The sequence below is a fragment of the Brassica napus genome, chromosome A2 (assembly GCF_020379485.1).
Source record: "Brassica napus cultivar Da-Ae chromosome A2, Da-Ae, whole genome shotgun sequence".
NCBI lineage: Eukaryota > Viridiplantae > Streptophyta > Magnoliopsida > Brassicales > Brassicaceae > Brassica > Brassica napus.
In genome coordinates, this window is record NC_063435.1 from 26,033,251 (window position 1) to 26,088,577 (window position 55,327).

At 33.6% G+C, this 55,327-nt stretch overlaps 9 protein-coding genes, 1 long non-coding RNA gene and 2 other non-coding genes across 17 annotated transcripts in view; 6 read left to right on the forward strand and 6 right to left on the reverse strand.

The window, feature by feature from the left end:
* Positions 1 to 2,121, reverse strand: part of LOC125580571 — a 3,944-nt gene extending 1,823 nt beyond the window's left edge. The window contains exons 1-4 of one of the 5 annotated variants that reach the window (XR_007318317.1): positions 1,707 to 2,121; positions 1,529 to 1,568; positions 1,282 to 1,442; positions 1,091 to 1,189 (exon numbers count right to left, since the gene is read on the reverse strand). This is a non-coding gene — a long non-coding RNA (uncharacterized LOC125580571). Of the gene's footprint in view, positions 42 to 133; positions 295 to 380; positions 421 to 558; positions 940 to 1,090; positions 1,190 to 1,281; positions 1,443 to 1,528; positions 1,569 to 1,706 lie in introns of those variants that run through there. The other 4 variants (XR_007318315.1, XR_007318316.1, XR_007318314.1 and 1 more) reach the window with 4 other exon arrangements.
* Positions 2,122 to 7,987: 5,866 nt separating this feature from the next.
* On the forward strand, positions 7,988 to 12,462 carry LOC106398453 (truncated transcription factor CAULIFLOWER A-like). The gene is made up of 8 exons (XM_048745234.1): positions 7,988 to 8,560; positions 10,650 to 10,728; positions 10,826 to 10,890; positions 11,002 to 11,101; positions 11,277 to 11,318; positions 11,578 to 11,619; positions 11,807 to 11,928; positions 12,114 to 12,462. The coding sequence occupies exons 1-8, from the start codon at positions 8,376 to 8,378 to the stop codon at positions 12,226 to 12,228; spliced, it is 750 nt and encodes a 249-aa protein (XP_048601191.1). The 5' UTR covers positions 7,988 to 8,375; the 3' UTR covers positions 12,229 to 12,462.
* A 2,322-nt stretch (positions 12,463 to 14,784) lies between these two features.
* Positions 14,785 to 15,249, reverse strand: LOC106398995. Its single transcript, XM_013839480.1, has one exon. It carries the CDS (start codon positions 15,247 to 15,249, stop codon positions 14,785 to 14,787), a length of 465 nt encoding a protein of 154 aa, XP_013694934.1.
* Positions 15,250 to 15,713: 464 nt separating this feature from the next.
* LOC106400140 lies at positions 15,714 to 20,556 on the forward strand. Its single transcript, XM_013840544.3, has 5 exons — positions 15,714 to 15,787; positions 15,921 to 16,361; positions 16,449 to 16,697; positions 16,938 to 17,360; positions 17,446 to 20,556. The coding sequence occupies exons 2-5, from the start codon at positions 15,923 to 15,925 to the stop codon at positions 17,667 to 17,669; spliced, it is 1,335 nt and encodes a 444-aa protein (XP_013695998.2). The 5' UTR covers positions 15,714 to 15,787; positions 15,921 to 15,922; the 3' UTR covers positions 17,670 to 20,556.
* On the forward strand, positions 18,537 to 19,681 carry LOC106398994. The gene is made up of 2 exons (XM_013839479.1): positions 18,537 to 19,088; positions 19,229 to 19,681. Exons 1-2 carry the CDS (start codon positions 18,537 to 18,539, stop codon positions 19,679 to 19,681), a joined length of 1,005 nt encoding a protein of 334 aa, XP_013694933.1.
* Positions 20,557 to 22,195: 1,639 nt separating the features above from the next.
* LOC106398993 lies at positions 22,196 to 24,291 on the reverse strand. The gene is made up of 4 exons (XM_013839478.2): positions 23,377 to 24,291; positions 22,591 to 23,217; positions 22,355 to 22,489; positions 22,196 to 22,276 (listed from the first exon to the last, which is right to left on the reverse strand). The coding sequence occupies exons 1-4, from the start codon at positions 24,289 to 24,291 to the stop codon at positions 22,196 to 22,198; spliced, it is 1,758 nt and encodes a 585-aa protein (XP_013694932.1).
* Positions 24,292 to 27,191: 2,900 nt separating this feature from the next.
* On the reverse strand, positions 27,192 to 27,294 carry LOC125589672. The gene has a single exon (XR_007325844.1). It is a non-coding gene; the product is annotated as a U6 spliceosomal RNA (small nuclear RNA).
* Positions 27,295 to 39,455: 12,161 nt separating this feature from the next.
* Positions 39,456 to 42,227, forward strand: LOC106400419 (WAT1-related protein At3g30340-like). Its single transcript, XM_013840782.3, has 6 exons — positions 39,456 to 39,685; positions 40,102 to 40,164; positions 40,246 to 40,362; positions 40,466 to 40,865; positions 41,252 to 41,403; positions 41,888 to 42,227. The coding sequence occupies exons 1-6, from the start codon at positions 39,498 to 39,500 to the stop codon at positions 42,057 to 42,059; spliced, it is 1,092 nt and encodes a 363-aa protein (XP_013696236.2). The 5' UTR covers positions 39,456 to 39,497; the 3' UTR covers positions 42,060 to 42,227.
* A 51-nt stretch (positions 42,228 to 42,278) lies between these two features.
* Positions 42,279 to 42,351, forward strand: TRNAK-CUU. The gene has a single exon. It is a non-coding gene; the product is annotated as a tRNA-Lys (tRNA).
* Positions 42,352 to 42,734: 383 nt separating this feature from the next.
* Positions 42,735 to 45,293, reverse strand: LOC106400452 (protein GOLVEN 3). Of its 2 annotated transcripts, none has more exons than XM_048745254.1 (5): positions 44,099 to 45,293; positions 43,901 to 43,944; positions 43,621 to 43,810; positions 43,205 to 43,284; positions 42,735 to 43,149 (listed from the first exon to the last, which is right to left on the reverse strand). In XM_048745254.1, the coding sequence occupies exons 1-5, from the start codon at positions 44,184 to 44,186 to the stop codon at positions 42,985 to 42,987; spliced, it is 567 nt and encodes a 188-aa protein (XP_048601211.1). In that variant the 5' UTR covers positions 44,187 to 45,293; the 3' UTR covers positions 42,735 to 42,984. The 2 variants fall into 2 exon arrangements, with proteins under 2 accessions (XP_048601211.1, XP_013696265.1); XM_013840811.3 differs by having other exon boundaries at positions 42,744 to 43,149; positions 43,238 to 43,284.
* A 4,402-nt stretch (positions 45,294 to 49,695) lies between these two features.
* On the forward strand, positions 49,696 to 52,296 carry LOC106401649 (alpha/beta hydrolase domain-containing protein 17B). The gene is made up of 6 exons (XM_013842195.3): positions 49,696 to 50,412; positions 50,929 to 50,965; positions 51,042 to 51,278; positions 51,356 to 51,403; positions 51,477 to 51,910; positions 51,980 to 52,296. The coding sequence occupies exons 1-6, from the start codon at positions 50,108 to 50,110 to the stop codon at positions 52,050 to 52,052; spliced, it is 1,134 nt and encodes a 377-aa protein (XP_013697649.1). The 5' UTR covers positions 49,696 to 50,107; the 3' UTR covers positions 52,053 to 52,296.
* On the reverse strand, positions 52,234 to 55,003 carry LOC106401648 (amino acid transporter AVT6A-like). The gene is made up of 6 exons (XM_013842193.3): positions 54,698 to 55,003; positions 54,182 to 54,614; positions 53,801 to 53,953; positions 53,531 to 53,734; positions 53,000 to 53,465; positions 52,234 to 52,533 (listed from the first exon to the last, which is right to left on the reverse strand). The coding sequence occupies exons 2-6, from the start codon at positions 54,603 to 54,605 to the stop codon at positions 52,398 to 52,400; spliced, it is 1,383 nt and encodes a 460-aa protein (XP_013697647.2). The 5' UTR covers positions 54,606 to 54,614; positions 54,698 to 55,003; the 3' UTR covers positions 52,234 to 52,397.
* Between the last annotated feature and the right edge of the window lie 324 nt (positions 55,004 to 55,327).

Consider the following 55,327-nt stretch of genomic DNA (forward strand, 5'->3'; position numbering starts at 1 on the left):
AGATGGCTTGACTCTATCCTTTGAGATTGTCATGATGGTACCTAAAAGATAGCAACAATCAATACCATAAGATATAAGATAATGCAGATAAAGTATTAGAAGTCTATATAGTAAAGTAAAGCCATTTGCTCACCGTCATTAAGGATGGCAATAATCAGAACCATGAACGCTGAGAAGTCAAATTCCCATATAAGAGCAATAAGCATGAAAGCAAACCATGCATGCACCATTACTGCTACTGGTGGAGTTGCCACTTGCCAGGCTCATGCGTGTGCTTCTCCTATAGTAGAGAGACTGATAACAAAAAGAGAAAAAAAAACTTAGATTAAATTAATCAAGTCTTAAAATTGTAAGTATCTACACAAAATTAAAAGTCTTACATGGTGGTATGTCATATATGCTTTCTTCTCGCCCCTTTACCTTAACAGAAAAGCAAATAAAGAGAAATCAAGCAAAGGTCATGGGGATGAAAATATCAGAGAGAATTGTGTTTGAAACTGTGAATGTGGTAAACTTTTATTAGCTTTCCAAATGCGTCCGATCGAAACTGGAACCAACCATGGATAGCTTCGCCGGCGACGTTGGTCAGCACGTAAGCAAGACGGCAACGACCTGCTGAGGCAAAAGCTTGGCTAGTGACAACTTTGAGGCGTGCGAAATCAACATCTCCTGCTGTGTAGCATCAGAAACTTGGATGGCTGCGTGTTTGGGAGGGGCTTTCCGGGAAGAAGGCTTTGACCTGGAGATACCTTTCTTTGTTGTCTGCGTGTAGAAACCTTTTCTGCTCGGGAATAGATAGGAGATCGACGATCTATTGAAGAAGAGGAAACGGCAGATCTAGGAGATAGAGGATCCGTTCAAAAGTGGAGATGTGGAAGAAAATCATCGACCCAGCCTCATTTTAGGGTTTCTCTTGGACAGAGTTTTTGGGCCAAATAATTATTTCACGGATCAAAAACAAAATCAGTCCAATACTGCCCAAAACGGTGTGACGTGGCAAAAACCAAGGTTTTCATTGGGTGAATTTTTAATCTGACGTGGATAGGCTCAATGGAGCTCTTATTCAACTTTTATTAATTGGCTTGGTAACCTCCAAGCACAATTCCGGTGGCGAAAATTTCTTTGAGCTTCCAGCTATCAGGTGTGGGAGATGGCTTGACTCTATCCTTTGAGATTGTCATGATGGTACCTAAAAGATAGCAACAATCAATACCATAAGATATAAGATAATGCAGATAAAGTATTAGAAGTCTATATAGTAAAGTAAAGCCATTTGCTCACCGTCATTAAGGATGGCAATAATCAGAACCATGAACGCTGAGAAGTCAAATTCCCATATAAGAGCAATAAGCATGAAAGCAAACCATGCATGCACCATTACTGCTACTGGTGGAGTTGCCACTTGCCAGGCTCATGCGTGTGCTTCTCCTATAGTAGAGAGACTGATAACAAAAAGAGAAAAAAAAACTTAGATTAAATTAATCAAGTCTTAAAATTGTAAGTATCTACACAAAATTAAAAGTCTTACATGGTGGTATGTCATATATGCTTTCTTCTCGCCCCTTTACCTTAACAGAAAAGCAAATAAAGAGAAATCAAGCAAAGGTCATGGGGATGAAAATATCAGAGAGAATTGTGTTTGAAACTGTGAATGTGGTAAACTTTTATTAGCTTTCCAAATGCGTCCGATCGAAACTGGAACCAACCATGGATAGCTTCGCCGGCGACGTTGGTCAGCACGTAAGCAAGACGGCAACGACCTGCTGAGGCAAAAGCTTGGCTAGTGACAACTTTGAGGCGTGCGAAATCAACATCTCCTGCTGTGTAGCATCAGAAACTTGGATGGCTGCGTGTTTGGGAGGGGCTTTCCGGGAAGAAGGCTTTGACCTGGAGATACCTTTCTTTGTTGTCTGCGTGTAGAAACCTTTTCTGCTCGGGAATAGATAGGAGATCGACGATCTATTGAAGAAGAGGAAACGGCAGATCTAGGAGATAGAGGATCCGTTCAAAAGTGGAGATGTGGAAGAAAATCATCGACCCAGCCTCATTTTAGGGTTTCTCTTGGACAGAGTTTTTGGGCCAAATAATTATTTCACGGATCAAAAACAAAATCAGTCCAATACTGCCCAAAACGGTGTGACGTGGCAAAAACCAAGGTTTTCATTGGGTGAATTTTTAATCTGACGTGGATAGGCTCAATGGAGCTCTTATTCAACTTTTAGTATTGTATTAATTGGCTAAATATGTGCAATTAATAAGAATATAAATGTATTTTAACCATTTTCTTAATATGTTTCAAAAATATCAAAATGAAACTCTTTGCAAAGCGAATGGAGTATGGGATAAAATTAATCAAATGGGAAAACTAGAATATTCTCTTTTGATAGATGATATATAAGCTTTTTTCTCATATCAAGAAAGAGTTTAATTCATTTGTTTCATTTGAAGAATGTTTAATTTTTTTGCAAACAAATTTAAAATTATATTTATTTTTGGCTAAAACATTAGTTCTTCCGTTTCACAAAGAATGTCACTTAGACACTTTTCACACATATTAAAAATGATTGGAATGTATTTTTGTTTTTATTAATTTCACATATTAAACAAATAGTATTTGAGATAAATAAAATTATTTATAAAATTAATTCTGTTTGCAACTAATAGCAGCGGAAAGTAAATATAATTTGCGTTGAAAGAAAAAATGTCAAAATAACACTCTTAAAACATAAATAAGTATTTGTTATTTAAATATTAATTTTGGACAGAAATAGAAAAAGTGAAACTTAATTGAAAGGAAAAATCTTCTCTTAAACATCATTTGAATGATACTGAGAAGTTATATACATCTTAGGGCATTCATTTTGTTTCTTTTTTTTGGGGGGTAAAAAAAAATAAGGCATTTCAGTTCTTATTTGTAGAACATCATCTAGCTAGTTTTATACTCTTTGAGAAGAAACGACTTTTAGTATGTATTTATCGTTTCCATGTCCCTTAACACTACTACTAACAACTAATTTAGTTACATTTATAAATATTTTTTTCCAACTATAAATAATTGCACAAAGTTCTCATCAGACATGTAGATATATCACTAGAAGAATCAAAGAGACATCTTCACCTTTAATTTCGACATCAATATTGTAAAGTTTTTCCGATATCATGTTCAGCATTTCTAATCGAGAATCTTTTTATTAATCATAAGATGCGATCGAAATCCCAGATCTAAACATCTTATGAGTTTTCCATCTTGGCTAAAGACGTAGAGCCGCTTCTTTAGTGCACCATATACCTGGGCGATGTCTTTCTTGCGTTGGTGGAAAATTACGTCAACAAGAGTGGTGGAAGAGGTCATTATTTTTTTCTCGCTTTTTGATATAAACATATTAGTTAGATATGTACTCACTCCGTTCCCAAAAATAATTTTTTTTAGATTTTTCTTGTTCCACAAAGATAGATTTTCTATATTGTTAAGGTATTTTTTTTATACTTTTGAAGAATATTAATTGAAAATATTTGAATTGATTAAATTTCATTGGTGGAAAATTATAAATTTAATAGAAAGTGTATAACAAATTAAAAAAAAAAAATTAAATTGTAAATATTTATTGAATTCTTAATAAGTGTGCATACTCTAAAAAATCTTACTTTCGGAAACAGAGAAAATAATAAACATTAATTTAAATTAATTTTATATTTCAAGAATGCTAAAAGTTAAGTTTAATCTTATACTATCTTTATAAAAATCTAAAGATAAATGGGCTCGTTAAGAAGAAAGATGGAGTGTGGCCTGTAGAGCACATGTAACACACCGTCGGGTTGTTTAGGATAGGTCCTGAAAGGATAAGGAAGGCTAGAATGCCACTAGGCGTCTATGACCGGGTTTAACCCATTTCTCGAAAAAAGTTTTTATGGGATCCCTATCTACCAAAATTTTGACTTATGGTTCCGGCGAACGAATAGTCATTGATTCTTCCTCTTTCTGAACGTCTTTAGGATCTGATGCTACACCTCTGCTCAATACTTTAGGGGATCCACTGATCTATTACAAATAACTCGACTGTAAGGAGAGGTTTTAAATAACTCGTGGAACCATCTACTCTCCTTTATCAGTACATTTAGTTGGACCTCTTCTTTTTAAGAGATAGAAGGAGATCTTGCTCCTTAATATGTTTATTATGGTGTTCCATCACAGAAATGTTTATAGCTTCAGTTTAGTGCATTGGGTCGAACTCTTTTTTGGTGTCAAGGTAATAGTTATTTGCTTTTCGTGAAAAAAATACCAATTGAAGTTAAGAGTTTTTTCAAACAACAAGGAGCTGGACTATTCAATTTGAAATCATTTTTAATGTACATTTTTAAAAAAATATAGTATGTCCCTATATTTAGAATAAAAATAGAAAATTATTTTTCTAAAAATAAAAAATCTTTATTTTCAGAAAAATGAATGGATTAAATTACTAAATGTTGTTATAAAAATATAAAAATGCATTATAAGTGCTCTTAGAGTATTATCAGTTGGAGTCTCTACCAAAATCTTTATTAATTAAAATATTAAAAATAAATGTAAGGAAAGAGAGGGGATGTAAAGTTGGAAGAGATTATTCTTTAGAGATTCACTTGTAATAAGTCTCATTGCTATTGGCTGAATAGAAAAAAACCCTTAAAGCTGTAGATTTATTTATTGTAATTTTTTCGTTGTACCTAATTATTGGATACTTTTTATATTTTCTTATTACACTATTATTAAAATAATAATCAAATAGTATATATATATATATATATATATATATATATATCCATTTTTAATGCTACCATGTTCTATCTTATTTTAAGTGATGACATGTTGTCTAAAACCTATATATCAAATCCAATTATCTGTAGTACTTGAACTCACGATAAATAATTAAAATTCTACGTTTTAATAATAACAGTTTTCTTAGTCCTTGATTTTGTTTTGGATTTGGGATAATTCGTTTGCAATTTTACTATAAAGGGAGGTTATTCTCTTTTTAAGAAGCGTAACCTGCCAAAAATGTTTAGTCTTTCACAAACTTTTATGTTTATACATAAAATCTAAATCGCAATATGATTAAGAACATCTCCAAAAATAAACTCTATATTTGAAGTTTCCAAAACTCTATATTTGAAGTTTAACAGTGTTTTTCTCCAAAAACAAAACTCCAAACTCAACTTTAAAACTATTTGTATTTTATAATATGGTTCTTATATTTGTAATAACTAATTTGAATTCATAAAAAAAAAGTAAATAACTAGCACATATATAAATATATTATAACAATATTAATTAATAAAATATTATATTAAAATATAATATTTAAATAAACTATCTTAATTAATATTAAACTTCAAACAAAATACATATTATTCCATAAAATGATTTTCGTAATGTATATATGATCTACTAGTGCATTTCGCAGTAAAAAGGATTCTCTTCATTTTTACTTTGTAGATTATAAGGTAAAAATTGTTGATATCGGGTAATATTAATAATTGTAAATACATTAAATCAGAACAAGAAAGTAAAAAACAAAACATAAAATATTGCTGAAAGACTAAATTTATCGATGATACTAATACTCGTGAATATATTCGATATGAACAAGAAAGAAGTGTACGAAAAAGACATCAAAAACAACAACAACCATCTTCAGTTAAACAAACAAAAAATTGTACAATATTTGAAAATTTTGAAGGATCTGGATCAAAGTTACCTAATTATTAGTGTTGTTGTAATATTTAAATTTGTGTAATAGTTATGTCTTCATGTAATTTTTTAAAGTTTGTTTGTTAAGTTTTTTTTTGTATATTATTATTGTCTAAATCTAGTTTAAAATGTTTTAAATCTTATTTTAAAGTTTTATTTAATTTTATGTGTAAAATTTAAATTATGTAAACAAAATTTAAAATATTTATGAGATATGGATTAAAACAATAAACGAAAAAAATATTTCTGAGTCATAAATGTGTGTGTAATTGTAAAGACCAAAATGCAAATAAAAATATGAAACTTCTAATTTGAAGTTTTGAGTAGTGAAACTTCAAATATAGAGTTTCACTCTTTTGAATTCATTTTTGGATAGCAAAAGATTTTATATTTAAAGTTATAAAGTGTCTTTGGGAGATGTTCTAACGTGAACTATCGTGAACACAATATGTGTAAATTATTAGTTGGTCTTTCATCTATATCCTTCATTGTCTCTCATTTATTTTTATTTTATTTTTTTAACGCTGATTTATTATGATCTTATAATTATGATATGAGAAAGATTAAATTGATGATTTGACAACCGACAATACTATCTGCCTTACGAAGATCTACGCATAACTGCATCACATGACCCTATATATTCTCCAAGTTCTTTTTTTTTTAATTCCATTTTCCATTAATTTGTTTTAACATTACGATAGGTCAAGTTCTGTATTAATATTTTAAATATCTATCTACTTATCTATTCATATATTTAGACCAATCGGTCAAAAGATCCAATGGATTCACAGCATTTGTTAGTAGATCTTTGATCTTGATAATAACAGGTTCTATATTGAATTAGAACCGGCCAAACTCCGTACAATAAAAACTATCAATATTAGTTAATTAATTACTTCATTAACTGATAATGATTATAATCCCTTATATATTAAAAGAGAAGCATTGTAATAAATGCATTCACACTATAATAGACACGTGGCAGCCTCACAATGATTTGATAATAAATATGTTAACGCGTTCACACTATATTCATAAATGTGTTCACACTATGTACTTTGTATTTTTTTTTAATATAAAACTCACATACATAGTTCCAATAAAACTCTGAATTTTTTGGTTCAAATAAAAATAAATAACGAATCAAAAGCCAAACTATATATATATTATTTTATTGTTTATGGATAAAGTTGAGCAAAATATTCATAAATTTTGATTCGATTCGTATCCGTTTTGATTTAAACCAAAAAATCTGGATATCCGTAACTCTACGAAACAAATCAAATACTAAAATACAATATACAAAAAAGAAACAAATCACAAATACCATTTAGGAACATATATCTAATTCGATCTGTTATATGGATTTATATACATATATGTAAAGAATTATATATATATATATATATGTTATATATATTATACTTTATATCAGTTTTACAATATTTTTATGAATTAAATTTATTATATTAGGTACTATAATTTAAAAAAGTTAAATAAAGTTTTATTTATGTAATAAAATGTTATTATTAAAATTATCAATTATTTTTAAAATTTTATTTTATTTTATTTACGGATCAAATCAGATATTCTTTAAAATTCCAAAACATTTCGGATATCCGAGTCACCGAATATCTAGATGGCTAAAGATCGAATCGACACGAATGCTTCCAAATACCCAGATATTTGATCTGTGCTCACCCATATTTACAGATACAATTTTATTTTCTTTATATGAAAAAATGACTAATGGCAAAGCCTTTTTTATTTTAAATTAATTTAGTTCTACTTTTCATTTATTATTTTGAAAAAAAAAGTCATTTAATATTAATTAACAATATCTGTATATATTTGTCAACTATTTGTATATATTTTTTACATACACATACATGTGCACCTTGATTTTTAGCACATTGTAACTAAGTACTCACCATAACTAAAGTATCTAATTTTTTTGAAAGTTGAAATATTTTTTTTTTAATGTTTGTTTCACTACCGCAAAATTGTAGTAAAATGATTTGTCTTAATAGTTTTTTTTTCTTAAAGTATTATCTGTTTAAAAACTATAATATGAAATTATTGGTTCGACATGACGACTATCTAAAATTCATAACATGAAAACAAACAAATAATATTATTTTATTGTTTTTACCGGAAAAAACCAAAAAAATCAAACATTTTAACCGAATAAACGAAAATGAATATTAATTTAAAATAATAGTTATATTTTAAAAGATTAAAAACCAAAAAAAAAAACTTAAAACCGAACCAATATCTAGATTAAACAGATTTAATGTCTTTTTATTAAAAATAACAAAACTAATAATCACATCCCGCGCAAGGCGCGGGTTATTACCTAGTTGAAGACTATTTCCGTCACATTGACATAAATACTAGTTTTCTTCTTTCACTTTCCCTAATTGTATCATTTGATACTTTCTCTTTTTTTCCTCCATATGCCATTGTGTGTCTAACATATTTATATAAACCAAGTTCACACATTAAAATCTTGCATAGTTTCTCATCTTACTCTACTTTTTTTTCTTTTTAGAGAGAGAATCTAGGGTTCTTCTTCGTTTTCTCCTAGTGAAGGTTCTAAGGTCTTCTTGTAGCTTTCTTCTTTGGTTCTTGAGGAAATTTTGACGAAATGGGAAGGGGAAGGGTTCAGCTACGGCGGATCGAGAATAAGATACGGAGACAAGTGACGTTTTCAAAGCGAAGAACAGGTTTGGTGAAGAAAGCTCAAGAGATCTCAGTGTTATGTGATGCTGATGTTGCTTTGATTGTCTTTTCTCCAAAAGGCAAGCTCTTTGAGTACTCTGCTGGCTCCAGGTTTGAGTTTCTTCCAGAACTATTACTTAATTTACTTTTAAGAAAAAGATCTCATATCTATTCTTGTCGACCTACATATATATGAGCTTATATTTCATGTTTTGACCGATTGGGGGGGGAGTGGTGGGTTTAATTAGGTAGTGGATATTGATGAGAAATAGACTGAGATATTTTGATCAAATTAAATAGATGATTCACAAACATGTATGTGTGCGAGAGAGATTAATACACATGCTTAGTTCATACATATCTGCTTAATTAGTTCTTGCATCTCTAAGTAATCAGGGAAGAACATAAAAATGAAATATTATATATACTACATAAATCAAATTAATTAACATAAGTGAGTATAGATAATTATGTGATTAAACCAAAACTGCGAGATATAACAACGATTGTTGAGAATGTGCTAACTGTAAACCAAATAAGTTGAATACATATGCCATAATATAATTAGATATCTTTCTTTTAATTTACGTGTGTATTTTTTCTTCAAGCTTACAAAAATGGTGGGATTATAGGAAAATGGCTGAAGAAAAAATTAAATTTGTTACAAAATCTACAAATATTTTTTTTTTAATTCCGACCTGTAGGGTTTGCACCAGTGAGTAGATCTTATAATGTTCAAAGGTAGATTACTTTGGCTATTACTCATGTTAGTTTCAAGTGTTTTTTGGTAACCTGTGTTAGATTAAAGTTTGTTTTATATGTTTTAGTAACTCGAATTCAAAGATCTTTCATACAAAATAAGTCTGATGAGTTTTTAACTAACAAATTTTGGTACAAACAACTTAGCAGAATTAAAATTTGTAGTCATTATTTTATCTGAGAATTCAATTATAAATGAACAAATTTGACTAAAAAGGCAATTGCTTTTTAATGAATCGTTAAGGAGAACATACATAGAAAGATCAAATTAGAAAGGTAATTGTTTGTTTTAGCTTTTATTATTTGTAAGTTATACTGTAATAGTGTAATAGGAATATAGGATGGATTATCCTTTATTTCTATTGTAATTACGAATATGAGATAAAAGTTTGCCGAAACAGTAAAACTAATACTAGGAGACATATTATGATGAAACCGTTCAAATTATCCCGATGTCCTAGGTTCATGTAAATTACAATAGCTCTCATCTTTTGATAAACACTATCACTAATTAGTGCTAATGAAACGGAAAAATAAGTAACCCTACTATATATAGGAAGAACATGTGCAAATTATCATCTTTATAGGGATGGATTCGTATTGATAATAACTATATGTACACAAAATTACTAAAGAGAGAAACCAAATCTACTATATATAGGAGTGAGCTTTCAGTCATGATTGTAATAATAGTAAACAGGAAGTAAGATATACCGTAAAATGTTGTTGGAAGCATGGCAAGCCTTTGTCATGGAGCTTTGTGCCTTGCTTTATTCTTTTTTTGGTCAAACCTAGGACTAACCTCGATCTTCACATGAAAATATATACGCACCCATATACTTTCTAGCTTGTGAGATTTAAGTAGTATATGTCTAAATATTTTAAAAAAGTGAAAACATGATGAAGAAATTTAAACTTTGATCTAATAATCATTTTAGTCTAAGGATTACTGTAAATAGTGTCTGTAATCCCGCCTGTGGTGGCTCAGTTGTACTGGGTGTAAAGAAGGGCGTAATTAAACTCGTTTCTATCTTAAGTTTGATTTCACAGTGTAAACTCTCTGTGTGAGCTACTTGGTCACTTATCCTCGGTTTAACTGATTTACCGACAGTAGGTTTATGAGAATCCTTTTACTCAAGGGCATGTTCTCTCTTGAAATTTTCAGGGGCTTAAAATAATAATCCAAATATCATATGTCCTAACTCCTAAGTCTATAAATATAATGTTCAAAATGTATGGAAAGGTAGATCAATGTCTCAATTGTAAATAAACATTACATGCATATAAATCTTGAAATGTTTTTGTTTATCTTTCCAAAATAACATAAGAAAGAAAAAGAGTATACCAACTTTAAAATATAAATTATTCATTATGTTAAACATGCGGTATGATAATAGTTTTACATTGAGTGGTCATTCAAGTTTTATTTATTGATGTTTAGCATGGAGAGAATTCTGGATCGATATGAGAGGTGTTCATACGCCGGTCAAGACATTCCTACACCCAGTTTGGATTCGCAGGTTCTTGAGCACATAAATAAATAAATATCTATTAGATATAAATCATTGTCTATCCTAAATTTGGCTAACTTTTGCTTTCTACTTCTTATGTTTGTAGGGTGAGTGTTCAACCGAATGTTCGAAGCTCTTGAGGATGATTGATGCTATGCAAATAAGCTTAAGGTGAAAAAAATATTACCAAAGGATCATCCATACATTAATACACACATTCTAAATTTAAACAATATAATAAATTGCATCTTCATTTTTAACTTGTTTGTTTCATATAACAAGGCACTTAAAAGGAGAAGAGGTAGATGCTCTAAGTATCAGAGAGCTTCAGAGTCTGGAGATGCAACTTGATACTTCCCTCAGGAGAACTCGCTCTAGAAAGGTTCTTTATCTTTCTACAAAGAGAATTATCTTACATTTTGTATACATCTACGATCTATATGCATAGATCATTTGTACAAAAGGGTTTGTGTCTAATCTTGTATGCATATATTTACATAGATACATAGATATACTACATATAATAATGTAGCTATTGTTTTGGTTTGGGAACACAGAACCAGCTCATGGTAGAGTCCTTAGCACAGCTCCAGAAAAAGGTAATATACTGGTTTAGAGATAATTACTCTTTGTTGTTGTCATATAATGGTCTTGTACTTTGCAAATGTCTTTGAGGTACCCGCAGGTCTTTTTCGCGATTGGGTTGTACAAATCGTAATACTTGGACTATATATGCAATCTTCAAGATTGCTGTTCTTCATTTTTTTTCCAAATAAGAAACACAAATTCATATTTTCGGTCTAGAATACTTAAGTTTCTGAATTAAATTAATAAATATGGGATCTTTTGTTGGCATAGGAGAAGGAACTCAAAGAACTGAAGAAACAGCTAACAAAGAAGGTGAAACGGATGACAAAACCTTTGACTATGCCTACATACTAGATTTGGATCCTATTTAATGTGGAGTTTAAAGTTTCAGAGATTAGTCTAAAATTTCCCGATTGCATATATTTAATTTATGTTTGAATGTTAAAAGAATTCCCAAACGAAATATATTAGGTAGTTATACGAATATTGAATTTGGCAGGTTGATCAAGGTGAAGACATTGAGCCGCAAAACATCAGCCAAGGGTTAGACTCAACACCACCATGTGAGACACCGCACCTGTTGCCAGGACCTATTTCTCCCCACCCTCCCTTGTCTATCGGGTATAAATTCTCAACATTCTATATATAGATTTCACTAGGCAACGCATATATGAAACTACTAGTTATAATGTGTTAGTATTGATTAATAATAATATCAAGTTAATGTAGATCAACATTGCAAAATTATAATTTGTATATCCTTGATATTTGTGTAGCCACGTGCATAATGTGTATCGTTTATGTAGTACTTATAGGGACACATCGCAAATGAATGAAATTGGAGAAAAAGATACCGGAATCCTAGTTCGCTCGGGGAATACAACGTTGCCGCACTGGATGCCTCGGCTCACTGGAGAGTAGAGGTTCAAGGTCATCTTGGTTTGTTATTTTCAGTACTTAAATTTATAGAAACTAAATAACTTCTCGGTTTAAGTAGAGAACCAAACCGAATATCATGAAATATATTCGGTTTTGGTATTCTTAGAACCGGTGTAAGATGTTCCAAGTTTCAAACTTCGAACTAATTTCAGAAAATTGTATCCCGAATGTGATTTTGTATATTTTATTAATGACTGTACTTTGCATTTTGTGTTCTTTGTCAGCAACATCAATATTGCAGGTTTGGAGTCGGATAAGTTTCCTTTTCTACATTTATATTTTCATTCTGCATAAAAAAATCGGATAAGACTAATCTTAGACTTTCTAGTTGGTGAACCTTTCTAAAACTCTTGTTGCCAATAGCCTTGACTATCATCTATTCATTAATTAGGTTTACTCTTCCATTTTTGTTCCTCCTCTAAGGCTTAATCACTGCTTATTTGCCTAGATGACTTGAACCCTTGTCATGTCTTGGCTAATCGAAAGCATCTGATATAGGGAAATTACAACTGGAGAAGAATGGTAAATACTTGAGAGAGAGAGTCACCATGCAAAACAAAGAACGAAATATGTGTTCGTTAACTAATGAGGGTCTTTAAAAATGAACGGCTTAACATTGGCTAACCTATAAATAATACTAGAGATTGATGTGCGGATATTGGATCTTACATTTTTATACATTGATATTTATTTTTCATAATTAGTGTTATATTTTAGATGAGTCGTAATATAACTAATTGTATTCAATAGACTTAGACCGAATTGGATAATATGATTATTTTTATACAAATTTCCGAATCCGTTTCAGATATATTTGTTATTAGATATTTATAGGTTTCTATACATCAAAACCGAACACATCCAGACCCAGAAGGATCCAGTTAAAAACCTACACATAAATTTATAATATTTAAACGGAGCTTAATTTCAAAAAAAAAAACGATACCCGAAAAAAACAACTCGCACCTAAATGGAATGTTCATGTCTAACTGATTTTATAAACTAATAAAAAAATGATTTCTATGTGTTTGGCTATATGAAGTGAAATAGTAAGAGTTTTTATTTAGTAAAATAATAAAATGGAGTGAGAAATTAAGTGACAATATATATAATACATTTTTATTATTTTGATTCAAGTTATTATTTTATTCAGAAAACATGTTTCTGAATTATTTTTTGGCTACGTAATTTTCATCGATTGAAACTAAAATTAAAACAAAAAATAGTAAAACAAACTAAACCAAACGTTTAACCATATGCAAAACCCAGTTATTTTACATTTTTTATTTTATAATTGGCACAAAATTAATGTTGATTAACTAATAAATAAAAAATATGCACTATTATTATTATTATGGTAATATAATTAATAATGTGATATATTGTTAATGTAATATAATTAATGAAATTGTTAAACTGAGTGAAATATGGAAAAAAAATTATTGTAATTACTAAAAAAATATTATACTGCTTTCTTATACTGCTATCAATATTTACAAATAATTATCATTTATATTATTATCTATGTTTCTAGACAGTACCAAATGGTACTTCAATTTTAATAATATATATATATATATATATATATATATATCAATCTATTCCATAGAAATGATACACACCATGATCGTGGCAACGAAAATATCAAGGATGCGTTCAAATTATAAATATTTTGAGATGTTAATCGACATTAACTTAAACATAATATAGGGGACAAATTTCAGTAGATCTTAAATATGATTTAAATAATTAAACACAGTTAAGTAAATTAGGCATGAGCACATTTTTATGGAACAAAAGAACCAAACCAAACCGAGCCAAAAAATGAGACTTTGGTTCGGGTTTTGATTCTAATAATTATTTGAACAGATCTTATATCTATATAATCGAAAAATCAAATCTAAATCAAGAATCGAATAAATACCTGAATTACTATAATATTTTTTATGTACTTATAAATATTGGATTAACTATAGGCCAAATTGGCTGAAAAACCACGAAACATAAGTTAATTAGGGAATCATGCAATCGAAAAGTTAATTAGGTTCGTTGATGTACAGTAGGTCGCGAAATTACCCACATATCCCCTTACGATATCCAACTTGAGTAGGTAGGGTGCAGAGCTAAAGTAGGCATATCAAATATAGGTACAACTGTCAGATGGTGTCAGAAGAAAAGACATTTTGTCTCGCATATATTCCCGCGAGAAAAAATTTTAAATGAGTAAGACAAATATATTCAGTTAACCTATTATTGTTATACAATTCATCGTTTAGTCCCTACAAAATTGGTTCAATTAAGGAACAAACCCTATGTTTTATGATATGCGAACTAAGACAAAACATGAACTTCGCTTTGCAGCTAACCTTCGTATATAAATATATAACAAGATAAGGAACAGTAATTAGACAGTGGATATTTTACATTGATTGGATGGAAATTTCACAGGAAACATACATAAGAAACGATATTATACAATGGTAATGAAAATTAAAAGTGAAAATAATTAATATTGAAAACCGATAAACAAGCTGCAGTTCATATCTTAAGCAGTAAGAGCACGACGGTTGCAACGAAAAAGCCGGCACAAGAAAAGAAAACACAGTTACGAATATTCTTATCGGACTGAATGATTTGAGCTTTGACGATTTCTTCAATATGAATCAATAGATCATCGTTCGGACCGGTGGAACGATTAACCTCAACCGCCGCTAACTGAGCATTGGCCGTCGAGAAGGCTTCACGGAGAGCTTTGATTTCTGCAGCTTGTCGACGGATCTTGTCCCTAGCTTCCAAGAGGCTTCTCTTCTGCCATTGACAGGGCAAGTCCTTGTCTGACCACTCTAAGAACCCATGTACGTCGCATTTAAAAAAGCGACGGCCGGGATTTGCGTCTGTCCAGGAGATCGACAGTGTAGTTGGCTGCAAACAATGACAAAGGGGAAAAATGATGGAGGCCGTAGATGAAATGGAAGCTGAAGAAGAAGTCTGACCAGAAGCCATCGAAAAGAAGTGTTAAGTTGATTTCCGATGAAGAAGAAACGTGTATAGCAATGTTAACAATAAAAGTGAAGCTTATTTGTAATAACACGCGTCGGGAAAAGGGGCCACACATATAATTGTTTTTAAAAATGAAATATGTGGTTCCCATTTCATGAACGTGACAAATACTTGTAATAACTAACAAAACCGGTTAACAAAACCAATTAAACTATTAAATGCGAACCGAAAACCAAACCGGTCCGACATTTTTAACAAAACCATCGGATGATAACGTCTAGAAAGATTGAAACTAATAAAATATTGGAATATGTCAGAGATATTTTCTGAAGCCTACACCTAATGATGAGGTCTAGTACTAGGTAGCCGGTGCAGAATAAGCTTACGTATATCTGGATTTTGTGTAAGTAACTCCACCTTCTTATCTCCTTCTGGCTATAAATACAGGGCCCCATCATCCCAAATCAGATAAACCAAGCAACAAACAAAATCCAGTTTGGTTTGTTTAATTCCGGAAATCTTTGGTGATAGAGCTTTTAAGGTTTTTTTCTTATCTTTTTCTAGGGTTTCACATTTTATGCTACTGTTACCACAAAAATCTGTATTCCTTTTCACGGCTTCATGTTTATCACTCAGCATAATTTATTTTTACTAATATTTTGCGTATCTTGTAGAGATGGGGTGGTTTGTGAAGCTCCTTCTAGGGCTTTGGAGTAAGTCCGCCAATGGCGACTGGACTTTTGAAGAAACCTCTTCCTATCACGGAGAAACGGTGATAATAAACAAGACTGACACTTTTGATGGGTTGGTGGAATTGATACGTATAAGACTGAATCTGGGGATTCTAACGCCGGTTGCGTTAACTTATCAACTTCCGAACTGGATGCTAGTCCCAGATTGTTCAAAAGTCCCTCCGATCACTTTGTGTAACGACAAAGATGTTGAGACAATGATAAGCGCCAGAGACTACATGTCTGAGCCGGTGCTTTATGTGACTAGTGGACCTGAGCTAGTTGCAAAATACCAGTTCTACTGTCGATCACCTTTCACAATAGATGATAAGGCTTATCTCGAAGAAGGAGTTACCGAAGAGCAACATCGACAAGCTATACGAGGTTCGGTTCTGATAATCCACAAACTTTATATACTGGTAGCAAATGTTATAGGAGCCCTAACTGTATTTAATTTCAAATTTTTGCAAGACTTGGTTGGTGGTCATCCAATCGTTTGTAGCAAGCATATGTTGGAGATAATGTTCAATGAACCACAACTCCTAATCGTCTTCCGCGTTGCTCTAGAGATAGAAATGGTTTATTCTTTCCCCGACGAGCAAGGGGTAACTGAAGATCCAGCTGACTTTCCTAGCCTAACCATCGATGACATTATCGATATGGAGCAAGGTTACACCTTATCACCGGTTGAGCCGAGCAACTATGAACCTGGCGATGAAGGTATTGGTAGTCTATAATAATTTTCACGCATTATAAATCAATTTAAGTAGTTAACATTTAAATAATCGATTTTACTAATTGGATGAACCGGTTATAGCGTACTACAAGTTAACCTGTCAGATGACAATATTTGGAATGTTATAGACTGTATATGGATGCTTAATATTCAGCCCACCATATCAACATTCATTTCATAGATGTATTTACATTATAAACTAATGAACTTTATAACGTTGCAAGTGCTGTACGGAGAACCGGTGAGTCTAGAGGAGATGGAAAATGCAGAACGCAATTTCGCCGGAACAATCATTCTTCACCAACCAACCCCTTTGGAAGTCGAACCAGTTAACATATGGAGGGGAAATACGCAAGAAGAGCCATACTGGGATGGTATGATGGAGGAAGAAGACAACTATGAGGTCTACGTAACACAGTCACCACACCCAAGTCAGGGAGTTGAACCTCTGCCACTTGCTCCAAATCGAAGGGTGAATGCTCCACAACCAGCTACAATAATCATGATCGATGATGAAGATGATGGATCATACACCGGCTCTTCTGAGGGGGTTAACGAGAACGATAATATCAGTAACCCCCCTCCACCAGAAGAAATTGGAGTCATTGCCAACGAGCAAACGAAAAGTGCACCAGCTAGTAGGAAAGGTATTTTGTTATGGAACTATTATGATGTTGTAAAGCATATTGTTTTTTCTAACCAGAACTAATGGATAATTCTTGATTCACTAAGGTGAATCGTCTGGCGAAGTAGACCAAAACAAAACAGCACCATCGAATGAAGTTGTCGTTGCCTTACCAGCAGCTCCAATTCCCAGTAATGAAGAACTCAGCCTTGATCTCACACTTGGCGTGGGAAAAAACATGAGCACCTCTAGAGGTGTTACCTTGGTTGACGTCGACGACTCTGTCTCTGAAGGTGAAGAGGGCAGTGGTGGGTTTGATCCCCTCTTTTAAAATGAACTGGCTCTTAAAATTATAGATAAGATAAATAAGTTGCCTATGTTTTGTTGTGAAATATGTGGGTTCCGGCATATCCTTTTTGGCGTTTCTTTTACTCTAATGATGCATAAGACACTATGTTTGCGGCAGTATGTAATGTAAAATATCAATGTTAAATATGTTGATGCATTTCTATCTCATTATATAACTAATCCATCAATCGAAAAACAAATTGTAGGAAACCAAACAAACAATTCAGATGACTTATATGAGGGAAAGGTTTTTACAAGTAGAGCCCATTTCAAACAACATATGGCCTTATATGCATTACGCCGTAAATTTCGGTTTAAACACTCGCGTTCCTCAGCAGAAGGAATGGTGCTTCGTTGCGTCAGTGCTGCATGCAACTGGAGGGTTTATGCTATAAAATTTAAAAATGTGGACAAGTATGAGATTCGCAAATTGTCTTCGTACCATTCATGTTCAGTTGACGATCGAGCAGGTATAACCATTACATTTCACATGTTGCTGAAACAATACACAGTCTTAATGTATAAAACGAAACCGTATATATATTAAAAAAAAAAAATTGAACATCATAATAAACAAATGATCAGTTATACATGAGAACAAACAAATGATCACTTATTAAAAAATATGTTTACTTTTTTTCTCCCGATATGAACAATGTAATGAACTTAATAACTCAAAGATTATCGAAAGCAGTGTTTGTTCATATAGTGTGCTTATCACCTACCTAATACTTGATAATTTCCAACAATTACTTTCATATTATATAATGGGTGATAACAAATAACCGAAAACTAATGAAGCGCATGAACAGGATATGAGGAACAGGCGACACATTCAGTCATTGGCGAAATGATCAAGTCCAGATTTGCTGGCCAAGGTTGTGGGCCTCGGCCGAATGAGATTATTCAACTAATGCTTGGGGAACATGATATTAGGATTTCTTATTGGAAAGCGTGGCGTTCACGAGAAGTTGCCCTCGAATATGCGAAAGGATCATCTGGTACGTCATTCACAATGCTCCCAGATTACCTCCACAGACTGGTTGTCGCAAATCCCGGCACTATAGCACAAATCCACACAGTTTATGATGTTGTTGTTGGCCATAGGTTCAAATATATGTTTCTTGCAATGGGTGCTTGTATTAGTGGTTTTAATCATATGCGTCATGTTATTATCATCGATGGGGCACATTTGAGAGGAAAGTACGCGGGTTGCTTATTGACAGCATCAGCACAGGATGGGAATTACCAAGTCTTCCCTATAGCTGTTGCTATAGTTGATGGTGAAAATGACAGTGCATGGGAATGGTTTATGAAAATGCTTTTGCAATTCATCCCCAACAAAGAAGAAGTTGTTTTTGTTTCAGACAGACACTCTTCAATATACAATGCAATATCCAAGGTTTGATCCTCTAATACAACATAGTCATTCTACATTACTTAGTAGTGACGTAGGTTAGAAGATTAGTTAAACTATTTATTATTTTCCTGTCTTTATAAAAGAACACTTGTAAATGTCATGGCATGTCTATTTACATGTAGGTCTACACTGCAGCTAAACACTGTGCATGCGTTTTACACCTGATACGCAACATCAAGACACATTACAAAAACAAGCACCTTGGTTACTTGATTGGGAAGGCTGCTAGGGCATTCCAGCTCTCGGAATTTTATACCGCTTTCAATGAAATAAAAAACATTAATCCTTCTTGTGCGGAATACCTTATAGATATTGGATTGGAGCACTGGTCTCGAGCTCATTTTTCAGGAAACCGCTACAACATAATGACCAGCAATATTGCGGAAACATGGAATTCCGTACTGCACGAGGCAAGGGAGTATCCGATATTGCCTTTGGTTGAGTATATCCGAACAAAACTTATGAACTGGTATGCAGAACGTCGTGATGTTACACAGTTGGGGAGTAGCCGGTTGACTCCACGTGTTACTGAAATTTTGGAAGCCAATTTCGAACGGAGTGGGGGTTGCTTGTAAACCGGATTAACAAGGGCGAGTTCGAGGTGAAAGAGAAGAATGGTTCCTCATTCCACGTTAACCTAACAACAAAGGCCTGCAGCTGTTGCGCATTTCAATTTCTCCTCATTCCTTGTCCCCATGCAATTGCTTCAGCAATCAAGGAGAGAATTAGTATCGAATCTCTTGTATCTGACTATTACACACTAGGAGCTCTTGCCTCTGCATATGCCAAAGATATACTCCCCATCACCAACAATACAAATGGAGTTACTATCGAAGGAGAAGAAGCCTCACTCCATATTTTCCCTCCAGTAACAAGACGACCCCCTGGCAGACCTCGCAAAAGTCGAATATTATCAACTGGTGAAATTAGGGTAAGCAAGTCTATATCTTATGTTTTAAATAATACAACAAGCTGGTTACATCAAATACTTTTTGGCAGATGAAAACTCCAAGAAAAAGACATGTTTGTAGCCGTTGCAAAGGGAATGGACACAATAAAGCAACTTGCAAAGTTGCAATATAAGAACATCAAGTCGTATAAAGTCGAAGAGGCAATTCTCGGATGATGAAGGTGTTTGATAAGCATGGTGGGGTGTCAATAGACATCATAATTTAAACATGTTAATGTAAAATATTTTATACATGTTTGGTACGAGGCAGGTTTGTACTTGTTCCCGAGATTGTTAAATAAATAAGATGCCCACGAAGATAATATATTATAGACCCACAGTAAGTCATATGTAAGCCTCGTGGTTGCCATAAATATTAACGCTTTAAACATGTTAACTGGTAAATGCATGAAAAATTCCAAGGCTCGGATATAGAACCATAATTTGGTTGTCATATTCGACCTTATATAAACATACATGAATATATGTAATGTCTGTTGAGCAGAAAAAAGAAAATCCAGATTTTGATGGAACTACAACTTATTGTACTTTAAAACAAGAAATACATTAAAGTGAACATATTAGTGCTTTCAACAAACACTCACCCTTACACTAGGTAAGGCTCCGACATTATATAGAAGGTAGACATATTAATAGAAAGGATTAAAGTATCATGCATACAATTTTGAAAACACAAATCCATTGAATAACGTAAGTAAGATAAGAAGTATGAATATAAAAAAATCATTGCAAAATTAACCAGATTTTGAAAATTAATCAACGGCGTTTACTAACAAAAATAATGTTAGTATTGGCCGAATATAGATAATATAAGTTACACATACTTAACGAAACACCAAAGCGTCTGACACAAGGATCATATAACAAGTCCGGGAGAAAATGTGAACTACAACATGCGAAGCAAACGACATACACTCAGAGATGCATTGATTGAACCATATCTTAAAAGATACGACAACAGAAACCATAACCTACAACTTCTCATAGACCTCATACGCCAATATTGCTGCACACATCCCTTCTTCTTCGAGAATATCATTATTGATATTCTTACACACCTCGATACCATATAGAGCATGGGTGGCCATTAACAAAACAGCCATCAATCCACAATCTGAAGGGTTCTTATGCTGATGGAGTGATTTCGGCCTAGCAACATCATAACACTGGATTATAGGATCAGCTCCTATAGGTAGACATGCAAATCTAGCCACATATGGTAACATCTGGACTATAGGCGTTAGATATTTATCCAGCGACGCATCTTTGAACTTGGCCGTATTACAATCTAGAACTGTGACAATCCCACGAGCAGCATCGAAGCATATACCAACCCAATGTTTATTTGCGACATTAAATGGAAAGTAATACCTTGTCGGGTGGATATTTTGAGAATCTTTAGTGGGGAAAACGTCGCTCAAAACCTTAGGGAAAACGAAACTCTCTTTTTTCTTACACTTGAGAAACCTGGGAAACGTCTTGATTATACCGGAGACAAATTTGGTATCAAAAAATTCAGAACTCTGGGCCCCTTCAGTTGGCAACTGATGAACGATAGTTAAACGCAAAACGCGAATAAGAATATCAACTACCTGTTATGGAGGGAAATAACTGGGTATTACATCAACATATTACGTAATATTCAAATAAACTGGATTACGAGTTCATACCTTTGCAGAAAACATGCGTGGTCTCTCAACAATGGAGACAATGTCTTTCGGATAGACTGCTATCCCACCAAGATTAAATACACTGGTAGAACAAAATTGTTCTGAGTGAATACACTTTATCTTACATAATGGCAATTGTACTGACAGACAAAAAGAATAAAAAATTTAACAACTTACAATTTCGCCTTAAGTTTGGTTGCGAGTATGGCATACTTCCTGGTCGTTTCACTTATATCAGCTAAACCAAAAATAAACTTCTGTGAATCTCTCAACCGGGAACGTAAATGGGGCCCGCATTGGTAATCGTCCAGCAGACCCGATGGCACCATCTTCTGCCTCTTACTTTTCCGTGATCCTTGTCCTTCTTCTATATTGTCACGACCATTGTTGTCAGAGATTGGATCCCCTCGACCAACCTCCGTAGCCATAACATGAGCATCAGGCTGAAGCTACTCTTCTTGAGTAAGACCAAGCGAGAAGGTCGGCTCATCCGTTTCCCTAAGAAGTTGCCTATGATTTGCCCCGTTTTCCTAGAAGAACAAATAGTAATCAAACAATTAACGATTTTCCCATATTGTAATCGATTACCATATACATAACCAACATACCAAACTTTGCTGAAACGCATTTTGCCTAGTACAATTCTCGCTATGAGCTGATGGTGCACATGTATCAGAAACTGGATCAACAGGAACATATCCATAACCCACATCGACTTCCTTTGTTGGGGTACGATTCTCATCCTGAGTAAGCATAATTATTTGGACTATAAGAAAACATAGGTGAATAGACAACAAAGACGTAGAAACAGAGGATCAACGTAATAGCATACAAAAATTAAAACCTGGCTCCTTTTGGTGGCTCTTGGCGGCGTGGAATATGCACTTATGTGAGACAACACGTTTCGGATAGTATTGGCATTGACATCAGGATCTTGATCGGTATGGTTTGCCCGAACAGAGACTTCACCCACACCAAGCGGAGGAATATGGTGTGTCCCATTATGATGAACAACTTGCTCTTTACACAACGCAGACACCATATCCTTAACACATGCAAGCATTTCATCTTTAAACTTAGATAAAACAGACTCCACTTGTCCAACAACATTCCCTTCCAAAGCATCAACCCGGGAACATGCGACCTTAATGGTCGTCTCCATCACATCAAACTGAGATTTGATTTTGTCTATCACAAGAGAAGCAATGGAACATGGATCAAGGTCATGAGCAGTAATACGCACATTATTTGCTCTCTTTGCCTTTGAGGTTGATTTACATGATTCGCGCATACGATCAACATCATGCTTCCTAACCCCACCACGAAACATTGAAGTACTGAAGTTACTGTTTGAGTTCAGGCGGTGTAACATGTTCTCCACTTGCTCATCATGCTCTTCGTCGGAATAAACCACGTATTCCCCCTCAATAGGTCGGAATGGGTCTTCAGGTAAGACACTACGAACGATAACCTGAACATACACATTATACTACTGGTTACAAACAATAATTGACACCGACTTGTAGTTAATATATAGCTTCCTATACTAAATCAATCGTGTCCAGGAACGGATTTTATAAAAAAAAAAATTATAATAACGTTAACATAAAAATATGAAGCTTCAACTTACATCACTTCTCTTATCAACACTTCTGCCGTGTGCTGGATTCAAAGTTTGTTTCTTAGTAAACATATCACGCCCATGACCGTCAATATCTTCGCTGTCTGATTCGGACGAAGAACACGTATCTTGCACAACCTCTGTCAACGCCGGAATAGCTTCAACCATAACAAGTTGTAGAGCAAGAACAAATCCTTTCACAGCAATCGTGTTTTGAGACAGCGCAATCTCATCTCTCTCTCTAATACTAGCCATTAGCATGTCAAACGCAAGTCTTCCCCAAGGGAACGAAAAAAATGCTTCAAGATCTTTAATTGCTTCTGCATGCTCTCTAGCAATCTTCATCTTCAGGCTTGTTGGGAGAAGAACGGATTCAAGAATTGCCAAGCATGCGTATTTAATACGGATTTCCCTGTCCTTAACAGTTTTCCGGTATAGCATCTTGATGACCGCAGAGACGGTGACAACCTCAACTTTACCGAATAAAGAAGGCCAATACGGTGTCTCAGATATTGTTTCCTTTAGCTTCATCTTCGACTTGGGGGGAAATTTCCCACATGGTAGTCCCGTCACAATCGCAAATTCTCTGAGTGAAAACCTAACCGGTTTTCCCGCAAATCGGAACCACGTTTCATGCTTCTTCTTCGTTTTAAGCTGCCTTGATAACATATATCGAGCGAATCTACCGGAAAAGACAGGTTTGTCGGCGATTTCGATCAATTTCCCAAATGAAGATCGCCTTATAATTTCAACCTCCTCGTCATCTAAAGCATTAAAAATCCGTTTTAAAGAGCTAGATGATTGATACGTTAGAACACGAACCCCTACCGGTTCCTCGCCAGCTGCAAACATCATGTCTGGAATTGGACGCATGTCTTCTTCTTCCGGTGAATCGGGACAATCAACAAGACGTGCAGACACCATTGCCTCCAGCTGCACCTTCGAATTGTGAATCCAGATTTTCAACTTAGTAAACTCCGCCAAGAAAACGGTGAAAAAATAGAAAGGAATTGATAAACATGTGAGAACAGTTCATTGATACTAATGGAAGGGAAGGAATATTTGCAGTCTTTACAATCTTTTTTTGTTATCTACAGTCATTTAGATCATTATTGCTCTACATTAGGTATTCAGTATAGGTTTACTGTACTGTAGGCGTGTCAGGGAACAGTTATAACGTATGGAGGTTACTTTAGGCATATCGACATTGTCGAACAGTACCAATCTGATCACCTAAATAATCTTTATAACGTGTATATCCACCGCAATTGTCCTTAACTATATCGAATTTTAAAATAACTAAATAATTTTAAAATATATTTTTGTAAACTAAAATATCAAGAATCATGAAGCACAATAATATTTTTTGGAATATTTTAAATTATTTGAACTATCCAAATTTTTATTCGAAAACCCAAATTTTATTGACATTTAATAACTTTAACCTAAATTAACCAAAAACTAGAACCAAACCAGAACCGAATGTCCATGGCCAAAGTAAATTCATCAAAAAAAAATATGTTAATTTATAATTTCAACTAGTTTTGGGATATTAAATTTTTTTGGAGATTGTGACAATAATTGTCTCACAAGAGAACCACACCCGAACAGATAACCAACTATCATCCATACCTATTCGTACCAATGGTTCATCTACTAAACGGTTCAACCCGGACCCGGAAACCCCGAGTGAAACCCATGTGCCTTCCGTTGATGCAATTCGAAAGCTTTGTAGAGGGAACATCCGAACATGATACCCATTCGGAGTTTTTTGATAAAGGGAGCGAAATCAGAGAAGACCGTTGAGAGCATTAGGCGTAACATAACTGTCCAGGGTGGTAATAGTATTACTAGTGCCAGTGATGCTAGTAATGAGAGTTTGTGTAAAGGGAAGCGTAAAGAAAAAGGTCTTTTCTGGGGAGAGTTTGAGTTCTTCACAAACAAGAGAAGCTGCAGAGGTTGAGGAGCCTTGTGAGGGGACAAAGGAAGGATTTGAAAGCTAGAATGCTTGAAGTCTTGAGAGAGGAAGTTGAACGTAAGAGGATGCTTGATGAGAGGGGTAGTTGAAAGGAATGTACTTGACTTCCAAAGTTTATTTTTATTTTTTTGTTTTTTCAGGCATAAGAAAGCAATGCTGGAAGCTTATGATCAGCAAGAAGCAAGAATATTTGCTGAGTATCACAAAAGGCTACAAGTATATGTTACTCAAGCGAGAGGTTGAGTTTAGATGCTTAACACGAACGTTGAGAGGGAAGCTGTTTATTCCTCTGTCAGCTGATGATGTCATTCTAACCCCAGAACGGAGTATGATGAACTGCCTGAGTAGTCCTCCTCTACTCCTTCAGGCTATTGCTGCACACACCCAACGCCTTAAGACACTAATATTCAGAGAGATAGAGAAGGTAGATGTCAGAGCTGATGCTTAGAGGCATTGATATTTATATGCGTTTCTCTTCCTCTTCTACTGAATGGTATATATGTACGCTCTGAAATTCATGTTCCAGTGTACTGATAAGCCAATGAAAGCTATTTGATGTCAATCTATTCTACAGGTATAAGTACGAAAACAACCGGGTAATGGAGATTTCTTCTTCTGTTGTGAGCTAGCCATTAAGTTATCAGTTTAATGGTAATATGGGAAGATAGCCAGATACTCATTCCAAAGGATCAAACAACGAGTTCCTTGAACGAAAGGTTGCTCTCGTTATCTGCCTTTTTTCTTTCTGGTTATTTTAGCATATAATGTTCAGAAAGGACATAATTTGAGGCTTACCGTTTAGCAACGGACTTAAGATTTTGTAGGCCAGCTGCTGCATTTAAACTTTTTCAACTTTCTGATCATTTATCTCATGCTTATTTCCAGAAAGCACATGTGCAACAATTTTGGAAACTGAAGATGCACTGAGACCGTTTGCATGGAATGCTGACACCAGAGTTAATTATATTCTGACTCCAATCAGCATTATATAGCTAACTCAGTTAGAGAGAATGTCCAGTTTAAGTTAGTATATACTTGCTTGACCAAGATGTTTAATTTTCCTTTGCAGTTGGACGTATGGAGCAAGAAACGAGAAGCTGCTGCTTTGAAGGCTAGCTTAAATATATTGACATAAACTATGCGCTTAGAGGAAAGACGCTGAACATTCCTTAAAACAGAAGTGGTATTATCCCAGTTGATTTTTTTTTATTAAACTAAAAACAACTCGTAATGCAACGGCTTGTCTAATCCAGACATGTCATTAGTCCGATTTTCATATATTTATAAATAATAATCAAATTACAATATCAATCCTCTCATATTGTTTGTAATAAACAGAATTCATATCATTATATCATATGATTCGAAGGAGCTAAGCCATTAACCTTTATTTTTTTCTGAACATAATGAACCAAAACCAAACCTGTATATTAACAACAAATTCTCTCAATCATATTTTCTTGCAGCAAACAAAAAGAAAGAAATTAGTGACAATTAAAAGAAAAACATTTTATGTTCTTTGAAAAATAAAATATCTGATGGAAATATGGTTTGGCTAGAAAAGCATCACTACGATCAAATAAGAAATCATTAAAACATAAAACGTTCAAAATTAACACGAAAAAAACAAACTGTCAGACCGGTAGAAGTCTCTAGTTAATTTTTGTTTGATGTTGTCAAAAAAAAAACAACAAACCAAACCAGAAAACATTAAAACAAGTAAACAAATACACAAGTGGAAATTTTTTATAATTACTAGACTGATATGCAAAAACATAGCGTTTATAAGTGTAAAAAAAAATAGAACATATCATCAACGATCTTTTTTTTTTGAAAAAAAAGCTTAAGAAATTTGAACTATTTCTCGATTTGTGCGTGTCATCTTTGCGCAGGGACCATGCTAATCTTCTATGTATCGTTCCAATTTTATTGGATGTCCCCAAAGGAACAACATCAACGATCTTATTGACAGAATACTTATGTTCTATTTGTTGTCACAAATTTACACTAAGTTTTCACATCAATCAAGTTAATATAAAAACTCCCATTAAAACCTTGAAAACACTAAAATTTTAAACAAGTAAACAAATCAAAACATTATGTTTTAAGAAATGCAAGTGGAAATATTTTGGAGAATTTTATTATTACTAAATTGATTTAAAACATAGTGATCATAAGTGTAAGAAAAATAGAACATACCATCTCTAACGATCTCAATGACAGGATACTATATTCTATCTTTGACACAAATTTACACTACATTTCCATGGTCAATCAAGTTAATATAAAAATTATCTTTAAAAACATTGAAAAAGTTGTAATAAAAAGAAAAAAAAAACCGTTTTCGCTAGAAAAGAATCACACCAATTCAGTCACAAAACACATAAATAATAGTTTTGAGAGAAACTAAAAAAAAATCAGAATCACCAAAAAAACAAAACAAAAACTCCAAAAAGAAAGCAGAATCGGGTTAAAAAAACGTTACCACAAGATACGGAGGTTGATCAAGCTTTAAGCGTCTCTCCACCGTCGTACGATCAGAAACAGTTTGTAACATGCACCGAATTTACCTCAATGGAAGTAGTGTTGGTCAATAACAATTCCATCTTGATTCCGTCTCCAAAAAGCCAAGCCAATCCCGTCTTCGCTTGGAGCAGCCGCGTGTGTCACCATCAACCTGCAATGCATAAATCAAGTCCAATATGAATAGAGGGGTACTCATCAGCCTTGATACGGGTACAAAGTTCTTCATTATAACCAGGTTCTTGATTTTACCAAATTGGTTACAGGGATCTCAAAAACTAAACACATTATGACAAATAAATAAAAAAAAACTACAATTGTCATCTATGTATATGGTTTACTTAACAAACAAACAAGCAAGTGGTGAACTCATCATGATCTTTGTACTTGTGATACAGTTCCAATTTTGTCATGCCACTGTAGGATCGATTCAAGTATAGGAAAGAAAATAACGAAGGAACTTATTAGATTACGAAACTGAAAATATGAAACTTTACCACCACGGAGAGAAGCAACCGCGATTCAATTTACAACCTTTGAATTGAATCAACCAAAAAGAAAAATCAAACGTAATCATAGACGGATTTGGGCACGGAGACGGAGGTATCAGCCATCGAAGAGAACGAATCTGATTATTAGAACTGAATACGCGTTTCGCCGAATCGAGAGAGAGAGAGAGCGATGATGATGAAACTCGAACGATATGATTAGTTGTTATATAGAAGATACGGACCGAAACGAGGATCTCAATATTACCGTTAGTCATGCAATTTTTTTTTCAATATATTCTTTTGAACGAAAATATTATCCAACAAAAAAAAAGCGTGGAATTTGAATTTTCAGATGTTATATCCTTTTTTTTACTTTTTAGTGAACATAAAAATGAACTTTTCCTTTTTCTGAATAAGTTGGATATCGGCTAATACCATATTTAACGGTGTTAAAAATTTTAATCAAATTTAACTGTTGACTAATAATTAGATTTTTTTAAAATAGATATGTCAACATAAATTGAGAGTTAAAACAATCAATATTAAAAAAAGTAGAATTTTAATGGCTCAAATTTTAATTGAAAGTTTTTTCTTGCTTAAATTTAAAAGTTCAGGGTTTTTATAACTGTTTTTTTCTTTTCTAAATAATGGGAAAAATCTATATGAATGAAATATAATGTTTTCTCTATTCTTAAATATGAAAACATTTCATATTTTTAATTAAACTTTAACTTTATAAAAACTTGTATAAACAATCATATTTTATCAAGGCGACGACATTTGGGTTCTAGAACTTCAAGATTGCCTCTGACAATCAAACACTCATTAGCAGGGGCATTAGTCAGTGCATGACCAATGGTGGTACATGCACCCCTAATTTTATTGATATTTTGAATTTAGTATGTAAATTTACAAAAAGATCAGCTAGGAAAGATGGTTAGAGTGTTCTTGAGCACCCATTGATGTTTCGAATTCGATGTCCCTTTTAGCATTTATTTTAACTATACCAGATGTGCACCCGTTGAAATATCTGTCTGGCTTCGCCCCTGCTCACTAGAGCTATTAATAGCAACACGCAGACCAGAAAAATCTTTGGTATCCTTCAAGACATTCAACAAATCTTGTCTGATTTCTCCGATTATCGTTCTCTTTCATCCCACGTAACGAAAACCGAGTAGCGGATACTTTAGCTAAGTGGCCTTAGCCCAATCTGTTTCTGGATCTTCTGTAATGAACCCTTAGTATTTGTTTGACGAAAAAAAAAGTGTCGCTAAAACAGTTTTCTTTTATTCTTGTGTAAAACATTTTGATAGATGCATACTGGTCAGAATACGATTTATGAAATGATGGTTAGAGTATATATACTATAGGGAAATTCTCATAAATAGACATAAGTTTTGGTCACAAAAATAGAATACAAGGAAAAAATGATAAAAATATTTCATTTAAATAAAAAAAATGATACTAATACCCTAGATATAAATAAAAAATAAAAAAATAAAAAAATAAATTTTTTTATAGGTTTAGATTATATGTTTTCAAATTTGAACTTTTTTTATAAAGTTTTTTTTTATTTGTTTTTTCGAAAAACTTTTTTTTTAATTTTTTTTCAAATTTTCTTTTTGTAATTCGAAAATACTTTTTGAAACTATTTTTAAAATTTTTATTTTTAATTTTTTAATATTTATTTTCTATTTTATAAAATTTTAAACTTCCAGCCCAAATCCCCACCCCTTAACTTAACTCTAAACCCTATGGACATCTCCATCCCAACTCCATAATTTACTCCAAATATGGAGTGAAAAATGGAGTATTAACAAACAACTAGATTTTAACCCGCGTTTAGAAAGCGCGGGTTTGTTTTCGAAATTAAATATTTTTTAAAACTAAATTTCAATAAAAAATAGTGTATAGGTCTAGGTACATTTACATAGAACCATGCACCGAACCATATCAAACAGAAAAACCCAAAACCAAAATTGAAATTAATTTCATAAATAACCCAACAGATATGATATCTCTGAAGCCAAAAATTAAAACCGAACATAGAACCAAATGGGTACCTGAGTTTTAAAATACAAATTATATACCAATAAATAATAATTATATTTGATTTCTAAATAACCAAATATCTAAAAACTACTATTTATAAACCAAATTACCCAAAATTGAAATACCCTAATATTTTTTATTCAAAATATCAGATATTTTTATTCGATATTACCCAAAATTGAAATACCCAAAATATCAGATATTTTTTATTTAAAATTATACAAATCATTTAATGTTTTTATTCGAACAAATTGAATTTCCTGATATTCCACAAAATTGAATTTCCTTGATTTTACACTCTTGGTTGACATTTTTATATGAACCCAATTATGCAGAGATTGGTAATGTTGCCAAATGATGAAACATGTTTTATTGGTTTAATTGGTTTGAGAGGTACAAATACAATTATCAATAAACTTTAATGGGCTTTTTATTCCCTTTGGCTATACGACGGAAGAGCATTAAAATCTTAAACATCTAACTTCTCCTGTATTTGGTAAAATAATAGTCATTAGCATATTCTCCATATATTCTTTATCGAGATGTGTTTGTTTTTCATTTTAAAATTTTGATGATGGTCACATATTGTTATAATATATAGGGAAATACCAAAATATAATAAAAGGAAAGGGTCCAAACAACTTTCATAGGTAGATTTTTAGGCATTCCTTCTCTTTTAATAGTATTGATAAAAAATCACTCTATTTATGGAGTAATCATTTTTTTGTTTCTTCGTTTCTCTATTTTTTACTCCATTTTGCAGTAAATTATGGAGTGGGGATGGAAATGGTCTAAGGTTTGGATTAGTTAACCCTAGGAATATAAGTATATATTTACCTCTTTAATAAAATATTTTGGTCATTTTGATTTTTAGAGTTTATATTTGTGATAGAAACTTTTTTAGTGCTATCCTAGAGTATTTCCCTATATTATATCACGTTTAAAATTAAGAAATTTTATTTGAAGAGAATCTGCAAACATTTGAAGGGTGGGAAATGGATATTATCGCGCTGCCACGAGTGCCAAAAGGTGCATATACTTTGTGTCTAGTTAGGTCTTAATTATAAAATCCGAACAACTTACATATGTTTGAAAATGTGATAAAAGCATCAGGATTCAGAAGTGACTTTTAAGTTTTGATATGTAGATTTAGAAAGGTTGAAGGATCGAATAGAGGGATGAAATGGATGGTTGAAATTAATAATGTATATAGGCAACTGAAACAAATAATTAAATAAGATAGTTATGCATATCGGATATGTTATGATGCGACGGTATCCTCCATAGAGCAAAAGCAGAAACAGTATATGAGCCAATTAATGAAATAACAAAACTTGAAAGGTGTTAATTAAATGACAAAGTCAAAAGTTATTAGAAAATAATAATAATACCGGCGACATTAATGGTCAGACTGGTCATCATTCTTGAAATAAGAAAAACGAATAGAAAAAAAACATAAAGAAATAAAATTATATGAATGAAAAGAAATGGTTGTTACATCTCAAATTTAACAAAAAGTAATTTTATTTTTTATTTTTCTACAAAAATAAATAGTAGCGAATGAGAAGAAAAAACTATTCATTGTGAATGGTTGTTACATTATTCTTCGTGGGTTTTTGGTCACCATTCACACCCTATAATAAAATTTATGTTTTGTTTCAATATAATTTTGTAAAAGTTATTTTTTCGTGAGCATCAATACTATTAAACACAAGTTCACTCCTAATTTATATCATTAATGAGAATTGCAAATTTGCCAAAAATACTTATATTTCAAAGGGATTACAAAAATTTATTATTGGTGTCTTTAGTTTTGGGTTTACAGATACACTGAAATAGATTAATAACTATTGAGCCTACATATATATATAAGATATGATAATCTTACATTTAATATAAATATTCTAAATCTAAATATTGGACCTACAAATATTATGAACCCTATATAAATGAACATACATAATGACATCAAAATATCATTTTCTTAAATCTATGTATCATTATTCAAAATAGATCATCCGAATATTATGCATATTTTCAATACAAACCAAAACCTTTTATCCTACACCATTTATCATATACATATTTGAATATTATTTTTCATGTATAATATTATTTAACGATCGAAAATGAGTATATACACAAAAATTTAAAAAATATTATTTACTATGTCATGTTGTACATAATATTGATATGCAATTGTGAGTATTTAGAAATAATAAAATATTAAAGATATTTTGTGTTTTATCTGATGGTTAATAGCAAGTGTTTCGTTGTTACTGTGTTCTATCGGATTTTTAATTAACAAACTTTTCACTAAATCAGAACCAAATTATATACAAGGTACTGGGTCTACAGGTTCAACAACGAATTTGAGTCGGATATAAAATCACTTCTTAAAATTCAAACATTATTATAAAACAACTTTTAAATTATTTGTTTTCTAATAAAAATTTATAAATTTATGCAAATTTTATCAAAATGGTTCGACAAAAAAATATATGCGCTTTCAAATATAGTCGTAGCCTCTTAATCGAATAGGGATAAAAAAGTATAGACTGATGATGAGAACTATGATATAAATATATGACAAGAAAATTTCATTTTCAGTTTAAAATAGATAATTCATATCATTACTACATTTGGTAATGAGAACACACTATTTTTCAATATAATATATATACTATTAAATCATGTATATCATTTTTTAAATCTATTTCGAATAAATACTATATTTTGAAGAAGAAAATAATAATAATAAAAACGTAAAAACTCAATTGTTTTGATTCAAAAAAATAAAGGTAGTTTTTAAATCAGTTTTGGATAAGAAATGAAAAACAAATCTGTGTTTTCTAATCGCAGATCAAAATCTATTGTGAATGTTTTAAACGCTAAGTAAATTCGGATATTACCAATCTTGGATGTCAAGAAACGTAAAGGAAACGAATTGAAATAAACAAATGGAAGATACTTAGAGCTAAGCAAAAGAATCACACATTGAGACAGGATTGGACGCATTGTTCTTATCTCCATTAACATTTTGAAAATCTTGTCAAATATTATTTTTATAATATATGGTACTATTAAATAAATAATATATATATTTTCATTAATTTACGAAGTATTTATGCTTCTTATTGTCTGATCAAATCGCTACCTTTTATCGAAATCAATGGTTGTCTTTCCTTTTATGCCAAACAAGCCAACTTTAGTAGTCTAAAATGGCCCCCAAAAAGTCCAAACTTTGGACTCCAAAGATATATTTCGCTAAGAAATTATTTTGACTAGAGTCAAAATTTCAACTAATTTTAAAAATAAATTTTGATAGTACTAAAACAATACTATCAACGAATTACTAATATTTATAGTTTTATCATTGTTTCTTACAAATGTGTGCAGATTTAAATGAAATATCTTCAAACCCTTTATCTTAAATATTTTTTTTTACAAATGTGTGCAGAATAATAAAGAGTTTCAATAATAAACTAGTTTTCTTACTATGGTTTTTTTTTGTATTAGTGTTGTCACTATTTTAATTGAATTTTAAGTTCGTATAATGCATATTATTAACAAATATACAATCAGAATAATGGAAAGTAACACAATTATTCAATAAGCCAAACGACATTCCTATATTCCAAACTACGGCATTCAGCTATGGGCTCTACATAAAGCTAAACTAAATTCAATCAAATTAAAACGTGCGTGTTGGTCGCTGGTCGCTGGTCGCTGGTCGCATACTCGCATAGATGCTTTTTAGTGCCTGATTAGATATCTGTTTTCTTTAAGATCATTGTAACAACTATATATTGTTAGGTTTCTTTTATTTTACAAATTCACAATTTCATGTAGTTTTTTAATATTGCTAATGAGTATAAGCATATGTAAACTTTTTTGACAACACATACGTAATATTAAATTAATGGTGCGAGCTTCTGTAATTTAACATTTTGTTTATAAATATATAACTCGTAACTAAAATCATGTTGTTAGTTGTACACAACACAACATATTATCAATAAGAATTGGATACTCTATACGATAGACGGCAAGTTGTTACCTATTAAAAACATTACCAAAATATTTATGTTCATAACCAAGTTGTTTCGATTGAATCATAAGAACCAATATCCAAGAATGTATAACCCAAGCAAATATAAAGTACTCACTTTATTAATAGCTTTCTCAAACTCAAACTCACAAGTTATGCCACACAATTAGCATCTCCTTATATAACACTTATATATTCCTATTCTCAATAGGAAACACATCTTATAGATAACTTTCAATCTATTCTAATCCTAATCTCATTAGGATAGCTTATATTTCAAATTATCTCAAGCTTAGGTCAACATTCTTCCCCTTAAGCTTGAGAACCTCATTTGATACATCTTGAATCCCAACAAGACTTCGCATCTCTTTAAACTTATTTATTCCGAGAGGCTTTGTGAGCATGTCGGCCTTTTGCTTTACTCCTGCTACATGTTCCACAGCTACTAACCCATCTTCAACGCACTCCCTTATAAAATGGAATCTCGAGTGTATATGTTTACTACGGCCATAGAAGACTGGATTTTTAGTCAATGCAATGGCTGATTTGTTGTCAATGCGTATTACTGCCTTTGCTATTGCTCCTTCAGTGATTTTCCTAAGTAGATCTTGTAACCAGATGGCTTGCTTTGCTGTCTCTGTAGCCGCCATAAATTCTGCTTCACAAGAGGACAGAGCGACAATCTCTTGTTTCTGTAAACACCAGGTGATTGGACTTCCATTTAGATAGAATATGTGTCCCGTTGTGCTCTTGCCATCGTCCGGATCAGAGTTGTAACTGCTATCACTGTAGCCCATAAGTTCAACGTCTTTCTTGCCATCGTTTTTGTAGTAGAGACCGAGTGACACTGTCCCTTTCAAGTAACGCATCACTTGTTTCAACGCAGCTCCATGTGAGATCTTTGGATCGTGCATGTAACGACTTAACACTCCAACACAATGCGAGAGATCGGGTCGAGTATGGATCAAGTACCTTAGACAACCGATGCTTCTCCTGAACTCTTTCTCATTGATCGATTCCTCATGTGGTGCTTTCGATAACTTCAAGCCAGCATCCATCGGTATATGCACATTATTGCACTCACTCATTCCTGCTTCCTCTAATATTCTGGTCGCGTATCTTTCTTGTCTCAAGATTATTCCATCCTTTCCTTGAATTACTTCAATTCCAAGGTAGTAATGTAGAGGTCCGAAATCACTCATCTCGAATTTAGTTTCCATCTCCAGCTTGAACGCTTGTATATCCTCAACTCTTGACCCTGTGACAAGTAAGTCATCAACATACACTGCTACCAGCAAGAGAGATCCGTTCGTTATCCTCCTAAACAGTGATGGCTCTTTAGAACATTTAACGAATCCAAGTTCCTTTAAGATAGAGTTAAGCTTGATGCTCCAAGCCCTTGGGGCTTGCTTGAATCCATAGAGAGCTTTGTGTAGTTTATACACCTTATCCTCTTTTCCTTTGACCTTGAATCCTTCTGGTTGTGACACAAAGACTTCTTCTTCTAGCTCGCCGTGAAGGAACGCCGTTTTTACATCGAGGTGATGTATCTTCCAACTATTTGATGCCGCTAATGCAATTATGGCTCTCACAGTTTCTAGCCTTGCAACGGGAGCAAACACTTCCTCAAAATCAATACCTTCTCGCTGCACATAACCTTTTGCTACAAGCCTAGCCTTGTGCTTGTTGATACTTCCATCAGCATTGCGCTTCAACTTGAAGACCCATTTTAAACCAATAGCCTTGCATCCATACGGCAAATCAACTAGGGACCATGTTCTGTTTTTCTTTATAGATGTTATCTCATCTTCGCACGCAAGCCTCCACACTTTCTCTCTTTTTGCCTCATTCCAATCCCATGGTTCTTCGTTGATCATAAGAAGAATTCACTCTGTCTCAAGTTCTTCCATCAGAAGAACGTAATCATCTAAGTACTTTGGTTTTGTACTAACTCTCTCTGATCTTCTCACGATCATCTCCTCTTCCTCATGTTCTTCTTCATCACTCGGAACCTCATCTTCCTCACTTGGCTCCTCATTCCCTTCTTCGTTCTTATGTTCTTCTTCTCCACCATGTTGAACGTCAAACGTGATTGAGCAAGGCTCAGAAGTCTCCTCTCTAATTGTTTTCCACTTCCATCGTTTGTACTCATCAAAGATCACGTCCCGGCTAACGATAATTTGTCGATTTGTGGAATTGTAAAGACGGTAGGCTTTTGATCCCAGCTCAATCCCTAGATGCACCAGTGCTTTTGTTCTATCATCTAGCTTCCTTAGGTGCGGTGTCTCGTTCCTTGCATAGAAGACGCAGCCAAACACGCGAAGATGTTGAACATTCGGTTTCTTGTTTTTAAAACTTTCGTATGGAGTCACTCCTGGCAAGGTTCTAGTTGCGACTCTATTGATCAAATAGGTCGAGTGTCTTACTGCTTCTCCCCACAGGTAGTTAGGTACATCCATGTGCTTCATAATGCTTCTTGTCATCTCCATGAGAGTTCGATTTCTTCTTTCGACGACTCCGTTTTGCTGAGGAGAGTATGGAGCAGTAAGGTGACGCTTTATACCGTGATTGTCGCAGAATACTTGAAACTCGTTTGAGCAAAACTCTCCACCCCTATCTGTACGAAGTGTTTTGATTGTGTTGCCTGTTTCTTGCTCAACACTCTTCTTGAACCTTTTAAAGCTTTCAAGTGCCTCACTCTTTTCTCTTAACAGAATTGTCCACATGTATCACGTGTGATCATCAATCAGTACGAACACATACCTTTTCTTTGCTGCTGTTGGTGGAGATATCAGTCCGCAGAGGTCTCCGTGAATGAGCTCAAGTGCTTGCTTAGCTCGATAGAGTGTTGCCTTTGGAAAAGACTGTCTCGTTTGTTTACCCATCAGGCATGATTCACATGTCTCCCTATCGACGGTTATGTGAGGTATGCCTATGACAATATCTCTGTTGATCATTGTTTTCATCGTTTCTAAGCCAACATGTCCTAGTCTTGCATGCCAAGTAGCAGAGACGCCATCACAGGAGACTTTGAGACATTTTATTTTACACTTATCAACTTCCATGGCTACCTTATATAGTCGGTTCTTCGACCTAACTGCTCTTACTAATAGGTTTCCATCTCGGTCAAGTAAGGTAAGATAGTTTCCTTTCATTCTTACGTCGCATCCGGACTCAGTGGCTTGTCCCAAACTGATGATATTACTTCGTAGCTCTGGTATATAGTAAACACTCGCTAGTACCTTCCTCTTACCCTCTTTATCAATAAAAAGTATTGAACCCTTTCCTCTAATATCAATGCGAGAGTCATCACCAAACCTCACTTTACCTGTGATCCTTTCATCAAGACTTGAGAAGTATTCTCTGTTTCCAGACATGTGGTTACTTGCCCTATTGTCTAGATACCACATGTTGTCTCCATCATCTCTTGTCGTTATGTCTTTTGGTATCACTTTCTCCTCATTGAGATACACAATCTCGTGCATCATCAGCTCCTCTGCTTCACGCGTACTCTCATTCTTGGTCTCATGAACTTCTTGTAGCTTGAGAAGTCTATCAGGACAATTATAAGCATAGTGACCCGTTTTATCACATCGGAAGCACACAACCCTCGTTGTATCTCTTCCTTCCTTCCAGTCCCGTTGGTTGTTCCATCTGCCACGTCCTCTCCCTCTATTAAAACGTCCTCCACGTCCTTTTCCTCTACCAGGACCATCTTGAGCGTCTTGAGAGTCAAGGGTAGCATACATAAGTTTACCTTGATCGTTTTGAGTGTCTTCTTTTTTGACTCGCTCTTCATAAGCCTTTAGACGCCCAACAATGTCCTCATAGCTCGTGGTATTGAGGTTGAGAACCTGTTCAAGAGCCGCTATGACGTGTATGAACTTCCTTCTTGGGAGACTACTCAAGAATTTCTTTACCATCCTTGGTTCTTCGATGATCTCTCCTAAGGATGATGATTTTGCAGATATATCTGAAAGTTTACCAGAGAACTCATCAATGGTATCTGTCTCTTTCATCTTGACCCGGTTGAACTCATCCATCAGTGTCTGTAGTCTAGCCTCTCGGACTCTTTCAACTCTCACGTTCCTTGATTTTATTGCTTCCCATACTTCCTTCGAGGTATCAAGATTACCTATCTGCAAGACCAAGCTTTCTGGTATGGACTGAAATAGTAGAGCTCTGGCTAAATCGTTCTTCTCTTCTTCTTCTGCGCCTGGCTCAATCACTTCCCATACTTTGTGCACTTTGAGAGCCACCTTCATCCTCATGCTCCAAACTGTATAGTTTGTGGTAGTAAGCATTGGGCATTGGATGGTTGAATGGCTACTCTCTCTTGGCTTGCTTGTAGATACGACAATATCTTTATCCCCCATGTTTCTTTCTTCTCACAAACTTTCTCGGATGTTTGACGATTTCAATAGTAGTGCTATGATACCAATTATTGAATCGTAAGAACCAATATCCAAGAATGTATAACACAAGCAAATATAAAGTACTCACTTTATTAATAGCTTTCTCAAACTCAAACTCACAAGTTATGCCACACAATTAACATCTCCTTATATAACACTTATATATTCTTATTCTCAATAGGAAACACATCTTATAGATAACTCTCAATCTATTCTAATCCTAATCTCATTAGGATAGCTTATATCCCAAGTTATCTCAAGTTTAGGTCAACAGTTTCTATATGTATAGTGAATTGGAATATGATGTCACGTTGTGATAATGGAGATTGGAGACTACGAGAGTTTCAATTAATTAATCAACTTTTTCTTCTCCTCTCTCTCTCTTTCCTTCTGGTCATGACTAGTTGAACGTAACAATGACCAAAAAGCCAAGTTCAAAAGCATAATTAGTTAAAGAAAAATGCGATTATTATACGATTCTTAGCATTAAGTCACGATATATAGTCACACCCTCATCAAACTTTTTATTTCATACCAACTTCTGAAAACTACATAAAGACAACTGTCTACATATATCTATATACATACACGCACACATACTGTGATACACATAATTAATTATGGTGAAGTTTGATGCGAAACTATGGAAAGCTGTGTTTATGATGTCGATAATCAACATTGCGCTAAGCGTTGTAAATGTTGTGTTCAAGAAGATGCTTGATCAAGGAATTAACCGTATGGTTGCGACCACTTACCGACTTGCCGCGGGAACTCTGTTCTTGATACCATTTGCAATTTTCTTGGAAAGGTATGTGTTTTTATCTGTAATTATGATATATCTACTTGCATATTTCGATAAATGACCATTTACAGCTTCATGAGTCTAGTCACATGTCTTCTGCGTTTTGAAAATTCAAATAATTCATCCAATCTTTTCTTGGGTTGTTGATTAGCTAGTTCAGATCTTTGAAGTTGTCTTTTTCGTAGTATAAAGTTAACAAGTGTTAATCTGTAATCTTTTTGTAAGAATATATATATATATATGTGTGTTCGTATTCAATTAGAAAGAAAACTGTTATAAAGGATGCAAGAAAATAACACGGAAATAGATGATACCTAGAAGAAAAAAAGTGGTTCGTCAACTGACAACGTCTATAGAAATTTTTTTATCACACCATATTTAAGGCATATCAACAAAAACAAAATTTTGTTTTATTTTTGCAGACATAACAGGCCAAAACTCACGGGTAGGATCTTGTGTTCACTTTTCTTTAGCGCTCTTCTCGGGTAAGATTCTCTTGATATACTTTCAGCAATAACGGCTTATAAAAGATTGTCTAAATTTTTTTATCATTTACAAATTGGCAGGACAAGTTTGGTGCAATACTTCTTTCTTGTTGGACTACATAATACATCTTCTACTTTCGCCTTAGCGTTTAGCAACATGGTTCCTTCAGTCACTTTTGCTTTGGCTCTCGTTTTTAGGTAACGAAAATCGATCAAAACACAGTTCTACACTATTTGGCTTCTTCTATTCTCTAACTATTTATTAATTATTATACAATATAACCAAATGATGAATGATTAGGCAAGAGACGTTGAACATCAAGAGCAACATAGGAAGAGCCAAAGTGTTGGGCACAATGATTTGCGTTTGTGGAGCTTTGGTGCTTACACTGTATAAAGGACCCGCATTAACTCGACAAAACGCTCAAATGCATACACAAACGTCAAATGGTTCAACTACTTCAGTAACTCAAAAGTGGGCAGTGGGCTCGGTCATGCTGATCATATCAATCTTAATATGGTCATTATGGTTCATCGTTCAAGGAAAAATATGCCAAACTTATCCGTGCAAATACACGAGCACCACGATACTCTCTTTTTTTGGTGTGATCCAATCCGCTTTGCTGAGTTTGATCTCGGAGAGAAGCATATCCATGTGGGTCCTTAAAGAGAGGTTCCAAGTTTTGTCTCTACTTTATTCGGTAAGCAAAATCACATTTACTATATACTTTGCCTACCAAATCTATTCTGTCTGATTCATTATGTGCCTTAAGCTTAATGCTTTTACATGTAATCAAGATTACCAGTGACGATTTGGTATATTGGTTAAAACTCATCAAATTCCGTTGTGAATGATCTTTTAATCTACAAAGGAAATGTGCGGACTATATGCACCTAGAAATTCTATCTATTAAAAATATTATACAAGTTGCAAAGGAGGCGAAATCAAAATGAATTTTTGTTTGCATTTGACATTTGGTATCAAATTTTACTTGTAAAAAATTACTAGAAATTGTGATTTTATGAAATCTTTCTAAAGTAAAATATATGCTTATATATTTCCCAACTATGATCGGTACATGTATAGGGTATAGTGGGATCAGGATTGTGCTACGTTGGAGTGTCGTGGTGTCTCCAGCAAAGAGGTCCAGTTTTCACGTCGAGTTTCATCCCTTTGATTCAAGTCTTTGCTGCCTTTTTCAGCTTCTCTTTTCTTCATGAGCAAATTTACTGCGGAAGGTAACCTACGATTTTCTTTCTACTTTATTTATATATATATTTAATGATGTTATTTTATGATTTATGGATTTAATAATTTAATTTCAACGTACGTACAAACAAACGATTTTAAAATTGCATTGGTTCAAACGCATCATATATAAATACAGTGTTGCGTAATACATATTTAAATGGATTCATTGACTTGCATAGAATATGCCTACACTAAAAAGTAAAGAGACCCTTTCATCTGCCTGAAGTATCCTTTGAATGCAGTGTACTGGAGTTAAACTAAATTGATGCATAAATCGTACTGCATAACATAAGTTGAAACATTATTAACTTTGGAGAATATTATTGGAAACTTATCAAGACCTTTAATATGGAGACTGAGAAATGTTTTATATGATTTTCTCTCGCCTAACAGATATTCATGAATCAGTTATTTTATTTTGGTTACAAATTATTTCTGACAAATGAAACGGATATGTGGCATGACAAAAAGTGTGATAGGATCAACGGTCATCATCGTGGGACTTTATATACTTTTATGGGGGAAAAGCAAGGACAAGCCGGCACCAGTAACCCAACAAGAACATTTAAATCTCGATCTTGAAGGTTGCGGGACAGCTCCAAAGGAACTTAATGGTGCTGCCCATCCAGTTTCTGAAAAATAATTGCTTCGAAGTATATATTATTTCTTTTGCTTGTGGTCAAAGAACTCTAAGGCGACTAAGTTAACGTTAGTAGAAAAGTCACATTAACGAAAATGTAACCGTAAAACTGTTACAAAGACATGAAATATGTTCAGATTTCGTTCTTATCTGCCAATGAAAAGTTAAATTAGTTTTTAATATGTTAACATTATATATACTAATTTTGAAATACTATCAAATGCCCGTCTAGCTCAGTTGGTAGAGCGCAAGGCTCTTAACCTTGTGGTCGTGGGTTCGAGCCCCACGGTGGGCGTTTCCTTTTTACTTTTAATTGATATTGTTTATTTAACAGTTTTTACTTTTTGAATTGACTAAATTAAATAATAATCCCAACTATCTTCGTGTGTAAATACTCTCTATGACTCTTATCTTTTTTGAATCATGTACTTTCTCCCTGTAAGAACTTTGATATTAAAAAGCCTAAAGTACACAAATTTATTTCAAAAACAAGAAACAAAAGATAGCGCTCCTCAATCCTAGCTTGCTATATTGTTACTGTATTACATAAGTCCCTATACACAGTTTCCTTTTTACTTTTAATTGATATTGTTTATTTAACAGTTTTTACTTTTTGAATTGACTAAATTATCCCAACTACCTTCGTGTGTAAATACTCTCTATGACTCTTATCTTTTTTGAATCATGTACTTTCTCCCTGTAAGAACTTTGATATTAAAAAGCCTAAAGTACACAAATTTATTTCAAAACAAGAAACAAAAGATAGCGCTCCTCAATCCTAGCTTGCTATATTGTTACTGTATTACATAAGTCCCTATACACAGAAACAAAACTGGGACCAACATAGTTAACTACGTACCTTTCTAACAAAATTGATCATCATACTTCTAATTATAACTCAAATTCTTCTCGACCGATCAACAATCACTTAAATCTTGTCGGGAGCTCGGTTATGGACAGGAGGCTTTCCTCGAGGCTTACTATGGATCGGATAATCACTGCGTAACAGTCGAGCAAGTTTCTTCATATCCTTGGCTGAAGAAAATAGTTCACCTTTTTGTAGGCTATTACCGTTGGTGAGATCATCGACATGCTGCCAATATTTATTATGTACTGAATTATTAATACTGTAGGAATAATGAAGAGACTAAATATCTTAAAGAAGGTTTTACAAGACCAACCTTAGTGGTGCCAAGATCTGCCAATATATTGGTCTTCTTATGTTCTCCTGCAATAAAGCCAAAACATATCTTGAATGAAGACATGCTCAATACCTTTACTAATTATTATAAAGAAACATGAATTTCATTTTTTATAAAGAATAGAAAAAGTGTTATTTGTACAAAACTCAAAACTAATTTTGACCCAAAAATAAGAAACATAAAACTAACTAACGGAAATATACAAATGCTACAAATATTACAAACTATATATTTTCGCTGTTGTGATTATAGGTTATGTCTAGGAGGATGACGTGCTGGTCCACGATAATCATCATAGAAAGCTACAAATCGACCAGAAGGTTTTTTCTTCTTGGGTTTCCATTTAAATGAAGAACTCTTACTTCTCTTATGAAACCCTAATTTTCGCTCCACCTTCAATTGCTTTGATGCACCTGATGAAATCTTTATACTCAAATCATGATTATTCGTCGCCCTTACTTTCTCCTTCTCGGCTATTACCACTGTGGTTCTCATTGTTCTCCCGGGCCTTAGTTTCCTCGGTGCTCCAGTGCTGGTGAAGTCGTGGGAATCCTGTTATGGTGGATAAATTGATATAATGGATTGATTTCATTTTAAATATACAAATTATTTGAGAAATAATTTAATGAAAAAATCCTATACTTTATCTCCACGATAGTCAAGACTTTTATGACCAGCATCTCCGCCTATCAAAACAAATCGAGAGATATAGTGCAAAAAGAAAGTTATTAATGTCCTATTTTAGTAAGCTAATCTTCAGAAAAAAAAATCAATGATTATGCAAGATAAGAGTAAGGTAACGAAAGAAAAGTAAAATTAGGGATCTTTATGTAAAGGCACCTTCATGAGCATAGACTAGGATATGGTCGTCTTTTAGGGCATGAATGATAATAAGGAAAGCTACTGCTATGATTGTGAATCTCATCATGATTATCAAAGATATATGCTTCCAAAATATTTTTCTCTCTCTCTTCTCTCTAGTTGTTGTTAATGAAGAAGAGATACCTACATATGAGGGAAGTGAGCTCAATACGATTAGTTACAGTTCTGATTTTTTTTTTTTATTTGGTCTCACGGGAGTAAAGACCCGAGTCAAAAGGCCAAGGTTTCTGTCGTCTAGTAATAACAAAAAGAATATTAGTACTTCTAGGTGCATCTGTATTATAATATACTATATACATTATGCTAGCCCTTCAAAGATACATATAAAAAGAGAAATCAGTTGATGGTGTCATAGGTTAAAGTTTTTTTTTTGGGGTAAGTAATAGGTAATAGGTTAAAGTTTCGCCAATAAATTTGAAACATAACTCGAACCCTTTCATTCAAGTTTCAGTAATGATCGGTTGGCCAAAAGTAGGCCTCGGCATTCAGGATCTCAACCGGGTTTCGGTTTTGTCAAATCGGGTCTCAGTTTTCGGGTTTATCAAAATCAGCCCTATTCGGATTACATAAAAATTCGGTTCGGGACCGGTTCGGGTTTTATCGGGTTCGGATCGAAGTTAGTAAATATTCAAAGAACCGGTACAACCCGGTATACTTTCGGGTTTTGGGTTCCAACCGGTTCTTCGGTTTTAAAGTACTTGATTTATACATATTTTGTAACAAGTAAAATCGGTTCTTCGGATTTAAAGTACTTGATTTGTACCTATTTTGTAACCAAAACATACGTAAAATCGATTCAGAAATAAGAAAAAAACATCAAACATGATCATTCAAAGTCAACGAAAGGTATACGTTGTTATTGATAGAAAGAAAACCAATAAATGAAATCATAAAACGAAAAATTAAGTTCTCATAAAATAAAATAAAATTATTCAATAAAAATAAAACCAAAATCTAAACATTTCAAGCCTCAACCGCCACTTTCAACCATCAACCTTCATGTAGTAGATAGTTATTGTAGATGTTTAATAATATCTTAGTGTATTTTAGCTACATATCAGAAATTGAGATCATGTTTGGTACAAGTTCTTTTTTTGCATTTTGAATGTTTCGGATTCTATCGGATATCCATTTAATTTCGGGTTCGGTTCGGATAATACCCATAACCAGAAATACCATAAAACAAGACCCATTCGGTATTTATGTCGGGTTCGAATCGGTTCGGATTCATTTTTATCGGATCGAGTTCGGTCAGATTTTCGGGTTCGGTTTATTTGCCCAGCCCTAGCCAAAAGAAATCCGTCTGTTTTTTTTTTCCATTAACAATCCGTCAAAAGAAACTAACCTCAAACTTATATCTAACCTTTTTGACATCGATTTCCACTTATTTTGTATATATTGTAAATGTTTCTTACACATATTTAAAGAACTTATGACGTTCGATTTAGAGCTCCCTTGTTAAAATATATGATACAGACAAAAGATGGATCATTGAGAATCTTCAGTATCCAGAGTCCAGAGTTCAGACTTCAGACACAACAACGTAATTATTATATATATAGATGTTGTACCTCGGAGCTAATAATCCGGCACACGGATTTTTTCCTTTGTGTGCTATACAAAACCAAAGGGCAAGATAAATATCAAACACTGGCTTATGGCTTGTATCTTTTTTCTTTTCTTCTGCATTTTTAATTTGAAAGCTAAGTTAGAAAAAAAGATAAATATCAACCCTCATATTTTATAGGGTTAGAGAGATAAGAGATAAGATTGAAGTATATTTCAAGGAACATATATTCTCTATTAAAAGAGAAGTACCATTTTTATATACCATAAAAAGTCATACTAGCCTTATTAGGTCTATTTTATTAATTACATTTATTTAATTATTTATATTAATTTATTAAATATATAAAGATACTAATAATAAATCAATTTTAACTGTAAATTTGAATTTTATTTTTAGTTATAACCAAATATTGAGAAAAAATCTAGCAAAATCTTTCTAAAAATTAAAATATTTTATTTAAATCAATACTATTGATTAATTTCGTAATTAATAATATATACTATTATACATTAATTTAAATAATATTTCATTATAAAACAAAATAAAATAAAATTGTATGCTATTTTCAAATTTTATAATTGTATTATATATCTTCTTTATTAAAAGAAATATCATAAAAAAATTCATACGAGGTCTATTTCATCAATAACCTCTATTTGATTATTTAAGTTAATCTATTTAATATATAACATTTTGAAAAAATATTATAAATTACATAGATATTAATAAATTTAAATTTAACTGTAAATTTAAATTTTATTTTTACTTATAACAAAATATGTTGGAAACAATCTAACAAAATCTTGATAAAATTTTAATTTTTTTTTTAATTAATGCAGTGATTAATTTCATAATTAATAATATAGTATTATTATAATGTATTTATTTATAAAATCCCACAATATACTAAAATAAATAACATAGAAATATAAATTATGCTAAGAAAATATCAGTTCTATAGTATAACTAAATAAAATTTTAAAATATATTGTATTCAGTCTGTAAAAATTATAAAAAAATGAAGGAGATTCTCAATTTGTTTATTTCATACTGTGAATTACCAAACTCGAAAATATATTAATATAAAATAACAACTAATAGTAAAGTAAAATACATAAAACAAATCATTATACATTAATAATATCGAATAAGAAACATAATCAATAACATTATAGATTTACACAATATATAACACTAACATGTAAATTATATCTTTGAAAGTTTTGCGATGGTATATGTTATATATTTATAAAATGAAAATCTACCCGTACGGATGTGCGGGTGAAAAATTTAGTGTAAGAATATGTTAAGAGTCTTAGCACAAAAAAAATACGTTGAGAGTCCCATATCAAAAAAAATTAAAGGATCAAGAGTTGAAGGAACATATGTAAAAGTATGTTTTTTTTTTTTTTTTTTTTTTTTTGATAATCCAGGGGTTCCCCACTTACGTGGGTCATTCCCCTGGGCCCGGTTAAGCAGCGGTCCACTTCACCCGGGAGAGCTTTACCTGGGCTGGGAACAAGGCCCAACACCCAGTACCGCATTTGGTGACAGAATGGGCAGTTCGCCTCCGCCTGGCGTCGAACCCGTGAGCATGACAATTGGCCCACAAGATCCTTACCAAGTGAGCTACCTCATCCTGTCAACATATGTAAAAGTATGTTAAGAGTCTCATATCAAAAAATTGAAAGAACTAAAGGAACATGAGTAATACGCTATAGCTAATAAATATACATGAACACTCCATTTATTCTCAGTATATTTTCCTTTGTGGCTTTGTGTGCTATACAAAACCAAAGGGCAAGATAAATATCAAACACTGGCTTATGGCTTGTATATTTTTTCTTTTCTTCTGCATTTTTAATTTGAAAGCTAAGTTAAAAAAAAAAGATAAATATCAACCCTCATATTTTATAGGGTTAGAGAGATAAGAGATAAGATTTGAAGTATAGTTCAAGGAGCATATGTAAGAATATGTTAAGAGTCTTAGCACAAAAAATACGTTGAGAGTCCCATATCAAAAAAAATTAAAGGATTAAGAGTTGAAGGAACATATGTAAAAGTATGTTAAGAGTTTCATATCAAAAAATTGAAAGAACGAGTAATACGCTATAGCTAATAAATATACATGAACACTCCATTTATTCTCAGTATATTTTGAATTAGGAGCTCATAATTTCATAAAAATAAAACGCGTAGGCAAGTTATATATAAGATGTAAGAAATAAAGATTAAGTGAGAAATGGCAAATTGTTTGTAATATAGAACAAATAATATAAGTTAAGTAACATGTTGTCAGAATAGGTTAATGTGAATTAATGACACAACATGTGTAAGACGTAACTATTTAAATAAAATAACAAGATGCAAACGAAGAAGGCACGAGGAAGTGCATCAAATGAAGTGCAGGGGTTGGGCGAATTGCAGGGGTTGGGAACATGTAAATGTGTCTTTACATAGATTTACTAAAAAGTATTACAGAGACTCTACCCATATATTGCTAAACAAATCAATGGTTAATTAATTAACTAAAAAGAGCTTAAGTTCTTAGTATTTGTTTTCTAAAACTATAAGTCTATAACTAATGCCGTGTTGCCCGGGATGGTCTCTTCTTACGTGTTGGTTTCCCTGTGAAAGCCTCGTTTTAATTACTAGAGATACTTTTTCTTAATTAACCGACTTATGAACAGAACAGTCCCTGAAAACTTTGATGACACAATCGATTAGTGACAACTTTGTGAACTTTGAGGATTAGTTGGTCGTCTGTTTTGCCAAAAACCGTGCAAGTACTAGTTTCATTACAAATTTCATTTTAGAGTTTTCCACATTAACTACGAAAAAGGTAACTAGTAATTATCTTAACTACTCGCATGCATCGACCAAAACGAATTGAGCTACAGCTGATATTGATATTTGGATTGGATGTTAATTATTTATCCAGGATGATTCTTGGTTCTGCCAAATATATTTCCATGACAGAGAAAACTTCATGCGTTAAGAAGCCCGTATTAGTTAAGGCCTTAGGTTTAGGCCTCATCTGAGCCCACTATGCTCATTGCTCACGAGCACATCATCACTTATGTTTTACATATTGATTGATGTCCAAACCTTCTCGTACATTGATACAAGAGAACTCTTGATACAACCAAAACTACAATGCAAAACGCATGAAATGTTGTGGAATCAGTACATTTTATTATCTAATGAAAATAAAATGTTGCCATTTGTATAAACCAGAAAATACTGCCATTTGTATAAACCGGAAAATATTTTTCTGCGATCTTCGGAGATATGATAATTTTTCATTCATATATACTTTACAGCACGGTTTGACTCGAATTCAATCATCCTCTGGCGGAAAGTTATTCCCCCACATCTCTCCCGTGCGTGCCACTAATCAAAACATTAGACAATAATAACGTTACAAACAATAATATTAAATTCGAAACCAACTACTCTAAAGTTAGCATTTATAATTTGTATCATGATCATTGATTTTCTTTATCGTCCTTTAATCATTCTTGCATCATTATTGGATTTTAATTTTTCTCGACACAAACAAAAAAAGACATTTGTTAATTAAAAATATCAGTTATCTAAACCAATCAAAATCTAAACCAAAGACCAAAGATGAGTCAAATCATTTCTGTTAGATCAACAAAAACAAAAAAGGACAAAAACAAAATAATTTATCATTCCTCTTCATGCAAAGATCTAAAAACTAGCACATCTCCTAGAGTGACACGTAGTGTAATTTCACTTCTGTCATTTATTATCTAATCTAAGCTTACCGACACATCACCTTCACTCAGTCACATCCCAAATAGCCAAACCTATTATGAATATTATTTCATTTAATATGATTGGTTAGTAATATCTATTTTAATTGTTCAAACAAAGAGAGAATTAAAATAACTAAAAAAATCACGTGCTGGTGCTTCACCTCCTCCTCCTCCGCCGCTTCTCCTCCGTGAAAATTGCATTAATTCAAAATCTTCTGATTACAAACCCTAAATCCTCTCTCTCTCTCTCTCTCTCTCTCTCTCTCTCTCTCTCCTAAAATGTTCTTGTCGTCTTCTCATTCTCAAATCCACTTTAAAAAAAAAACACAATCATCCATCCAGTCAACCAAATCTAGATCAAAGTTTGAAACTTTTTTTAAAATTTCAATTAATTAGTTTCTTAAAAAAAAAAAAACTTATTTGTTATTTTTTCATCTCCTTCCTGTTGCATCTGTAATAGCAAATCTTCAGTTTCTCCTCCAAAGAAACACCCTTTTACTCTGTTTCTTCCAAACAGAGTAAATTTCAAAACAAAACAGAGTAAATTTCAAAACTTTCTTGGAAAGTTCGTTTCTTTTTCTTCCAACTTGTGTTTCTAGCGAAGGGTATTCAAAGATGGGCGGTGTGACGTCATCTATGGCGGCGAAGTTTGCGTTTTTCCCACCGAATCCGCCGTCTTACGGTGTCGAGGTGGCGTCAGAGACAGGGAAGCTGAGGCTAACGGGTGTGGAGAACGTGAAGGAGAACGTTGAAGTGTTGAAGCTGAAGACTAAGAGAGGGAATCAGGTGGTTGCGGCGTATATTAAGAACCCTACAGCCTCACTCACGCTTCTTTATTCTCACGGCAACGCTGCTGATCTAGGCCAGATGTTCGAGCTCTTCTCCGAGCTCAGCCTCCATCTTCGCGTCAACTTAATTGGGTAAAATTATTCACTCTTTCTTTGCATGAGTTGGCGGATACAGTTTGAATTAGGACAAGCTTTTGTTTAGGACAAGTAGTGTCTGCTGCACATCTTGAGGCTGTAAGATAAGTCTAAAGAATATGAGTAATTGAGGTTGAGTTTGTTAATGGATCTGAGTTCTTACACCATACATAACTGAGATCCATTGTTTGAAATCTTGTTATGTTCATGTTTTGGTTGTGTTTTTATGTCTAAACCAAATCTAAATAAAACTTTTTTTCAATCTGATTTTTTTTTTTTTTTAAATCGGTCTATGCGTTCAAAAAATCAGTGTAGGCCTCTGCTTAAACAATAGTTTTCTATAAAACGCCTAACCACCGCATAGCGATTTCTTGAACATTTAATTTTATAAATCTTGATTTTCTTGTTCCTCGGCCTAAACAATAGTTTTCTATAAGGCAGTCTAACCACCGCATAGCAATTTCTTGAATATTGGTTTTTGTAAATCTTGATTTTCTTGTTTTTTTTATGCAGGTATGATTATTCAGGTTATGGGAGGTCTTCAGGGAAGGTAAGATCCACTGTGTGTTTATATGTGCAACTTGTGTGTATGAATTTGATATTACACTTTGGTTTCTCTCCAACAGCCTAGTGAGCAGAACACGTACTACGATATAGAAGCAGTGTACAGATGCTTGGAGGAGCAATATAATGTTAAGGAACAAGATGTTATCTTATATGGACAATCCGTAGGAAGCGGACCGACTCTAGAGTTAGCTTCTCGGTTACCAAACCTCAGAGCCGTTGTTCTTCACAGTGCAATTGCTTCTGGTCTTAGAGTCATGTACCCTGTTAAGCGAACTTACTGGTTTGACATTTACAAGGTTTCCTCCTTAACCTTACATTACATTCTCGTTCTTCAGGACATCACTTATGTTCTAATTTGTTTTTGCGTTTGCAGAATGTTGATAAGATATCTTCTGTCAAATGTCCAGTGCTGGTGATTCACGTGCGTATCATCTCGTGTTTCTGTGTTCTCATACAAAGTCATTTCTTGATCAAGGCTTACGGTTGGTGTGCAGGGAACATCAGATGATGTTGTGAAGTGGTCTCACGGGAAGCAACTATTCGATCTTTGCAAAGAAAAGTATGAACCGCTTTGGATCAAAGGAGGGAACCACTGCGATTTAGAGCTATACCCTCAGTACATAAAGCATCTCAAGAAGTTTGTGTCAGCGGTTGAGAAGTCACCTCATCAAGGCCAAGCATGTGTGCCACCACAAACAGAGAAAGCTAGGAGCAGTACTGATGTTAGAGAGCCTGCAAGGCCAAGCACAGACCAAAGAGAGAAGTCAAGAACAAGTATGGATCAAAGAGAGATGCCGAAGTTGAGTGTAGAGAGTAAAGATAAAGCGAGAGCCAGCGTTGATAAGAGAGAAAGAACGAGGAAAAGTGTTGATGGTAATGCCACAGAACAGCAAATACAAACAGAGAAAGCGAGGAATAGCATTGACAGGTAAACAAAATCCTCAAATTTGTTTAAGTAGATGATGATGATGATGATAATGATGATGTATGATGACAGGTTTGGTGGGTTGATAAGATCAGTAAGTCTGTGCAACATAGATTGTTTCAAACCTACAGCAACAGCTAAGTGAATGAATTGGTAGAAGAAACATGAACATGAACTCACAGACACACACATGTATCCAAAACATTGTTTGGTTTTGGTTTGTTCTCTTCTCTCTTTGGAATGTAACAAGTCACACGTCAATGTTTGATCACTGTAACTCTTCCCATCTACTGGATTCAAACAGCTTCTTGATTTGGTTGTTGATATAACCAAATAGGTATCTGTATTACATTTGTTTTTTTATACACAGTTTCTACATATACACTCAACGACAAATGGTACAAACCACAAAGAGAAGAGAAGTCTCGTCTTCTTTAATTATTTGATTTTTTACATGAAGAGAATGAATAAAAAAACGATGTTGCTTCCTTCATCCACGATGCGTGTGCTTTTTGAATAACGCATAAGCATCGCTGTAAATGGCGACTGCATTGGACATCACCGCAAGAACAATCATGAAAACGGCTAAGGTCGTGTCCCTGCCTGTTGCTCTGCTATGACGATCCCTGCAAAAGAACACAACAGAAGTCCAAATAAACTACCAAATCTGATTTAGCTAGGAGCAAGGCTTTAAAAGTTGGTAGGCAAATCGGTCTTAACAGAAACAATTATTTTAAAATTTGATTTATGCGATTTAAATCGTTTTAAATCAATTATATAGATTTAAATTAATCTAAATCTGTTAAATCAAACAATATTATCAGTGCAAATTCACTAATTCGTCTAATTTTTATAATTCATCAAAGGAAATTATAATTAAAACAAAAAACAAAAACATCTAATATAAATGTAAAATATATAAAAGTTAAATCAGCAATTCGTTTAGACCCCGCCAAAACTCCCGAATAATCTCAACTAGTCGATAGTTTTCTATAAAACACCTAGTTACCGCCTAGCTATTTTTTGAATATTGAAAAGAGAGGTATTATAAGTAACAATATGTGTGCAGATTTATAGAAACAATAAACTTACTTTAGTATAACGGAAGCTGGGAATATGAATCCGAGACAAACAGCAGCAGTAGCTCCAGTGAATTGGAAAGCATCCCAAATACTAGGGATGAAGTTTGCACCCAAGAAGATCACAGTGATGAGACTTGCAGAGAGACAACCGAACCTCACATTTGAGGAAGTTAACGATGGAGAGGAAGGGAAAAAGAGGCCGTCAATGTTGATCCTCAAAGGGTAGAAAACAATGGGGAACACGAGCATAAGATGAAGCGCGTAGCTGACTCGAACCGCGTCGTTAAGGACAGAACCAAAAGGGATTCCAAGGTCGGTGTCGAAGTTTGCAAGGACATCATCAAGAGTATCGTCACCAAACAAGAGGAACCCGAAAATGCTCGTCATTATGTAAACAGATGAGCATAGCATGAGAGCTGATCTGACTACAGGTCTTATCTGAGACGGGTCGTCTAGCTCGTTCTGTATGCTGTGAACTGAAGGCAAAACAAAGAACATGAGTTTTTGTTGATTATTCTAATAAAGAACAGAGTGTACATACCATTGTAATGGCAAATGAATGCGGTGACAAGAACAGGTACAACTGTGAAGAGATTCCAGAAGGATGTTAAGTCACTAACATCTGGTAGCAATCTTGGCATCGCCACGCCGCCACTGATCAGTTTCATGATGGAAATCCCCGCTGTGATGACGAGAAACACGACGGCTAGAGCCACTGATAATGCAGATGTAAATCTCAAAGAATCTGCAAAGAACACATACATCATGTCAGAAGAAAACTTAGAGATGCTTTACAACTGAAAATACTAACCAATTCTCTTGAAGCAAGCCAACGGAGCAAACACACCAAGAGTTGTAATGAGAAGAACAAAAGCTCTTCCGTTCCACCAATGGTGACCAAACCATCCTTCAAGAACACCATGATGATGAGTCCCATCTTCTGTCTTCCCAGCCAACACATCACCTTCAACAACAACAAAACAACCAAAGAAGAGTGTAAGACACCATCAGTGTTCTAAAAAATCAATTTAGGCAACATCTAGAAGTCCGCCTAATCGGCAAATCAGATTTAAACGAAACGAATCAGTCTAAAAAACTGTCTAGGCGCCTGTCTAATCAATAATTCTTAAACACTAGAAACAACAAAACATATTAGACTCTCAAAAAAGACAATGAGACAACCAATGCATACCAATGATGATCATGTAAACAATCAAAACACCAATGTTGTTCACCAAAACAGCGACCTGAAGCAAAACCTTCCCAGGTTTCCCAAAAGAATCACCCATCAAGCCACCATAAGACCTACTCCTCTTAATCTTACTAAACCTAAGCAAGAACTCAATAGACGCATCAGTCAAGAAAGCCATGACAACAATCATCGCAATCCCGAGCACAAGCCCCAGGATCTTCATCGTGGCGGGCAAGGCCATGATGCCAGCGCCGATTATGGTCGTGGAGAGATTGAAAACCGCTCCACTAAACGAAGCTCCGTTGAATTCGTCGTAAGCTGCAACTTCTTCTCCCTGAGATTTGGGGAGTAACGGAGCAGCAACATCGTTAGAGGACGAGCCACTGGTTCTCCTTTGACTCGGAGAAGCATCATCCATCGTCATTTGAGGATACTGATTATATAAAAATGAATCCTTTTAGCAATAATTATAAAAGTCAATGTCTTTGGAGGCACCTTAAAGGAGAGAACTTTGACCTTAGAACAGAGCAGAGACGAGGTTTGATTAGACGAGTAGGGATCAAGAACCCTAAAATTGACGCAAACCCAGTTGAATTTGATCGAAATTGGTGTAACCCAGATGAAAAAGTATACAACTTTTGGAGAATTAACGAAATTGTATAAAGGTGGAGACTTTAGTTTTTCTCCTGATTGATTTGAGATATGACAATGAGATTATAGCCTCACGAGTTTTCTCCTAATGATTGATTTGATTATACGAAACTCATTTGTAAAAGATATTTTAAAACAAGTTTTTGTTTGGTATTTGGATAGTGGGTAACGTGAATAGCTAAAACTGAATGATCAAAAGTATCTGTATTGTTGATGACGACTTGTTTTGATAGTTATGTGGTTGGTGATAGGATTTAAGAGAGACTGGACGCAGCGTTTAGGATCATCGCTGAATCGAATAGTTACACTGTGCGCAAGAAAGCAAAACTGTAATTGGTTTTACTGTCTTTCGAGCATATATTTAGAAAGCTTTAAATATGTAGTTACAAAAAGGCTGCAATGTGGTGTATTTGTTAGTATAGAGGCTAATCGCACTGATGTCAAGTTTTTTAAGTTTAATCTTGATTTACGTTAATGATGACCTTTTTATCCAAA

Bases quoted from the DNA above. Each gene is read 5' to 3' on its own strand.
- LOC106401648 (XM_013842193.3), bottom strand. From the start codon at position 54,605: ATGACGATGGATGATGCTTCTCCGAGTCAAAGGAGAACCAGTGGCTCG. The intron at 53,466-53,530 runs GTATGTACACTC...TTTTGCCTTCAG, and splicing joins ATTCATTTGCCATTACAATG to TTCACAGCATACAGAACGAG. The intron at 52,534-52,999 runs GTAAGTTTATTG...GTTCTTTTGCAG, and splicing joins CCAGCTTCCGTTATACTAAA to GGATCGTCATAGCAGAGCAA.
- LOC106400419 (XM_013840782.3), top strand. From the start codon at position 39,498: ATGGTGAAGTTTGATGCGAAACTATGGAAAGCTGTGTTTATGATGTCG. The intron at 40,165-40,245 runs GTAAGATTCTCT...ACAAATTGGCAG, and splicing joins TTCTTTAGCGCTCTTCTCGG to GACAAGTTTGGTGCAATACT. The intron at 41,404-41,887 runs GTAACCTACGAT...CATGACAAAAAG, and splicing joins GAGCAAATTTACTGCGGAAG to TGTGATAGGATCAACGGTCA.
- LOC106400452 (XM_048745254.1), bottom strand. From the start codon at position 44,186: ATGATGAGATTCACAATCATAGCAGTAGCTTTCCTTATTATCATTCAT. The intron at 43,811-43,900 runs GTATAGGATTTT...CCACCATAACAG, and splicing joins TTGACTATCGTGGAGATAAA to GATTCCCACGACTTCACCAG. The intron at 43,150-43,204 runs GTCTCTTCATTA...AAATATTGGCAG, and splicing joins AACCTTCTTTAAGATATTTA to CATGTCGATGATCTCACCAA.
- LOC106401649 (XM_013842195.3), top strand. From the start codon at position 50,108: ATGGGCGGTGTGACGTCATCTATGGCGGCGAAGTTTGCGTTTTTCCCA. The intron at 50,966-51,041 runs GTAAGATCCACT...TCTCTCCAACAG, and splicing joins ATGGGAGGTCTTCAGGGAAG to CCTAGTGAGCAGAACACGTA. The intron at 51,404-51,476 runs GTGCGTATCATC...GTTGGTGTGCAG, and splicing joins GTCCAGTGCTGGTGATTCAC to GGAACATCAGATGATGTTGT.
- LOC106398993 (XM_013839478.2), bottom strand. From the start codon at position 24,291: ATGGTGTCTGCACGTCTTGTTGATTGTCCCGATTCACCGGAAGAAGAA. The intron at 23,218-23,376 runs GTAAGTTGAAGC...GTGTATGTTCAG, and splicing joins GTGTTGATAAGAGAAGTGAT to GTTATCGTTCGTAGTGTCTT. The intron at 22,490-22,590 runs GTTTTAATTTTT...ATGCTTACTCAG, and splicing joins GAGCCACCAAAAGGAGCCAG to GATGAGAATCGTACCCCAAC.
- LOC106398995 (XM_013839480.1), bottom strand. From the start codon at position 15,249: ATGGCTTCTGGTCAGACTTCTTCTTCAGCTTCCATTTCATCTACGGCC.
- LOC106400140 (XM_013840544.3), top strand. From the start codon at position 15,923: ATGGGGTGGTTTGTGAAGCTCCTTCTAGGGCTTTGGAGTAAGTCCGCC. The intron at 16,698-16,937 runs GTATTGGTAGTC...TAACGTTGCAAG, and splicing joins CTATGAACCTGGCGATGAAG to TGCTGTACGGAGAACCGGTG. The intron at 17,361-17,445 runs GTATTTTGTTAT...TGATTCACTAAG, and splicing joins TGCACCAGCTAGTAGGAAAG to GTGAATCGTCTGGCGAAGTA.
- LOC106398994 (XM_013839479.1), top strand. From the start codon at position 18,537: ATGATCAAGTCCAGATTTGCTGGCCAAGGTTGTGGGCCTCGGCCGAAT. The intron at 19,089-19,228 runs GTTTGATCCTCT...ATTTACATGTAG, and splicing joins TATACAATGCAATATCCAAG to GTCTACACTGCAGCTAAACA.
- LOC106398453 (XM_048745234.1), top strand. From the start codon at position 8,376: ATGGGAAGGGGAAGGGTTCAGCTACGGCGGATCGAGAATAAGATACGG. The intron at 11,102-11,276 runs GTTCTTTATCTT...TTGGGAACACAG, and splicing joins GGAGAACTCGCTCTAGAAAG to AACCAGCTCATGGTAGAGTC. The intron at 11,620-11,806 runs GTGAAACGGATG...TGAATTTGGCAG, and splicing joins AGAAACAGCTAACAAAGAAG to GTTGATCAAGGTGAAGACAT.